This window comes from Prionailurus viverrinus, chromosome B4 (genome assembly GCF_022837055.1).
Source record: "Prionailurus viverrinus isolate Anna chromosome B4, UM_Priviv_1.0, whole genome shotgun sequence".
Classification (NCBI taxonomy): domain Eukaryota; kingdom Metazoa; phylum Chordata; class Mammalia; order Carnivora; family Felidae; genus Prionailurus; species Prionailurus viverrinus.
Genome location: NC_062567.1, coordinates 96,946,561 through 97,018,649, shown reverse-complemented (window position 1 = coordinate 97,018,649; position 72,089 = coordinate 96,946,561). Strand labels below are relative to the sequence as shown.

General features: G+C 37.9%; 1 protein-coding gene across 5 annotated transcripts; it reads left to right on the top strand.

Annotated features, from left to right (window-relative positions):
- Positions 1-32,968: 32,968 nt before the first annotated feature.
- NAP1L1 (nucleosome assembly protein 1 like 1) lies at positions 32,969-66,918 on the top strand. Of its 5 annotated transcripts, none has more exons than XM_047866039.1 (16): positions 32,969-33,114; positions 44,069-44,105; positions 48,607-48,692; positions 50,180-50,282; positions 55,873-56,014; positions 56,268-56,348; positions 57,279-57,404; positions 58,392-58,463; positions 59,569-59,708; positions 60,149-60,294; positions 60,389-60,408; positions 62,033-62,155; positions 62,861-62,890; positions 63,401-63,451; positions 64,505-64,576; positions 65,291-66,918. In XM_047866039.1, the coding sequence occupies exons 2-15, from the start codon at positions 44,089-44,091 to the stop codon at positions 64,538-64,540; spliced, it is 1,173 nt and encodes a 390-aa protein (XP_047721995.1). In that variant the 5' UTR covers positions 32,969-33,114; positions 44,069-44,088; the 3' UTR covers positions 64,541-64,576; positions 65,291-66,918. The 5 variants fall into 5 exon arrangements, with proteins under 5 accessions (XP_047721995.1, XP_047721994.1, XP_047721993.1 ...); XM_047866038.1 differs by having other exon boundaries at positions 32,970-33,114; positions 57,276-57,404; positions 64,505-64,548; XM_047866037.1 differs by having other exon boundaries at positions 32,970-33,114; positions 57,276-57,404.
- The last annotated feature ends 5,171 nt before the right edge of the window (positions 66,919-72,089 follow it).

The window sequence follows — 72,089 nt, the reverse complement described above, 5'->3', positions numbered from 1 at the left end:
ACAATAAAAATTGGTAAAAATGTCAGCTCTAAAGTTATTGCAATTAATATTTTCATAGATAGTATTGCTAGATTGTTCTCAAAAAAAGTTATATCAGTATATGCTCTCACCGTAGATATTATTTTTATGGAAAAATACATGTAATGAAAATATTTTAGAAACGCTTAAAAAAATATAACGGTTTGCCAAGGTCATTTGGTTAATTCCAAATTAAGTGTGATTAAAATCATGGTCTTCTGAGTTGTCATCTAGATTTGTTATGCGTGTAATTAAAATAGAAGTAGTGATCCTTGGAACTAGATAGAAGAGGAAGTATAATTTTTGGTGATATATTCTTATTTCATTCCTAGACTCAGGGTTGAGAGAAATGCACAATCATTACAAATAAACTGCTGATGGATATGAATACAATGAGGATGAACTTTGCCAAAATTTTTACTTTAAAAATATGATCAAGGAGGGGAGAACAGGGCAGAAATATAATTCTACTGATTCAAGCAATTTTATCTTTTGCAGTCCATGAAAGTGTAAATTATTCCATGGTGCACAGACTTTGCAGCCTCCAAGGGAGAAGTCTGAGGGGATGGGACTTCCAGAAACTTAAAAAAAAAACAAAACCAAAAAAACAAAAACAGATTTGCATGTGAGAAAGAAGAAAAGGTTATCTTTGGGGGAAGAGTTGCATCTGGATAGGTTAGGTTTCTTTTGGAGGGAGAGGGGCGTTTATTTGTCTTTATTTATTGTTTTAGTATGAAATTTATTGTCAGATTTGTTTCCATACAACACCCAGTGCTCATCCCAACAGGTGCTCATCACCCACTTTCCTCAATGCCCTCAATGCCCATCACCCACTTTCCCCTCCCTCCCACCCCCCATCAACCCTCAGTTTATTCTCAGTTTTTAAGAGTCTCTTATGGTTTAGCTCCCTCACTCTCTAACTTTTTTTTCCCTTCCCCTCCCCTATGGTCTTCTGTTAAATTTCTCAGGAATCCACATAAGAGTGAAAACATATGGTATGTGTCTTTCTCTGTATGACTTATTTCACTTAGAATAACACTCTCCAGTTCCATCCACACTGCTACAAAAGGCCATATTTCATTCTTTCTCATTGCCACGTAGTATTCCATTGTGTATATAAACCACAATTTCTTTATCCACTTGTCAGTTGATGGACATTTAGGCTCTTTCCATAATTTGGCTATTGTTGAAAGTGCTACTATAAACATTGGGGTACAAGTGCCCCTATGCATCAGCACTCCTGTATCCCTTGGGTAAATTCCTAGCAGTGCTATTGCTGGGTCATAGGGTAGGTCTATTTTTAATTTTTTGAGGAACCTCCACACTGTTTTCCAGAGTGGCTGCACCAATTTGTATTCCTACCAACAGTGCAAGAGGGTTCCCATTTCTCCACACCCTCTCCAGCATCTAGTCTCCTGATGTGTTCATTTTAGCCACTCTAACTGGCGTAAGGTGATATCTCAGTGTGGTTTTGATTTGTATTTCCCTGATGAGGAGTGATGTTGAGTATCTTTTCATGTGCCTGTTGGCCATCTGTATGTGTTCTTTAGAGAAGTGTCTATTCATGTTTTCTGCCCATTTCTTCACTGGATTATTTGGTTTTTGGGTGTGGAGTTTGGTGAGCTCTTTATAGATTTTGGATACTAGCCCTTTGTCTGATATGTCATTTGCAAATATCTTTTCCCATTCCGTTGGTTGCCTTTTAGTTTTGTTGGTTGTTTCCTTTTCAGTGCAGAAGCTTTTCATCTTCATGAGGTCCCAATAGTTCATTTTTGCTTTTAATTCCCTTGCCTTTGGAGATGTGTCAAGTAAGAAATTACTTATTTGTCTTTATTTTTAATTAAAAAATGTTTTTAACATTTTTTTCATTTTTGAGAGATGGAGAGAGACAGGGCATAAGCAGGGCAGGGGCAAACAGAGAGGGAGACACAGAACCCAAAGCAGGCTTCAGGCTCTGAGCCATCAGCATAGAGCCCCATGCAGGGCTGGAACCCAGGAACTGTGAGATCATGACCTGAGCCGAAGTTGGATGCTTAACCAACTGAGTCACACAGGCTCCCATATTTTTAGATGAGGGGCCAGGAAGACAATGAAAAGAGATGTGGTAATGTCTGTCTGTGTTTGGGTCTGAACCCTTGGGATAAAAGAAGAGACAACCAAAAATTAATGGTAGTGTTTTCATGACACTTGATGAAATTCTGAGCAAGATCTGAAGGTCTAACTTGAACTGATGGAACTAACCTCTTTTGAGACTTTGAAACTCTGGCCAAACCAGAACTGCTTTGATTCCTGGTAGGCAAAGTGTAGCATGGAGTTAGATAGGAGGTCACTCAAGTTGTTTTCCGGCTGAAAACCAGCACTCCTCAGGTGCCTGGATGAGCACTGGAGACCACATGCAGCCCAGCCCTTAGCTTTATTCCTCCTTGGGTGTCCAGACGGTTGGTGAAGACTATACCTGATACTGACCTTGGCGTTCTTACTAACACCATCAGGAGGGCCCATGGTGATGCTTTTGTGAGTGCCATCAGGTGGGAGGTGGAGGAGGGGCAGACAGGGTAGGTGACTGTGCTGTGACCACAACCGGCAGGGCCCTTGGAGACTCCCAGAAATATCTGTGGGATACTTTGAGAAGGACTGGTTTCTATCTGAGTCTGGTGGGCAGGGGTGGGGGAAGGGAGGACAGGTGGTTGGAGAAGGACGGAGGCTGCTGTACGAGCAGTAAAAGCAAGGGTGACTGAGTTTTGTAGTCAAGCTGGTGAGGTCTGGTTCTATGAGCTACATAGAAGAGAATATTCAGCATAAATTTTGGTGTGCTTTTATAAGTAGAAAAAAATGGGAGGAAGGGAGGGAGTAAAATGATGACACAAGAATTCTCCTTCTATCTCAAAAATTATATATGTATTTAATATTTTATTAATTTTTTAAGTTTATTTATTTTGAGAGAGAGAGAGAGAGAGAGAGAGAGAGAGAGAATCCCAAGCAGGCTCTGCGCTGCCAGCACAGAGCCTGACGTGGGCTTGAACTCACCAACTTCAAGATCATGACCTAAAATCAAGAGTTGGTCGCTTAACCCACTAAGCCACCCAGGCACACCCTCAAAACTTATGTTTTTAAAGAGCTTTCTGCTTCCTCCCAAAATACACACACAAACACACGTACACAACCCAGGGTAATAAGATATACGTGTGTGTGTGTGTGTGTGTGTGTGTGTGTGTATCCTGTTGTCCTGGGTTTTCGTCAGGAATACCCAGAACTGGTCTGCAGACCAGTCACACTATAGCATAGTGCCTCAGAATATACTGCTTATGACAAGACAGTGCTATGTTATACTTAATTTTTCTGCCTTCTTTGCAAACGTAATATGTTGGGCTGCAAATATAGCCTCTGTTGGTTTGCATGCAAAATTAACTAGTACTTTGAACAATTCCTGACTACACTTCATCATCTAGAGGTTAGGCAGGGGAGTTCCCTAAAGGAGAGTTAGCTACTTTTCCACGTAGTAACTAAGGGAAGGAAAGAGACTATTAAGTGAGCACCTATTATTTATTCTTCACAAATTGCCCTGAGACGTTTGTGTTTCTCATCCAAGCCTTTTATTGTTGAACATCATGAGGTTCAGAGAAAGTAAGTAAACTGCTCAAGTTTCCCAGGGCAGTACTGGAGGGGCTCTTCTGTAAGCTAACAGCTCCTAAACGTCAGCCATTCACACATCAACTTTAGAAACTTGGGTACCTCTGAATGTCATACTAATAAGCATTTTTACCTTAAATCAATTTGCTTTTTAAACATAAAACATTTATTTAAAAAGGAAAGCATATTACTACTGTGAATGGCAATCTGGTATCAATGAGCATAAACAGAAGGTAACCATAAAAATCTCCACAGGCTGAGGTATCTGGGTGGCTCAGCTGGTTGAGTGGCCAACTTGGGCTCAGGACATGACTTCACAGTTGGTAAGTTAGAGCCCTGCATCAGGCTCACAGCAATCAGTGCAGAGCCCGTTTCAGATCCTTCGTTCCTCTCTCTGCTCCTTTCCTGTTCGTGTGCATGTGCGCGTTCTTTCTCTCTTAAAAAATAAAATAAAATAAAAAACATTGGGGTGTCTGGGTGGCTCAGTCGATTGGGCATCTGACTTCAGCTCAGGTCATGATTTTTACAGTTCGTGGGTTCGAGCCCCACATCGGGCTCCATACTGACAGCTCTGAGCCTGGGGCCTGCTTCAGATTCTGTGCTTCCCTCTCTTTCTGTCCCTCCCTGCTCATGCTCGCTCTCTCTCTCTCTCTCTCTCTGTCTCTCTCTCTCAAAAATAAATATAAAAAAGGGGTTTTTTTTAACTTAAAAAAATTCACAGGCAAAATATGTGTCCTTCAGCCCATCCTAAGGCTGTTTCCAACTCATCATGATTTTTAAAAGGCCTTTCTTTCTATATCTGGTACAATAGGTCTTAGTCAAAGCTTATTTCCCACCCTGCCCCAATCCTTTCTCAGAACTGAAGGCTACTTAGCAAATCATTTGGAGGACATATGTCTCCACGATTGGCCTAAGAGGTCCTCCTTGCCTCACCTCCAGGAATATAATACTCATCCTCTTGTGTGCAACCATTAAGCATGAACATTCGGGAAACTCTGAAACAGGCTGTTTCCTATCCCTCCCTTCTAAGAAAAAAGTACTAAAATCCAAATACTGCTGAGGGATCGAAATACAAGTAAACAGTGCTGTTCTGAGGCATATGAATTGCCCTAGTCATTCAGTAATGACTTTGGAAAAACACAAAGGACTAATGTATCCTTTTTAGTAAATAACATTTCTCTTCTAAAGTTCTCTATGGTGACATTTATTTATTTTTAGAGTCCTGTGGCTAGCAAATTGGACTGGGGCATGATTGATCTATTCATTTATGCTCTCGTTAATGTTGAAGGCAATTGCCACAGCTGAATCGATTGTGTCATGAACCAAACTGGTAGTTATGGCCACCAACACAAATAGGTTAGTGGTGCCTTGGGCTTTTATTTTATAGGCAGTCGTCATCTCTCTCTGGTTCCATTCAGAATCTGGGAGGAAAAATTCTTTGTCGCTGCAATGCATTTTCTTTGGAACATAAATTGTCACAAACGTTGATTCTCTCTGACTAAAAACTTCTTTGGGTGATGACATTTTGTTTGCTGGATACAGCTTGTTCTATTGGGATTTGCAGGTTTCTAATTCCTGTTCTGTGTACATGTGCCCTTATTAAAGAGTTCTTAGAGGGACACCTGGGTGGATGGCTCAGTCAGTTAGGTGTCTGACTTCTGCTCAGGTCATGATCTCACGGTTCCCAAGTTCAAGCCCCGTGTCAGGCTCTGGGTTGACAGCTAAGAGCCTGGAGCCTGCTTCAAATTCTATGTTCCCTTTCTCTCTTCCCCTCCCTTGCTCTCCCTCTGTCTTTCTCTGTCTCTCAAAAATGAATAAATGTGTGGGTTTTTTTAAAGAGTTCTTAGATTGTATCCCCATGGAATCTACCTTTCAGGATGGCCAAATTTCCAAGTTTCTTCTTTCAGGTTTCTTTCTTTTTCTTTCTTTCCTTCTTTTGTTCTTTCTTTCTTTCTTTTTCTTACATGGAATCTTGTTAGGGTTAAATAAAAAGATACTTTGCAAGTGAAAAGAGAACCAGAAAGCAAAGAGGGCAAGACTTAATTCTGGGAGGAATAGGTCTCAAAATGTTGGGCTAGGGATAAGGAAGGAATTCTTCAGGAGACTAGAAGAAAGGAAAACATTAAACACCCTTTGTAAGCAGTACATTTTACAATTATTATTGCTCAAGGTGATGTCAACACATAAATCATGTAAACAAAAGAAAATAGTCTATTTTGCACAACTAAATCTCCCTGGATGTTTTCTTTTCTTTTCTTTTTAAAATTTTTTAATGTTTATTTATTTTTGAGAGACAGAGTGTGAACAGGGGAGGAGCAGAGAGAGAGGGAGACACAGAATACGAAGCAGGTTCCAGGCTCTGAGCTGTCAGCACAGAGCCAGATGTGGGGCTTGAACCGGTAAACTATGAGATCATGACCTGAGCTGAAGTCAGACGCTTAACTGACTGAGCCACCCAGGTGTCCCTGCCTGGATGTTTTCTGACCTATTTGGTTGCTCTTTGCAGAATTTAAAATTTTTGAGAGCTTTTTTTTCTTTTTTGACCAGATTGGGATGTGGTAGAGAGGGGAGACTGCTAATGAGAAAAACAAGGACACTTTATGATTCATGACATGAACGAAGTCAAACTATGAGCAAGTGTAGGACAAGTGAAATGAAAATGGTTGGATAGAGTCATCTCTGGAGAAGGCAGAAGAGAAACTGTTGAGAAGTCTTTTTGGTGGACAGCGCCCAAATGGCAAAAGGAACTTTATTGTGGACGGTACCATAGGTATGATATAAAGAGCTATTTAGTCACTTTATGAGAAAAGCAGCAACTATTCAGACTGTGCTTTGGAAATAACAGCTGGAAAATATTGTTCAAGGGCCTTTTATTTTGAGAACTCGAACTCCTATTAACAAAGTAACTTTTAGCCATCTTGAGAGTTGAAAAGAATAGATCTTTTTTTAAAATTTTTTAATGTTCGTTTATTTTTGAGACAGAGAGATGGAGCATGAGTGGGGGAGGGTCAGAGAGCGGGAGACAGAATCCGAAGCAGGCTCCAGGCTCTGAGCTGTCAGCACTGAGCCTGACTTAAACTCACAAAACATGAGATCACGACCTGAACTGAGGTTGGACGCTTAACCAATTGAGCCACCCAGGCACCCCTGGATAGATCTTTTTCTTAACAGTTGTTTTCATACTTTCGTTTCTAGTGTCCTTGTAAACACATCTATCTCACTTCAATTTAGATTATAAGAGCATTCACTGGTTAACATTCCCAACATAGAGCTCTCTTCCAGTTTGACCAATCAGTGATTATTTACTGAATTTCCTGAATGTTTCCTATGTCCTGACACTCTTCTTAGATGAAACTAACTATACCTCTGGTTCTGATGCTCAACCTTTGCCACATGTCTATAGACTTGACTCAGGGACTGATTATGAAGCCAAGATCATGTTGCACTTATGAGATCCCTATGCATCTGTTGGCTTCTGGATGCCTACCCCAAGCACAGCTCCCAATCCATTAATCACCATAGGTTGTAATAATATTGACTCTTGTCTACCCCAAGGCAGGTGGGTCATGAAAAAGCAGGTTAGGTCTATTTACAGTTTGGGTTCCAGCCCTGTTACTCGGCACACCCTCTCTCCTCTTTGCACCCTTCTCTTCTCTGCTCCCTCCGTCACAGGAACAGCAACAATAAAACCTATGGGCACTTTTCATTTTCCTCCACTGAGCAATTTAACTCATTCAGGTCTCTTTGTCCAGGTTCTGCCCCAGGCCCCCAAACCTCTCTGTAATAGTCTTTCTAATTCTATTTTTAGAAAAGGGGCATCCTTCTCCAGCTTGTCCAAGATGAGGATGTTTAATTCTTTCACTTTCAATAGAAAATGTTGTTAATTCAAATAAAACCACAAACTTCAATACAGTTGCCAGTTGCTCACAAACTCTTCTTGTTCATCCTAGAGAGGTAAATAAAAATACCTCTAACACATTGGGAGCCCTCAACAATTCCCAAAGTATACATGTTGGTTGTTTGGAAAACTACCAGGGAGGAAAAAAGTTTCTCTTTACTCTGCTAGGCTCTTTTGTTCGGGCCCTGTAAATCAGACTGACAAAAGATAAATTAACAAGAACAAAAGCATACAAGTTCATTTAATATAAGTTTTATATTATTGTTATGGTGGCCTTAGTAATGAAATGAAGACGTGGGGAAACAGTTAAATCTGAGTATTTTTATACGAGGGTTGATGAAGAGTGGAAGGTCATAGGAAAATGTGAACACACAAAAAGGCCTGAACTAAAGGTATAAGCTAATAACCTGGCGGAACCTAGCAAGGCCTGCTCATTCAGATACCTCTCTGGGTCTGTCTGTCTGTCTGTCTACCAGTCTGTCTTAGGTCTTAGAGAGATAGGGATGCTCCTTCCGCCTGAACATAAGGAAGGGCACCTCTCACAGGAAGGTCTAATGACTTGTTCCAGGGGAAGGTCAGAGAGTCTTTCCTGTACTTGCTGTCTCTCAAATTCCTTCAACTTAAAATATTCAATATGTCAAGACACCATATTTTGGGGTAGCATGTTCTGAATCCCATTGAGTAAACATTTTCTTGCTTAAACATTAGTTGACAGCCTGCTCTGCTCTAAATGCTCTTTCAATCGACACAATACAATCAATACTGTCTAGGTTTCAGGGCTAGCTCTCTAAAGTCTTTTCACCTAATATGGAACTAAACCGTATTAGGAATTTTACAAGTCATATCTCTGAGCTCTGGGAACAGGAAACGTGATAATATAGGAGGAGGGAAGAGAAGGAGACAGAATGGGACTTTATCTCTCTGTTGTGGGAACTGACAAACCCTAACAACAATAATTAGTGAATACTTATTATTCTATATTATTTGGGGCTAGGCAGTACTCTAACTGCTTTACATAAAGTAACTCAATGAAACAAACATGTTTTGGTTTATGTTGTCATCCATCTTCCTTCCGTACCCCTTGTTGACTCTCTGAGTACCTCTTTCCACATTATCAGGGCACACGTGTTGTCCTATGTTCTTTGCTCTGTCTCTTGCCCTGGCCACTTCTACAGCCCAATCTGCTCCATGCTCCAAAATCCTCTATTTTCATCACTTAACATAGAACACCCAGTGCTCATCCCAACAACTGCCCTCCTTAGTGCCCATCAGCCTTTTAGCCCATTCTACCACTCCCCTCCCCTCCAGCAACCCTCGGTTTGTTCTCTGTATGGTTTCCCTTATGGTTTGCCTCCCTCTCCGTTTTTATCTTATTTTTGCTTCCCTTCCCCTATGTTCATCCTTTGTGTTTCTTAAATTCCACATGAGCAAAATCATATGATATTTGTCTTTCTCTGACTGACTTGTTTCGCTTAGCATAATACGCTCTAGTTCCATTCACGTTGTTGCAAATGTCAAGATTTCCATTCTTTTTGATTGCTGAGTAGTATTCCATTGTATACCACAACTTCTTTATCCATTCATCAGCCGATGGACACTTGGGCTCTTTCCATAATTTGGCTATCATTGATAGCAGTGCTATCTCTTACATTCCACAGAACATATCAAGGCAGGAGCATCAAAGGCAGTGATATGGAAAGCATGAGAGTCTTCTTTGGGTCCACGTGTCCTATTACTGTGGTTATGCAGTAACAGTCATATCTGCTGATCATTGGCTGATCCATGTGAAGATTAATTTACATTTACCCCTATTCAGGCAAGCTCTAAGTAGAAAAGAAAATTCTAAAATTGATTTCTAGGACTATTTACCCATGATATTTTTTATCTCAGTTCTTCATGATGATAGTGGACTAAAAAAGCCTTCAATGGAAGAAGATGTTGGTTTTTCTTAGTCATCTTTTGGATATAACTATCTGAAGTAAAAATTATTTCACAAAGGCATGGTCTTTGTCATTCTCAACTTCTGAGCAGAAGGCTAAGACCCTATTAATCTTTGTCTTCTCCAAATTAATAACACAGATGCCAAAAGCAATGACATCATTGCAACTCAATTTCCATTTTTATTATTGCAAATTGCTTTGTATACTTTCCAGAAGAATTTTTAATTCTTCCAATTTTAAAAGTGGAGTTCTACTGAAAGAAAAATACATGCAAGAATAATTGCTAGACAAGCAAAAAGATGTTTATGCATTTTATTTTTGTGGGTTATCTAATGTATCGATTATTAAATTATATACAGTGAAATAGTGCATAATAGAGTTACTGACTAACGATCACAAAGTTTACTTTTAGAGGTCCCTCTTATTAAGTAGCCCATTAAATCAGACCTATTGCCTGGCTGGGTTATGCCACCATTCATTTATCTTTGGCGGCTCTTGTCACAATTATAATTATTTATTTGTGTTGTTGTTTACGTTTATGTTCTTTCTTCCCTATTCAACTGTGGGCTGCCTGAGGAACTCAACGTCACCACCGTATTTTGCATCCCCACTATGATTATAGCCCCTAACATTTAACAGTTCTCATTAATACAATAATTATATACTGAGTAAACAAATGATATCACTAGGCACCTGAGATAAGTTCACTGTGATAGCTGAGCAATGAATTTGGCAAAGTTTATTGGTAGTTAAGGCCCAAGTGAAACACATTGGGCTTTTGTCCTAACTAAAAATAGTGTGCACATGAAGAAACAATGTTCCTTGAGTTGAACTCAAAGACACCAAGTAACAGAAATGACCACATCTGTGTTTTGCAGAACAACCAAATACTATTTGAATGGATGATCTCATGGAAATTTCCTGAAAGCTTATATTACATTTAATTGATGAGAATGTTTTTTGTACATAACAGATTGCATGGGCCAGGTACATTGATATCAGTTAACAAAGACAAAATACAGTTTGGTGTTTAATTGTTCAAATTTTGGAGACAGAAAGATCTGGGTTTGCCTGCTGGCTGTATCCTATACATGAGCTGTGTGATCTGGGCAATTTGCTCACTTCCTCTGAACCATGGTTTCTGTATCTGTAAGATGTGACACTATTCCCTGTTCACAAGTTTGTTGTGGGAATTAAATGAGATAACTTATGTAATCCTGACAAAGGGCAAATGCTCAGTAAATGATGGCAAGTATTATTAGCTAACAATATTGAAGCAAAACTAGGGGAATCTAAAAGAACAAATTGTGACCATAATGATAAAACAATTTCTCCCAATCTCAGAGGCTTAAGTAAGCATTAGGAAGTGACAATCTCAAACAATTCTTGACTGAATTCTTCTAGTAAGTGTGGGAAATGAAGAAATTTTATGTTGATGGTTAAAGGGACAGTCATATTTTAAATTTTTTATGGTTTTTATTTATTTTTTGAGAGAGAGAGAGTGAGGGGGGGAGGGCAGTGGGGGCGGGGGGTGGAGAGAGGATCCGAAGCAGTCTCTGCACGGACAGGCTGACAGCATTGAGCCTGATGCAGGGCTCGAACTCACAAACCCCAAGATCTTGACCTGAACTGAAGTTGGAAGTTCAACTGACTGAGCCACCCAGGCGCCCCAAGGGACAGTCATATTTTAGATACCACGTTGCAGGGAGCAAATTTGTTCTGTCAAGAAAGGAAAAGATCCCAACTCCTATTCTGACCCAGACAGAATTTTTCCTGAACTGATGAGAAGTGCAGATAGCAAGAATACTTGTGGACATCACCAAACTCTTATCAAAAGCATCAGTAAGTATTTGATTGAGGTTCCCGCTTTTTATGCCACATAAAAAGAGCAGGAGGGGCGCCTGGGTGGCTCAGTCAGTTAAGCGTCCAACTTCAGTACAGGTCATGATCTCGTGGTCCATGGGTTCGGCCAGTGTCAGATTCACTGCTGTCAGTGCAGAGACTGCTTGGGATTCTCTGTATCCCTCTTTCTCTGGCCCTCCCCACCTCTCTCAAAAATAAAGAAATAAACATTTAAAAAAAAAGAGCAGGAGAATACATGTCATCCTGGACTGCCAAATCAGTCGGGTAAAAGCTGCACCTCCCAAAGCCACTGAATGAATTCAGATCTATATATAATTTATATACATATACATATGTATATGTATATACATTTATATACATATACATATTATATACATATGAATTTAGATCACTGAATGAATTTAGATCTATATATAATTTATATACATATACATATCTATATTTATATACATATACATATATATATAAATATATATATATATATATATATATAAATAATGCAACCGCCTACCGGTATAGCCCTTTGAGTTCCTGGTTAAAAACCACCAAGGCCTTTGGCATCAACTGCCCAGTAGGTGTGATCATTTCTTAGAATGGCTTTAGCTACCAGAAACAAAGTATTACCAATGACATAGAGGAGAGCACTCAGCTTCCTGTTTTCTATAGCAGGAAAGCATTTATTCAAATCACCTATTAATCATTAAAATGAAATGGCTCTATGATATAGTTTTCATTCCTACCTTTATGTCCAGTAAGATGGAATAAAGCATTATAGTGATAATACAGGCATAAATGTTTCTTAGACTTGCAAGCAGATTATGGAAGAAAGCTGATGGAGTTCAAAACACTGATCGATCTACGATTTAGATCCAGGCTATGTCTGTATCACTCATTAGGGTAAATAGTCACATAATTTTATTTCCTAACCTGCATTTAGGACAGAAAATAAAAAATTCTGACGCCTAGAGACTTTGCTAGGGTTTTTCCTCCAAAGAAAGTGATTGATGACATCATCTAGCACTCTAGCCTTCTAATTCAGTAACCACCAGCCACAGGTGACTATCTAAATTAAAAGCAATTAAAATGAGTTAAAATTAAATAAAATGACAGTGTCAGTTCCTCAATCACACTGCCATATTTCCCATGCTCAAGAGCACCCTGTGGCTACTGGCTGCCATGTTGAACAGTGCAGGTACAGACCATTTCCATCATTACAGGAAGTTTTATTGGACAATACTGCCCTAGAATGATTAAAAGTACTGGCTGTCAATTTGGGATGGTGCCTAGAACTTTACAAAATACCAAGATAATTCTAAGGTGGTAGAATTGAAAGAAGTCATTTGTGCAGCTGTCAATAGCAATGGATACTTTTATAACACCCCTTGCAGGTGTCATGCTACAAATAATTCTGTCCTGACAGTGGAGGATAGTTTCTCATTCCAAAAATAATGCTATGTTACTGGTGTCTCTATGAAGAATAGGTTGGTTTTTTTTTTTAATCTACATGACAGTTCTGTGAGAAAGGTGTTATTTTCAAAATGTAGATGTGAAGCTAAGAGTGATTCATTGAGTTTTCCCAAATAATTTGGCTGGTAAGGGAATAATACATATTCAAGCCCCATGCTCAGCCTCTTTAGATTCTAGAGCTAGATTCTGACACTTAGTAGCTGTGTGACCTTGAGCAAGCAACTTAACCTCTTTAGGTCTCAGTTTCTTCATCTGTAAGGCAAGAGGGATAATAATAGCAGCCAGCTTGTAGGCATGTGCGAGGCAGTTTGGAACAGTGCCTGGCACATAGTAAGCTCAATAATTGTTTGCCATTATTATATAATTCAGTGTTTTCAAAAAAGAGATTGAGAAAAGGGTTTTAATCATTTCAATTGCTAATTATTTATAACCAGGTTTAAAAAGTCTTTTCAGGGGCGCCTGGGTGGCTCAGTCGGTTAAGCGGCCGACTTTGGCTCAGGTCGTGATCTCGCAGTCTGTGAGTTTGAACCCCGCGTCGGGCTCTGTGCTGACAGCTCAGAGCCCGGAGCCTGTTTCAGATTCTGTGTCTCCCTCTCTCTCTGATCCTCCCCCGTTCATGCTGTGTCTCTCTCTGTCTCAAAAATAAATAAACCTTAAAAATAAAAAATTTTTAAAAAATAAATAAATAAAATAAAAACTCTTTTCAATGGTGTCTGTTTTTCAAGATATCAAAGAGATTGGATGGCCAGATTATCCCTCATGTCCACCCTGAAAAGGTGGCCAACTGCAGCCAATATACTGAGACACCACAAAAAGAGCATCTTCTCCGAAAAACCTGAGCATAATAGCAGAAAATGCTCAGAGTTCAGGAGTTTATCCAAAACCTAGACAGAGTCTCCTTTCATTTAACCTTCTTTTTGGAGAGCTCAAGAAAGGGACACAGGATGGGGAACTTTGGGTGGAAAAAGTATTATCAGATAAGGAGCCATGTGAATACTGCTGTGAAATGCAGAGCTTTACTTTGGGTATTAATTTTGCAGTTCTGAATCTCACAAGATTCTAGGAGAGCTTTTCTCATTGGCTCCTGAGAGGTGGGATTCAGAATTCATAAACATAAGGAAACTGATGGATTTGGGGGCTAATATTTTTCATGAACCGGGACAGAAAAACAGAATGTCAAAGCTGAGCACCCCTTTATCACTCAGGACAGAAGACTGCATTGTATGCCTGCTGAGAAGATTGACACAAACTGTGCCTGCATGGTTCTAACAGTGATGGATACACACACACACACGCACACACACACACATGCCCCACATACACAGGCATAGCAATAGCCTCAGCCTCAGGGAAGAGGGTTCCAAACCATTTAACTAGAAACAGGAAACAAATCAAGTTCCAATAGCAGGAAAACAACCTCCCCCAAAACCCAAAACATACACAACAAAATAAATATCCGGGCCACCTCTTTTTCTTCTCCTTGGAAGTACTGTAGTTGTGACCTTCTGGAGTCAATTATATGGTTCAACTCTTGGAATAATTCTAGAGAAGGGGAATGGTGGTAGATTTCAGGCTCAGCAGAAATGAAATAGCCTCTCACAGCAGGCTGGTGAAAGAGAGAGAGAATTTCACAGGTGGAAATCTTCTGGCAAAACTAAAGCAGCATTTCATTTTCATGTAGGGCTAGTCCCCATCAGACTGTCCTTTCTGCAGACCTATGTGTTTGTTGCAGGCAAGAGGACCGGAAAACAGGATCAAAAGCATCAGCCATTAGCAAAGAAAGTGTTTATTATTAAACAGCCTCATTTAATTTATTAAGTCAGATGGAACTTAGGAACAAACACCAAACTGTATTTTCTCCTTATTGCGTTTCTAGTTTTCTTTAAAACTCTTACCATTTAAAAAAAAATTGTTTATGTTTATTTATTTTAGAGAGAGACAGGAGGGCGTGAGCAGGGGAGGGGCAGAGAGAGAGAGAGAGAGAGAGAGGGAGGGGGGCACAGAATCTGAAGCAGGCTCCAGGCTCTGAGCTGCCAGCACAGAGCCAGAGGAGGGTCTCCAACCCACAGACCTCGAGATCATGACCTAAGTCCCACGCTGAACCGACTGAGCCACCCAGGCGCCCCATCACTTTTTTTTTTTTAATGATTGTGGTAATAGTTTCTTTCTTTTAAAAAAAATTTTTTTTAATGTTTATTTATTTCTGAGACAGAGAGAGACAGAGCATGAGTAGGGGAGGGGCAGAAAGAGAGGGAGGCACAGAATCCAAAGCAGGCTCCAGGCTATGAGCTGTCAGCACACAGCCCGATGCAGGGCTCGAACTCACAGACCGAGAGATCATGACCCCGGCTGAAGTCGGACGCGTAACCGACTGAGCCACCCAGGCGCCACCCCCCCCCCCCCCGTCACTTTTTAAAAGTAGGACTATTTCTACTTTCTCTCTAAATTGACCTGCATTTTGTTCATAAAAGAAAACAGTAGTAAACTCTAAATGCTTGATATGTGCCAAGCACTATGCACGCCACTTAGGCAAGATAAATTGAAATTTATCTTCACAGCCCTTGAGCACAACTGCTAGTAAGTGGCAGAACCAGGGTTACAAATCCACATCGCTCCACCCTTTACACAGGTGTTGCCTTTGGCGTACCCTTCTGTCCTGTGTGCAATGTTCATCTGTCACCCCACCCCTGATGACGAGCCACGCTGGGCCCTCTGCTACAAAGAATAGAAAGTTTGCTTTTGGGGGTCTTCTTTTGAACTCTTTGTTACGGTGGGGTCACTCCCTATCGTTTTCAGTTCAAACAGAACACACACACACTTTGATCTTGATCTCTACCTAACATTCCTTGATAGGGTACAGCTGCCTCTGTGCACATGCCTGAAGAAGGATGAATAGGGGGTGGAAATCACATTTTCTATTGTCTTCACTTTATTTTTCCCTACATCTCATTGCAGCCTATATCGTTTCTTCAGGTTTTACTTAAAGTTGGAGTTACTAAAATTATAGGAGTCAAGAGAATTTTTTTTTAAGTTTACTTATTTATTTTGAGAGAAAGAGAGTGAGTGAGCGGGGGGGGGGGGGGGCAGAGAGAGAGAGAGAGAGAGGGAGACAGAATCTCAAACAGGCTCTGCAGTGCCAGCACAAAGCCCGATGAGGGGCTGGAGCACACGAACTGTGAGATCAAGACCTGAGCTGATGCTTAACTGACTGAGCCTCCCAGTCGCCCCCCAAGAAAAAATAATTTTAAAAAATTTTAAATACATTTTTAAAAGTGTATTCATTTATTTTGAGAGAGAGAGCAAGTGGGGTAGGTGCGGAGAGAGTGGAGAGAGAGAATCCCAAACAGTCTCCACATTGTCAGCTCAGAGCCCGATGTGGGGCTCAAACCCACAAACTGTGGGATCATGACCTGAACCAAAATCAAAAGTCAGACACCCAACCAACTGAGCCACCCAGGTGCCCCGAGAGAAAATAATTTTAAACTGTGTGCTAAATATAACTTTTCCTGGGGCGCCTGGGTGGCGCAGTCGGTTAAGCGTCCGACTTCAGCCAGGTCACGATCTCGCGGTCTGTGAGTTCGAGCCCCGCGTCGGGCTCCGGGCTGATGGCTCGGAGCCTGGAGCCTGTTTCCGATTCTGTGTCTCCCTCTCTCTCTGCCCCTCCCCCGTTCATGCTCTGTCTCTCTCTGTCCCCAAAATAAATAAACGTTGAAAAAAAAATTAAAAAAAAAAAAAATAAATAAATAAATATAACTTTTCCTGTAGTCTAGACCAGAGGCTGGAGAACTTTTTCTGTAAATGGCCAGGTAGTAAGTAGTTTAGACTTTGAATAGTTTGTTTCTTTTACAACAATTCAACTCTGCTATTTCAAAGAAAACAGCCATAAATGATATGCAAACAAATAGACTTGGCTGTGTTCCAATAAAACTTTATTGACAAAAACAAGCTTTGGGCTGGGTTTGGCCTGTGAGCTAACATTTGCTGACCCCCAGTCTAGTGCAATGCTGTCCAATAGAAATGCAATGCAAACCACAAATGGGATTTTAAAGTTTCTAATAGTCACATTTAAAAAAGTAAAAAGAAACAGGAGAAATTAATTTTAATAATGTATTTTATTCAACCCGATATAGCCAAAACATTATCATTTCAACAGATAATTAGCATGACAAATGTTAATAACATATCTTCAATTCTTTCTTCGTGTTGTCTTTGGAATCTGATGTGTATTTTCACATTTACAGCACATCTTAATTCGGACTAGCCAAATTTTGGTGCTCAGTAACATGTAAATAGTAGCTACTGCATTGGGTGGGGCAGTTCTAGACTACACGTATCTCTAATTTCTCATCCAATTTCCCTCTTCTGAGCTTTATCTATCTGCATACACATTCCTTTTAATGTTTATTTATTTATTTTGAGAGAGAGAGGGAGAGAGAGAATGAGCGGGAAGGGTAGAGAAAAAGGGAAAGAGAGAATCCCAAGCAGGCTCTGTGCTGTCGGTGCAGAGCCTGACTCAGGGCTCGATCCCATGAACCAGGAGATCATGACCTGAGCCAAGATCAAGAGTCCAAGCTCGACGGTTCAACTGACTGCCCCCCCCCACCCCGCCGCCCAGGTGCCCCATTGCATACTCATTCTTTATCCACACAGCCTGCCCCAGGGTTATCCTTTAATCCTTCTCCTGAGTCATTTGAGTTATTTACTATAGAGTAGCATTCAGGCATTGCCTCTGGCTGCCAATGGTAAATTTGCTCACTGCAAGTCCCACAGAACTGTTGTATGTCTGTAGGGCGAGGTTGGTGTCTGTCTTAGTCTGTTTAGGCTGCTATGACAAAAATATCATATGCCATGGGACCTAAGTAGCAAACAGTCATGTCTCACAGTTCTGGAGACTGAGAAGTCCAAGACAAGTGCCAACAGATTTAATGCCTGATGAGAACTAGCTTCCTGATTGATAGACTGCCATTTTGCTTCTGTGTTCTAACAGGGCAGAGGGGGTGAGGGATCTCTCTGAGGTCTCTTTTCTAAGGGCATTAATCTCCTTCTTGAGCGCTCCACCCTCATGACCTAATCACCTCCCAAAAGCCCCACCTCCAAACATCATCACAGTAGGGGTTAGGTTTCAACACCTAAATTTCAGAGGGACGCAAACAGCCTTCAGTGGTATCCCCAGAGAATCACCCAGCAATCCAAGTTCTGTGGGACAGTCAGAATATGTGTGTACGCTTCAAATCTGATACCTTGTGAGGTTTCCCACTGGAATGAGTTCTAGATCCTCCTCTTTACTTTTTTGTCCAATGATCTAGAAAGTAACTATTGGATCCGGAGTCCCTCTGTCTCTCTGTCTCTCCTCTCTTTTTCTATCCTTTTTTTTCTGTCTCTCTTTCTGTCTTGGTCTTACTGTGTCTCTGTGCCTCTGTGTTTGTGTTTCTGTCTCTCTCATATACATGTGCATGCACAAACACACGCAAATCACAAATACTGCTGCCCTGCCCCCGTATATACACACAAATACACGAAGGGAATATATTAGCAAATTAGTTACCAGACTGTAACATCCGATAAATTCGTACGGAGGAATAGAAACATTTTTTTTTAATTGTCCCATAATTTGCAATGCTGCCTTCCTTACTTTGGAATGAATGCTTCATGATAGCTTAAAGAGTTGTATTAATTTCTTTAGGGCATCCTTTTACCTCTCAGCTTCCCATTTTATCTGCTTAGGCCTGCCAGAAATAAGCAGCAGATTCAATACTGAGCCATTTACTTCTTATGGCCGTACTCTTAGTTACACAAAAACACATCTGAGAATTTCTAGGGGCTCAGCTGTAACCTTAGACCAGGTTGTACTGGTTCAGATGATGCCAAACTGCGGTGATAGAGACCCCACGCCGCAGCAGCTTGGAGAACGAGTTTATTTCTTTGTCACGTGACCCTTATGAAGAGGGTGGTCCAAGTCAGCAAGGTGGCTGTTAGGTTTTTCCATCGCCCCCTGGGGCAGGTCCTCAGCTACATTCTTGAAGACTCTTAGCCGCCAAACCAGGCTCTCTAACCGGAAGCACCATGCGAACCCGGAGAAGGCATATCATTCACAGCCCAGTCGCAGCACGTTAGTCTTGCTTATGTGCTACTGGCAAGAACTTCGTAACACAGTCACACCTCAAGGTGCAGAAGGCTAAGGAATTTAGTCTAGGAAGGCAGCCATCTACCTCGGAAGGAAAGAAGAATGGATTTTAGTGGGTAAATAATAGTCTCCACCAAGGGATATTCTCCTTCCCAGGCTGACTGGGCTGTGAATGTGGGGATCACTCTTCTAATTTCAACTTATATAATGATTTTAACAGTCCTGTGGGATCAAAATTGTTATTTCTTTTCTACAGATTAGAAAATTAAGGCATGAGGTTATATAACTTTCAGGGGTTATTGTTCCTTGTTATAGTACATTCTTCCTTTTATTATGTTTATTTGGGATATATCCTGAACTATTCCAACTAGATCACAAAATCATGTTCCCAACATTACAAAATTCGGCATCTAGATCCAGCAATTGCTTAACAGAACTTTGCTAATTGAGTGACTAAATTAATGATGAACATATATTTATGTGCTGATGCGAGAAAGTAACAGAAGCAGACTTCTTAATACGTAAATTATTTTGGTAAGAGCTAGTGTTTTAGGGGTGACTGGGTACTCAGTCAGTTAAGCATCTGACATTGGCTCAGGTCATGATCTCATGGTTCTTGGGTTCAACCCCCACATGGGCTCTGTGCTGGCACCTCAGAGCTTGCAGCCTGCTTCAGATTCTGCGTCTCCGTCTTCTTTCTGCCGCTCCCCACTCATGCTCTGTCTTTCTCTCCCTCAAAAATAAATAAACAGTAAAAAAATTAAAAATAACTAGTGTTTTAAAATTCAGGTACTAAGGACAGCTACTAAGGGGTTTCAAGGATGGTTGCTAATTTCTTCAACAAGGCTGAGTCATGGAATCGTGTTTATTTACTTAGTCATCAGTCCAACAATAAAAAAAAAAAAGGCTGCTCAAAAAACTACCTTTTTAGTGGTTCAGTTAAATGGTTTATACACATAAAATTCACTCGATAAAAAGGCAAATTCTGTCGTAGATAAGGTCAATCTCAGAGTAGAACAAGAAAAAGGAAGAAAACTAACACTTATTGAGAAAATTGTGTGACAGGCCCTATATATAATCTGCACAAAACCCTATTAGGTAAAAAAGATATAAGCATTCACATATTCAGAAGAAGAGGAAAAACTTTTGTTGGGGATGAAAAACTTTTCCTCTGCTCTTGTAGATTCGGTGCATGATGGCCTGTGAATTAAACTAACAAAAGACAGATTAACAGGTGAAAAGGCAGACAATTTTTATTAATGCTTACATGCACAGGAGCTTACAGAAAACAAGCAAAACTCAAACAGTTATACTCAGGAACTTTTATACTCTTCTTAACTAAGGAAAGAGAATTTGGACTTCAAGGGATGATAAACTGCGGGGAAGTGACCAGGGAATATATGGGGGAAATAATGGAGATAGAGGCTATTTTAGGAAAGTCTGTTTATGCAAGCTCATCTTGGTATTGACTCCCCATCTCTGATATCTTTGATGGTAGGAGTCACCCTTCTTTCCTTGGTACAGGAGGGGGACCTTCCTCAAAGGGAAAGTTATGTCCTGGTGTGTGAGGGAACAAGGGAAGGGCAGATAGTTCTTCTGATATCTGTTGGCTTTCAGTTGTCTTTGGCTCAAAATAATCCTTATGCCAAAATGGAATATGATGGGGTAATATATTCTGATCCCCTTCAAGATTCAGAAAGATTAAATTAGTTCTCCAGGTTACTCAGATAGCATATGGAGGACTCTGGCATTTAAATCTTACTGCTGCCTGACTCTATAGCATCTGCTTTTCATTTTTTTTATGATTTATTTATTTATTTATTTATTTTTTAAAGGTTATTTATTTATTGGCAGAAAGAGGGAAAGAGAGAGAGGGAGACAGAGAATCCCGAGGCCGGGCTTGCTTCCACAACCTTGAGATCATGACCTGAGCTAAAATCAAGAGTCAGATGCTTAACCAACTGAGCCACCCAGGTGCCCCTAGCATTTGCTTTTTAAATGTAAACATTCAGAAAAAGAGTCTGGTTTCCTATTTTACTTAATATTATTGAAATAGTAGCTTTATCCGAAGCAACTACTATATCTTTTAATATAGCATGATGCTGTTCAAAGGACTCTTATGAAATATCTTATTTGCTCCTCTACGTTGGTAGAAAGGCAGGACTTGCCGAACTGGTTTTACAGATGAAAAATCTAGGCTATAAAGAACTTAGTGACTTGACCATGGCCAAGCAACCAGTTGGTAACTTTGTTGCAATCATATTCCAGGTCTCCTGGATCCCCATACACTGCCTTTTGTGGCTATTTCATTATTGCCTCTTTCCTAACTGCCCATCCAATGAATTTAAATGGGATTATTAAATGGAATAATATTTAACCACAGACCCTGGGGACATAGTCTCCCAAGGGTATATGAAGGTCACTGTTCTGAAATCATACGATCTGGGTCTGAGTTCAGGTTTAGTCATTTGCTAGCTATGTGAGAATAGGAGATGCCTTGTAGGCTGAACTTGAAAGGACATAAGGCAGTAAGGAGTATTACAAGGGCCTCCATTTCTCTGGCCTCAGGCTTCAGTGTGGAAGAACCTCCACCAAGAAAACCTGCTTTACTCTTTCCTCTGGGGTGTTTATCCCAGGGCAGAAGGAGTGATGTATCTCACTGAGGAGTTTGGGAGGAAGAACTGGGCAAGCAGAGCCCAGTCTCCTCCCGGGCTCCCTGTTTTTCAGACCTTGTCTGTCCAGGTCTGAGTTCTGCCTCGCTAAGGGTACAGAGGGCCTTCAAGGCCAGTGAGGCCTGTGGTAGCCACAGGTGAAGTATGAGCAAAGCCTGTCCACTGTAGGTAGAAAACTATGTTCTCCAGCCTACCTTCTCATAAGAAGGGAACTATTTTCATCTCCACTTGCTTGCCTCCTCCATTTCTCTTTCAGTTGGTTCTAACTCAGGCAGGGAAAATAGGTTTTATTTATTGACTCCCTGGAAACCCAACAGGTCGATAGGTTCCTTTACTTTCCTTGTTCATAGACAAAGCGGTCCTAAATTCACTGTAAAATCATGCCTGAGCAAAGTTATAAATAATTCGTGACGTGTGAACCAAGTTTTAACTTGTAGGTGTGAAAAATGCTTTTATGTAATTGTTAAATCTAAATGGGTGTCGCTTTCCCACAAAAATCACAGTTTTTTGTTATTGGTGGTTCCGGTGAAATTTGGTAAGCATTTCAGAAGTCTCCGAATGTCTTAAGAGCAAACCAGATAAAGGAAAGAACCCCTGAAGACACAGAACTGTAATGATTGCTCTAATAAAATATCACAGAAATTGGAGAACATGGAAGCAAAATACTTCTGCCTTTTAAATTAGAGTTTTTAAAAGTTATGCTTTGACCTTGGTAATCATATCTCTTCTGACCGGTGTCTGAGATCCCTCTCCCCAGGGAAATCAGTACACGAACCCTTAACAAGATTAGACTGGGAGATATTGCCTGATTCACCTTCTTCCTTTGGCATCTCAGATACTAGTCTCCTCTGCCTCATCTTCTGCCAACTTTTTTAAATGCTGGAGTTCCTGGCTCCCTTATTTTCTTCCTACCTTTTCCGCGGCCATCCTCATCTGAACTTTGTGTTGAAGATTTCTAGATCCATACTTGCCCCCGAAATTGTTCTCCTGAACTGCACATTCAGGGCTCTGGCTGCTGGGGTCATCTCACAACCGTCTCAAAGACAGCACGTCCAGAACTGAACTCACTTCATGCCGTCTTCCACCCAAATTGGAAGATTTCATGCAAAGTCAGTTTCTCTTAGAAAACTGGAAAATCTGATAATACCAAAGTCACGTGACAACAACTGGCTGGAGCTGAGGAGTAGCTGCCTGCTTTAAATGAAGCCTATGGTCCCCTGTTGTCCACAGTCCCTACCACTCCTTGCTGTCCTACACCTGGCTGACTTCACACAATCCATTCCTGGCCTGGCAGCGGGGTTGGAGACCATTTGTTGAATCGAGAAATGAATTACAGAAATAGCATCACTCTTTTCTGTTCAGGCTGGGATTACCTGAGTTTATTGAATGCTGGCTCCACCAGTTACTAAGCTAATTGCAACATTGTGTAAGTTACTTAACCTCTCTGTATCCCAGTGACCTCATCTATAAAATAGTGATAATAAGTAGCTACTTCACAGGGTGGTCTTGAGAGGTAAATGAGCTGAAACATGGAGGCAACTGAGAACAATGCCCGACACATACTAAGTCATAGTGCTTGCTGCCTCAGCCCCTACTGTTTGTTACTCTCTCTTGGATTTTTGTGACATATTTTTTTGAAATTGTTTAAAAAAATAGGTTTTTTTTTTTTTTTTTTACATTTATTTATTTTTGAGAGAAAGAGTGAGACAGAGCACGAGGAGGGGAGGGGCAGAGAGAGAAGTAGACACAGACTCTGAAGCAGGCTCCAGGCTCTGAGCTGTCAACACAAAGCCCGATGTGGGGCTTGAACCCAAGAACCGTGAGATCATGATCTGAGCCAAAGTCGGATGCTCAACGGACTGAGTCACCCAGGCGCCCCTTTTTGAAATTGTTTTTAAAAGAGATTGTTTGATAAGATTTTGGAAAATAGATTTAATCTGGCTCATGACCAATAAAGAATACAATCTTGGGGTGCCTGGGTGGCTCAATCAGTTGAGCATCCGACTCTCGTTTTTGGCTCAGGTCATGATCTCACAGTCCATAGGTTTGAGCCCCATGTTGGGCTCTGTGCTGGCATGGAGCCCACTTGGGATTCTCTCTCTCTCTCTCTCTCTCTCTCTCTCTCTCTCTCTCTTTCTCTCTGTTCCTCCCCTGCTCATGCTCTTTCTCTTTCCCTCTTCAAATAGATAAATAAACATAAAAAAAAAAAAAGAATACAACCTTGATCATGTGAAACTATGTAAATGTACCTTCTTCATTACTAAGATGTCACATTTCTGGAATAATAGAGGTTTGGTTTGACGCCTGACATATGTGAGAGTGATACACCCAAACTGAACTGACAAATACTTGGTACCAACACATGACAAGATTTGGCTAGAATTTTTCTGTATATGAAACCCATGCTCAAAGGTGGAAGTCATTGAGTGGTTTTGTATTCCCCACTGTATTTCTCACATGACCTTGAACAACTAGACCAAAACTTTTTCGATATGGTTTTTCTCTTGCCAGAAATGCTGTCCTGCTCTTATCACACAGCAAATCCTTACTTCCTCTTCAAGATTTGGTTTCAGTGTCACTTCTGTGATGTCTTTTCTAATACCTACTTCTCCATTATTAGCACTTACATTGAGTTGTAACTGCTTGTTTACATGTCTGTTTCTCTTGGAGTGAATTCCTTGAATTCTGGGACATCTTATTCGTTTAACTAGAAAAGAGATCATTACAGGCTCAGCTCTGGTGCCAGGTTCCACAAATGTAAATCCAGACTCTGCCATTGATGGGCTGTGTGGGCTAGGGGCAGGACCCAGATCTCTCTGGACCTCAATTTCCTCACCTACAATGTGGGGGTAATTATAGTAGTATCTCATAGGGTTGTTGTGAGGATTAAGTGAGCTAGTATTTGTAAAACGTTATAGGACAGTGTGTGACACAAAGAAGGTATTTAATAAATATTAGTGATTACTATTATTGTTACTGTTGACTTTAAATTTATTTCAATACTTTATCTCTAATATCCTGTAATTGCTCAAATTTACTCTGCTACACCTGACGACACACCTAATTTCACTGCTCGTTGCTTCTTCCAGCTTTAAGAACTAACTTTTCAAAATATGAATCACAATCTGATTTTGCAGAGATAGAATATTGAGAAATGAAAGATGCTGAATGTCCAGTATTGGCAAAAGATGCATAACCACATTCCACTTCTTCTTTTCTTCTTTTTTAAACTTATCTTGCAACTCCTCCTAAGTCCCTGATACGACCTTTCTAGATCAAGAAATTGGTCCCCTTTTACTTCTAGACTTCATTCTCATTCCCTTCTACCCCTCCCCCCCCCCCCCTACAATGTGTTTAATACTAATTCCTGCTTCATCCCATCAGGGAGTTCTTGATATTAACACGACTTATAACTGATGATGTTAACCTTGATCGTTTTAGTTAAGGTGATATTTGTCATGTTTCTCTACTATAAAGTTAAAATTTTTCCCTTTCTTTATTCTTCTTTGGAAGTGAGTCATTAAAGCCAATCCATAACCAAGGGGGAGAGAATTAATCTTCGCCTCCTGGAGTGGGAAGTATCTACACGGATTCTTTGGAATTCTTCTGTAAGGAAGATTTGTCCCTTCTCCACTATTTACTTTTCATTCAATAGTTTCTGTATCATTATGGACTCATGGATGTTTATTTTATTCTTTGAGTTATAATCCAATACTATCATTAATTTGGTGCTGAATTGTTCCAGCTTGGGCCCTTGGGAACTCTTTCAGATTGACTCCTGTGTCCTTCTGATATGCCCCCATCACTTTTATTTTATGTTTATTCAAACTTATAATGGTGTAAGGATGTTCCAGACTTATCTTGTATTTTCCCTCCTTAGTCCTAGAATCAGCTATATCTCCTTCTCTTGGAAAAAATGGTATTTAGAAATCAAAATCTGGGTGATGGGCATGTTTATTGCTACTAGAATGCTTCTAGGCCCTCTAAATGGACAGAGCTAGGAAATACATGCATATATACTAAACCTATTATGCACACATCTTTTTGTCTGTCTATGCATGTATGTATGTATGTATCTGTCTATAAACATGAACTCATACTGATATCTCTGGCCCCAGTCCACCACCACAGGGCTCATATTAGCCTTCTGTACTTGCTTATTTATGATCTTTTTCTCTGATAATGACAGACCTAACTCCCATCATCTACGATTATTTACGTATTTGTTTGACCCTAATAAGTACAAGTTGAGTTGTGTCCTCCTAAAGTTTATATGTTGAAGTCCTAGCCCCCAGTACCTCATACTGGGAGGTAATCTTTATAGAGGTAAGAGAAGGCAAGGTAAAATGAGGTCATTAGGAAGAGCCCTAATCCAATATGACTGGCGTCCTTATAAAAAAGGGGGAATTTGGTCCCAAACATATGCATAGAGGGAACACAATGTGGAGCTCCTGGTAGAAAAAGGCCATCTATGAGCCAAAGAGAAAGGCCTGGAACAGATCAGACCCTTCCCTCACGGCACTCAGAAGGGACCAACTCTGTCAAACCCTTGGTTTCAGACGTCTAGTGTCCAAAACTGTAAGACAGTAAAATTTCTGTTGCTTTGGCACCCGGTTTTGTACTTGGTTACCGCACCCCTGGCGAATGAATACAAACACCTCATATACAGATAAATTAGTTTTGGAATTTCTAATAATTACCTCTCTAAGAAACAAATTCATCAAACAGAATACAGTGTTTATGGACAGATGTTTTTGCCTTTATTTAGCCTTAGTTAGTCAAAATTCTGATTTTTCAAAGGCAGTTCCTTTTTTACCTGTACTGTTAATGGTACTGTATTATGTATTTGTAATACAGTTAGATTAGTCAGTCTGAATACCGTCCTAAGATCCCTCACCCTCAACATCTTGGTTGATCTTTAAAAATTTGAACCCAGTAAATAGATTTTGAGAAATGTGTAAAGCCTGTAAGTATTCACGACTAAAAGAGGACCGAGCAGTTCCATTCCCGTAAAAAAATCTCCTCCTGCGTAGCACCTTCGGAATCAATTCTTCACGCCTCCTCAACCCCCGGCAACCACTTATATGTTTTCTATCCCTGTAATGTCACCTCTCCCGTGTGTCATATAAATGGAATCCTATCCTATATAACCTTTTAAACATGGCTTCTTTCACTTAGCAGAAATGTATTTGAGATTCATCCATGTTGTCGAGTAAATTACTAGTTTGTTCCTTCTTATTTCTGAGTAGTATTCCATTGTACGTTGTTTGTTTATTTGTTCATCTGTGGAAAATACCTTCATTGCTTCCAGGTTTTGGCAGTTAGGAATAAAGTTGCTGTAAATATTTACCTCCATGTGTGTGCGTGTGTGTGTGTGTGTGTGTGTGTATGTAAGTTTTCGGTTCACTTGGGTAAATACCCAGGAGTTAAATTGCTGGATCAAATGGTAAGTGTATATCCAACTTTATAAGGAATTTCCAACCTGTCTTCCAAGATGACTGTACCATTTCTTTTTAATGTTTATTTATTTTTGAGGGAGAGAGAGAGAGAGAACATGAGCAGGAGAGGAGCAGAGAGAAAGGGAGACACAGAATCCGAAGGTTCTGAGCTGTCAGCACAGAGCCCAAAACGGGACTGGAACCCATGAGCTGTGAGATCATGACCTGAGCTGAATCTAGACATTTAACTGACTGACCCATGCTGGTACCCTTGCCTGTACCATTTTGTATGCATACCAGCAATGACTGAGAGTTTTTATTATTCCACATCTTTACTGGCATTTTGTACCATTTGTTTTAATTTGAGCAATTCTAAGAGGTGTGTAATAGTACCTAATTGTAGTTTTATTCTGCAAGTGCTGCATTTCACAGATCTATCCCTGTTGCCGTATTACATTTGACATTTTGCTGCCTAATACTCTATGATATTCCTCCACCACATTTCACTAGTCTCCCAATAATGGACACCACCATTATCTCCAAACAATACCATATAATTTATTTTCTTTATTCATTATGATCTCAAAAATTTCAATATTTCCTATTTTTACTAACAAATTGTTTTATAGATGAGGAAAAATAGTATCTCAACAAATATCCGCACAACACCTAAACCATATCCAAAAATCTTCTTGCATAGACTAGATTCAAATTTTCTTACATGGACCTTCTCATAAATGTAGAATTGATACAATTTTCTTCAAACAAAGATCACTTAATAAAGTATTATGATTTCCAGTTTGATTTCAATGACTTTTTTCTTTCCTTTCTCCCTCCTTCACGTGCTTTCTTCTTTGCTTCTTTCCTTTCTTTCACTTCATTCTATCAAACAAATATTTACTGAAGGCCTTGGTCCTTCTAGTCATTATACACAAACAAGGACACTGCCCTATAGAAACTAATTATCTAGTATAGTGTGTTTTGGGGAAGAAGGTAACATGGGAACATACATACAAAAAAGCTGTCTGAAAACAAACAAGAATGTGCAACCAGATCTGCCTTGGTGAGTTAGGGAAGGTTCCCCAAGAGAAACACTTGGGCTTGATTTTGAAAGAAAAGTCGAAGAGAAGAGCAGAAGGTATAAAAACACTTGGCATGTTGAGGGTCTTGTGAGTAGTTCAAAGTCATCATGTATGGAGTTCATGACAGTGGGTAGTGGGAGGTATGGCTAGAAAAATAGGATGGATTCAGATTAAGATGGGCTTTGTTGGCATTATTTTGTCATGTAGACATCAAAGAGCCATTGCAGGGTTTATGACAAAGTAGATTAGATTGGACTTGTATTTGGAACCATAACTTCGGCAATGTGAATCAGAGAAGAATGAGAGATCAGTATTAGGGAGCCCAATTGCAAAGCTAGTGCAAATAGTTAAGGTAAAAACTATTGAAGACCCACACAAAGGAATGGCCTATTTTCTGCCTAATTTGTCTATTTGTGAAGCAGGTGGGGGAAAAAAGTAAAATCTGGGAAGGTAGAACCATATTTGTCACGTAAATTAGGAAAAAAACTATCATCAAAGGGCAACATGAGAGATCCATGTTTGTGGTGACTGAGCTATTCTGTATCTTGCCTGTGATAATAGATACACATACTTACGCACTGTAACATTGTATAGAGCTAAGGGCAGAAACACACACAAGTGGATCCAGGTGAAACTGGGGAAATCTGAGTAAGATTGTGAATTATTGTTACCATTGTGGTAAATGGGATGACATTTACATAAATCTTTCTGTGTTATTTTGTACAATTGCATGTGAATTTACAGTCATTTTTATATAATCTTCAATTAGAAATGATAGCAAAATATATTTTCAAATGAAAATTTATTCATCTTTTTTTGGAAGGAGATAGAAAAATTTAAGACAACTTGTCCAAAATTCTCCACTGGAATTTTGATCGATTTTATGTTGCATTTACAGAATAATTTGGGGGGGAAAATGAAAAAGAAAAACGACCCAGAGTCAAAACTAAAATAAGTTATTTATATATATCTTGTGCAGTTTTTACATGCTAATTATTATTGGTGCCATTAGACACTTTACATACTGATTAATTGGTGACAATAAATGTTCATTGAGTTAAAGTACAAGTTGTTGCTCTGGGGACTTACATATATTTCTCTATCTCATGCTAATGAAGAGGCTGATTTTGTTAGAATTATTATTATTATTTTTAAATATTTATTTTTGAGAGAGAGAGAGAGAGAAAGACAAAGCATGAGCAGGGGAGGTGCAGAAAGAGAGAGACACACAGAATCTGAAGCAGGCTCCAGGCTCTGAGCTAGCAGCACAGAGCCTGATGTGGGGCTTGAAATCATGGACAGTGAGATCATGACCTGAGCCAACGTTAGACGCTTAACTGACTGAGCCACCCAGATACCCCTGATTTTATTAGAATTATTATTGCACTTTATAGGGTGTCTGGATGGCTTAGTCGGTTAAGCATCTGACTATTGATTTCAGCTCAGGTCATGATCTCACAGTTTGTGAGTTCTAGCCCTGCATTGGGCCCTGGATGCAGGGAGGTGCAGAGCCTATTTGGGATTCTCTGCCTCTGTCTCTGCCCTTCTTCTGCTTGTTCTCTCTCTCTCTCTCTCTCTCTCTCTCTCTCTCAAAAATAAATAAACTTAAAAAATAGAATTATTAATGCATTTTACAGATGGAGAAGCCTAGGGGTCAGAGAGTGTAAATACTTTTGCAAGGTCACAGAATGTTGGGTTGAACCTATGCCTGTCCTTCAAGCCTGTGCACTTTTCCATTATTTAGGGGTTGAAATACAGACATAAGCACATTTAAGAAATTATCTCTGTCATCAGTTTTTCAGGTTGATTTCTATAGTGTCTGTATCCAGTATTTTAAAATGTGGAGTATAGTACTTTTGTGGTAATTCGTGTGGATTATTTCAGTTCAGGAAAACATGTTTTAAGATTTGTGACAAGATAGCTTTTGATAAAATATTTCACAGAAATAGTGTCAGATATTATTAGAGGAAGCTTCAGGGGAGTTCTCTCAACCTTTAAATAAAATAAAAACAAAACAAAAGCTCAGTAAGAAGTTTATGATGGTTAACTTTTATTGGGTGTTAACTCTGTCAAATATCATGTTAAGCAACTTACATGTTGTTTAAACTTTCACAACAAAATCGAGATGAAAATTGGGCTATTTGACTCCAAAGCCGCACTTCTTCTAAACCACTGGGCTACAATGATGTAAAAATCTACCAAATGAGAATAATGGGGGATAAAGTAAAAAGGAACTTTATTATTTTTTTAAATGTTTATTTTTGACAGAGACAGAGCATGAGTGGGGGAGGGGCAGAGAGAGACGGAGCACACAACCTGAAGCAAGCTCCAGGTTCTGAGCTGTCAGCACAGAGCCCGAAGTGGGGCTCGAACTCACAGACTGCAAGACCATGACCCAGTCCAAAGTCAGATGCTCAACCAACTGAGCCACCCGGGCACCCCATAACAAGGAACTTTAAATGAAAGATTAAGCATGGTTCAAGATCAGTGACCAGGGCCACCATTTATTGTAATTAAATTAGATGAGGTAACTGCATTACGTGTTTTGGGAGTCTGAGAGGAGTCAACGTGAAAAGTTCAACGGTATCTATAAGTCAGTCACCTTTTACCCCTTTGTCTCATTTTATTTTCTTCATAGCTCTTTTACTTACTTATATCTAAAATTATTTCATTTCTTGTCTGTTACTTGCCCTACCTCACTCGAACATAAGTTCAGTAAAACCAAGAACCTTGTCTTTCTTCTGCAATGCTGTATTTCCAGTCTCAAGTTGTTTCTAACATATTTGTTGAATGAATGTATAAATGATTGACCTTCACTTGACTTAAATGGTAGAGTTTTAGATTTACAAACTATGGTTCAAAAGATCATGTTAAAAGGCATGCATTATTAGCAATATAATAGTGTTTCATTTCTTAGGCTAAGATACACTGGAAGAAGGGAAGGAAAAAGCTGGAGGAAGAGCTGGAGGAGGTGGCTGGAGAAAAGGGGAAAGAATATAAAGCGGGGTGAGAAGTGAAGCATCAGAAATTAGGAGCCTTAGACCAGTGACAGAAATTGGTGGGGCTTCCTGGAGCAGGATGGAAAACCAGCTAACTTCTCAATTTGCTCTCAGAAGTTCTACCACCACAAAGATTTAAGGAACGGAGGTGAAAGTTATCTAGTTCATTTTCAATAAGCTAATTACCTTGCATCGTGCATAGCTTCGATTGGAATGCAATGCTCTTGAGGCTTCCGTTGAAATTAGAGCCAAGTATATGTACATATTGGGCCCTGGTCTACCTAGTTTATGTATTGTGGATTCTTCATGAGGAGTCATTACTGATATTATTATAATACTTGTTAACCTTACATCATTGTTGAATAGGATCTTTATGAAGAAAGAAGATCGAGAAAAAACCAAAAGGATCGCATACGAAGAACCAAAATGAAAGGGTAAACCGAGGCATGTGTAGCACAGAGTGAGAAAGGCAAGTAATTTTAATGAGGCTGGGGATGCCAAGAAGAAAAACTGTACCCTCTAAAATGGAATAGACACAGTTGCTAAACGTAAACGTTACAATAGATGACTCCAGGCAGTTTGAAATGTAAAGGAATGAAGCATTTAGAGGTTCCCAAACTTTTTGATCTCATGACCCCTTTATAGGCTAAAACCTGGGGACCCCAAATAACTATTCTGTGCATCCTAGATACAGATATTTATCATATCAGAAATTAAGAAACTTTAAAAGTATTCATTATTTCATCTAAAAACAATAAACCAGTTAAATATTAACATGAAAGAACATTTTATATATAAAGTAACTATGTTACAAAACAAAAAAAATGGAGGGGCATTGTTTTCGGTTTTTTGCAAACCTCCTTAATGTCTGATTTAACTGCAGGTGACTGGATTTTATTATCTGCTTCCTTTTTCAATGTTTCCATGTCACATGTCATGTACTTTCTGGAAAACTCCACTGGACACTTATGAGAGAATGAGAACGCAAAAGGAAAATAACGTTTTCGCATTATTATGGAAATACTTTTGACTTCCCCCCTCGAAAGGGTCTGGGGAGCACACTTTTGAGAACCACTGGTTTAAGAGTTAACGTTAGTCAATCCAGCACCAATTGAAAAACAGCCATGATGTTTCACAGGCCTGAGGATTTACATCAAATTTACTTTTTTCAGCAAGATGAAACAACAGTGTCCTCATTACAAGGCATACGGACAGGGACACTAAACAAACAATCCATTTTCATCCTTCACAAGAACGAGCCACCTAACGCGCCACACGTTAGGGAAAAGGATGGAGGGGTAGGGATGAGGAGGCAGCCTCGGAAGCCACTGAGACCCCGACTTAGGAGAAGCAAAACGGGCAGAAGACGCCGCCAAGGTGGTCAGGAGGAAAGAACTCTTGTTCTTAGAGGGGGGGGGGGGGGGGGGGGAAGAAAAAGAAAAAGAGAAAGAGAGCGGGGAGAGAAAATGGTTGCCGGGGACCCGGGAGGTGCGAGAATCAGGCCGGGCCAGGGGCGGGCGGGCGGCAGCTGGCCCTGCAACCGGCCGAGGAAAGCGAGGTGCGCCAGGGGCTGGCGTGCGGGTCACGGCCCTTCCCAGCAGCCGAAGGCGTTGCGGGTTCTTTCCCCGCGCGGCGGGGAGAAAAGAGATGGCGCGGCGCGCGGCAGGGGGCGGAGGCGGGCAGCCGGGGACCCCAAGCGAGCCGCGGAGGGTGCGGAGGTCGTCGGGGAAGAAGGACAGCTCTGTTGCTAGGCAACCCGCCCTGGGCCCGCCTCCCGCCCGCGTTGCTAAGAGACGGCGAGGCCTGGGGGGGCGGCGGAGCGGGCCCTACGTGCTGACGCTAATTGTATATGAGCGCGAGCGGCGGGCTCTCGGGTCTTTTTTAGCGCCATCTGCTCGCGGCGCCGCCTCCTGCTCCTCCCGCCGCCGCCCTGAGTCACTGCCTGCGCAGCTCCGGCCGCCTGGCTCCCCGTGCTAACCACCGGTAACGGATGGGGGCCTGAAAGGGAAAGGGGGGGGGGGGCGCAGAAGCGGTCCGGCGGCCTGCGCGGAGGGGAGGGACGCGGAGCCGACAGCGGGGGGGGCCGCTGGCCTCTGGGGCCTCCCGGGTCGTCCCGTGAGGCCGGAGCCCGAGCGGTCCGCAGAGTTTGGTAGCCCGTAGCCCGTGAGGGCCTCCGGAGCGGCCGGCACTACGCTCGGGGGCGGCCGGGGAGGCGCGGGGGTCGGTGCGGCCTGGGAAGCCCGAGGGCCGCGCTGGGCTGCGCCGCGGCCCCCTGAGCCCCACCGGCTTCTCCGCGCGGACGGGAGCGAGGCCGCGGTCTCGCTCAGGCGCTCTGAGCGGCGGCCGTGCCGCTGGGGGCCGGGCGACGGCCGGCGTGCCGGCCGGGTTCGAGCGCTGAGCCCACCGCCTCCTCGACTCCCCCGCTTCCTCAAAAATAATCCCCGGAGGGAGGCCGCTGGGGGATGGAAAGAACGGCGGAGGCTGCGAATTCCGATGGGAGGGAGGGGATGTGAAGGGACGAGGCCCGGAGGGGGCGGGGAGGCTGCGAGGCTGCTGGGCTCTCCGCCCACTGGAGGCGGCGACCGTGCTGGGAGGGGAAACCCCGGGCGGCTTCCCTCGACACGTGGCCGCCGCCTGGGCTCGATTGGAGACCCCCGGGCGGCTTGTCCTTACTTTCCGGAGAGCTGTCGGGAGGTGGTGGGATGGGGGAACTAATAGTGAGTAAATAAGTCCGGCAGCCCTTGGCTTTCAAACTTCTACCTGCTGATCTTTGGTCTTTATCTTTTTATTGGTGTGGTAGGTGATGGATGATGGAGGAGGGCCTCCACTGCTAGGATCTTAAAGAATTAACGCCTGTACTGGGTTCATGGTAGCTGTTATTATCAAAGATTGTGTGTGTGTGTGTGTGTGTGTGTGTGTGTGTGTGTGTATCTCCAGTACACTTAGAATTTGGACGGGTGTCTTGACCACGGTTTCATATTAGGGGAAAATTTATCCTAATTAATCTAATCCTGTAAACGGTTCTAAGATGGAAATAAACGATTTGGCCTGCACTCTTCTTAATTCTGTTAGGACTTCTTTTGCATTCTTACAAATTAGTTCCTTTATTGAAGTTCCCAAAATAGGTTACTTATCTAGCTGTGTTGTTTTTAAGGTGTATGGGGAGGTGGAGGAAGTATGGGGTGGAAAGGAGGCATTAATGTAAACTTAAATGGGCCAAGTTAGTAGCTTGCTGTCTTGTCTATGCCTCTACTTCCCATAAATGGAGGCAGTGAAAGGAGGCGGGGAATGCGGTCTGTCTGGGAGGTCTAGGCTTTCAGAGTACATAAAGAATGAATCCGGCTCAAGAAGCCCCTAGTTTAGATCATCACTGCCTGATAAATGATTAGTAACTAGTTCTGTAATGACTGCACTTTAAAAGCTCGTAACACTTTGCCTGGTTTCAGAAGAGCTACAAAACAAAATTTGCTGTTTTTTGAAACTAGCATCAAAATACCTTTTAAGATTAATATTTAAGTCCTGTTCTCTTGTCAGGTTACATTAACACTCTTGTACTTATTTTACTTAGGAAGTAGTAACATTGTACCTTTGGATAAGGGGGGTAACCTTACCTATAGAGTAACTTGTTTCAAACTATTGGGAGGTAAATAAGCTTTCCCGTTACCATCTGGGACTAAGTCTCATGCTTGTTTGAAGTTGTTCAAATTCATAAAATAACAATTTTTTTAAAATTAAGAGTTCAAATTAATGGTCAAAATTAAAATGGGCAATTTACTTCTAGTACGACTGGTCCTTTGGAGGATAGATGGAACTAAACATTTGTTATGAAAGCTTGACTTTATGGATTACATATCAGGTCAACATTGTGTTAATTTGATAAATGTAATTTTAAATTCGTATCAGTTTGAAAAATATGTAATTTTATCTGTTGCAAAATACTTATTTTTTTTTAATATATGAAATTTATTGTCAAATTGGTTTCCATACAACACCCAGTGCTCATCCCAAAAGGTGCCCTCCTCAATACCCATCACCCACCCTCCCGCAAAATACTTATTTTTGATATTGGACTTATTGACAATATTAAGCTAATGCTAAATGTGGCACATGACTGTTCTTGTTCTCTAGAGATTAAAAAAAAAACAACTCAAACCCAACACTTGTCCAGAATTAACTTAATCCAAAATGCTATTGCTCATTATTGTGTCCAGGTAACTGATTGGATTCTCAACTCCCCAGATTACATTAAAAACAGCCCTTTGGGGGGCACCTGGGTGGCTCAGTCGGTTAATTGTCTGACTTTGGCTCAGGTCTCATGATCTCGTGGTTCATGAGTTCAAACCCTGCGTCGGGCTCTGTACTGACAGCTCAGAGCCTGGAGCCTGCTTCGGATTCTGTGTCTCCATCTCTCTGCGCCTCCCCTGCTCGCACGCTGTCTGCCCCCCCCCCCTCAAAAATAAACATTAAAAAAATGTAAAAAACAGATCTTTTGTAGGAAAAGGGGCTAAAAGAGGCAAAATCTATTTGACTTTAAGGTATGAAGAAGTCAAAATGAACTAAGACTTTGCTCATTTTTTGGTTATAAATTTGAAAGGTTAATGAAAATAAGATTAGGATGAATCCTGATCAGTTTTGAAAACTGATGATCAGTCTATTCAGATTCTCAAGTCTGATCAAAGCTGTAATTGTTTTTATTTGATTCCTAGAGTAAATATTTTAGCATCTATGTGGACATAATATCTTAACACATGAGAAAAAGAATCATAGATATACAATGTTGAATTGTGATGAAGGCTACAAAGAAAAAGTGGGGGATGGTATTTATAACATTCTTTTTATGGAAGACCTGTTTAATAGTAATATTAAGCACCATTTCATACTAATTTCATCTGAGTAAGAAGTTCTCCTTGTTGGGCAGAGTAGGGGTTAGAAGGTGAACGTTGTTGCTTTTGCCCATCCTTGTAAGTTATTTAGTACATTGATATGAGACCACTAGATCACATTATTGCACTTGCCATAGAAAGTGGTCCCTGTACTTTTGGTTACCAACACTGCACTTTTACTGCTACACACTTGATACATTTTTACTTGTTCAGAAATTTTGTACATTTTGACTTTTATTGGGGAAGGGGGCTGTAATTTTGAAGAGCTTATTAATTACATTTAATTACCTATTACGTTTAATTTTCTAAGGTAAAGAGGGTACAGAAGAACACAACAGGGATAAATAATGTAACAGCACAAATTACTCTGTATTATTAACTAATTTAATGATCCTAGAGGTAGGTAGTATCAACATTTTAATGTGGAAACTGAAGTACAGAGCAGTCAAAGATCTTATCCAAGGTTACATAACCGAGCAGTGATGACTTATGAGGCTTTTGTATTGTTTGTTTTTTTTTTTTTAATTTTTTTTTTCAACATTTATTTATTTTTGGGACAGAGAGAGACAGAGCATGAACGGGGGAGGGGCAGAGAGAGAGGGAGACACAGAATCGGAAACAGGCTCCAGGCTCTGAGCCATCAGCCCAGAGCCTGACGCGGGGCTCAAACTCACGGACCGCGAGATCGTGACCTGGCTGAAGTCGGACGCTTAACCGACTGCGCCACCCAGGCGCCCCTGTATTGGTTTTTAAAGTGGGTTCCCTTGATTTAAACTGTTAGCTATATATCAGCTTGGAATTCATAAAGCACACTTTGCTGAAGTTCCACTCTGCTCCAGTAGAAAAGCTACAGTATTTATGGTCATGGAGTCATCCAACATGAAGTTTGTTTTCATATAGTAAAGTGATGGCTCCTAAGCTTTTTGTCTGCCGTGTGTGTGTGTGTGTATTTCCCCCCACCATGTAAATAAATTGGTTTTATTAATGCTGGGTGAATTTTTAGCAAGTTTTTAGTCCAGCCCAGGTATGTTTCTCTGCTGTTGGATCAGATGATACTCTAGATAATGAGCTCCCTTGGACAGAAGGTATGCGGTGTTCTCAAATAGAAGTCCTTTTTGCTTGGGTCTCAAAGACAAGTCCGTTCTAAGTCGGCTGTTGACCTCCCAGAATTGAAAAACTGAGCCTAAAGAATATGGTACTCAAACTATAAGATTGTGTTGGAGTCAAATAAAGTTATTGAGCCTCTGGACCACTAAAAATAGTATTAATAGGACAACAGTGTCTTAAATATAGATTTGTTTAAAGTGTATTTGGAGGGAGATGTGAGGTCTCAGGTAAAGGGAAATCTTATCTTTGGGATATTACCAGTTCCCTTCAACTCTTGCTTTCAGACATTTGTAATCTTTAGTGATTGGCTGTTTCCACATGAAGTAGTCATTTTCTGTAAAGGAACAACAACTAGTATATTACTGTATAATCTATGTAATGTAGGCTTTGATAGAGCAGGCACTTTGGTTTTTGGAATAGTGGACTGGGCACGGGTTTCGGGAGTCACATTTGTTGCTGAGCAAGTTGCTTAGTATTCTACCTGCAGATAAAGGGGAGCCTGTAATAATCCCTTACAGAGTAGGCTTCATAAAGGTTAGCTCTATTACTGAAAGTAAAGAGGACTTAATTCAGAATCCAGTTTTCTGGAATGGTGAGAAGTTATTTGATAACACGTCTCTGGACGTCTAGCTACTACAAGACCACAAAATAATCAGTTAGTGGTCTAATTCACTCACTTGTTTTCCCTCTTTGTTCAGTGGAAGATTTTCTTTGTGTACAAGTTCTCAGGTTAAGATTTGCCTTCAGTCACGATATCATGAGCTATGTCTTTCAATTGAGATCTTCCAAATACTACATATATTGGGTAGTGAATTCATTCAATCTTTTGTTAGAGTGACGTTTTCATTTCTAGTAATGCTATTCCTTGAAGTTTATTTTTCTTGATGTTAATGCAGTGATACCAGCTTCCTTTTGGTTAGGATTATATTTTACTTGGCAACTCTATATCCTATGTTATAGATGTGTTTCTTATAAATGGGATGTAGTTGGATTTTCTTAAATCCTCCCTGACAATTTTTTTTTTTTAATTTTTTTTTTTCAACGTTTATTTATTTTTTGGGACAGAGAGAGACAGAGCATGAACGGGCGAGGGGCAGAGAGAGAGAGGGAGACACAGAATCGGAAACAGGCTCCAGGCTCTGAGCCATCAGCCCAGAGCCTGCCTGATGCGGGGCTCGAACTCACGGACCGCGAGATCGTGACCTGGCTGAAGTCGGATGCTTAACCGACTGCGCCACCCAGGCGCCCCCTCCCTGACAATTTTTAATGGGAGTTTTAGTTGATTTACATTGAACATTATTATGATTAGGTTTAAATATTTTTTATGTGCTTTCCGTTTGTCCAGACTATCTTTTTTTTTCTTTTAGGTTGGTATAACAATACACTTACAAATTTAAATTATTTTTCTTCTACTTTGGAAATTGCATGTTTGGTTTCTAATTTTTTGTAAGTCATCCCGGAAATTATAGCATGCCTGCTGAGGGACGTAAGAATACTTTAATCTATTACCCCCACCCTCTCCCCACCCCAACTTAGTGTTGTGATGGTTTTCATTTTTAACACACTAGGCAGTGGTGGTATTTGAAAATGTTTATTTAGATAAATGCAATCATCCTTTTTACTCCTTATTTCTTCTTGCAAATTACATCTGTTTGGGATCACTTGCCTTCTGCCTGAAGAATATACTTAACAGAGTGTTCTTAGTGAAAATGCTAGAGGTGTTTTTTCCAGAAAGTATCTGTTTCACTTTCATTCTTAGAGGATGTTTTAGTTGGGTATAATATTCTAAGATCCTTGGCTGTTTTCAGCAAATTGAGGATTCTGTTGTCTTTTGGTGTCTATTGAAGAGAAGACATCTGTCTTTTTGTGGGTTTAAAATTAATCTGAATGTTTTCTCTTTGTGCTTTTGTGGTGACTAAAAGACTCCTTTGTCTTTAATGTCTTGCTTTTTCACATATCTAAGTGTGGGTTTCTTTTTTATGTATCCTGATTGGGATTTGTAGGGCTGTCTTTGATCAGTTCTGGAAAATTCTTGCCTATTAGTTTTTTCAAATATTTTCTGCATTCTCTTCTCTACTCCTAGAGCTTGTATTAAATATTTGTTAGACTTTATTGTATTCTCAAATATCATGTAACATCAGTATTTTGTATCCTTTAGTGTCTGCCATATTTTGGAAGATTTCTTCTAAGCTTGCTTCCCTCAATTATCTTTCTAGCTTGGTTTTGTCTACTGATAAACCTGTTCCCCCTCCCCCCCATTTTTTTCCCCAAGATTTTATTTAAATTCAAGTTAACATATAGTGTAGTGTAGTAGTATTCAGGGGAAGAATTTAGTGATTCATCAGTTATATGTAACACACAATGCTCCTCACAAGTACCCTCCTTAATGTCCATCACCCATTTAGTTCACTCTCCCTCTAGCAATCCTCAGTTTGTTCTCTATAGTTAAGAGTCTCTTATGGTTTCCCTCCCTCTCCGTTTTTATCTTGTTTTATTTTTCCTTCCCTTCCCCTATGTTTATACTTCTTATTTCTTAAATTCCACATATGAATGAAATCATATAGTATTTTTCTCTGACTGATTTATTTTCCTTAGCATAGTACACTCTAGCTCCATCCACATTGCAAATTGCAAGATTTCATTCTTTTTGATGGCTGAGTAATATTCCATTTTGTGTGTGTGTGTGTGTGTGTGTGTGTGTGTGTACACACACCTTCTTTATCCATTTATCAGTCGATGGACATGTGGGCTCTTTCCATAATTTGGCTGTTGATAGTGCTGCTGTAAACACTGGGGTGCATGTACCCCTTCAAATCAGTATTTATCCTTTGGATAAATACTTAGTAGTGCAGTTGCTAAGTCATAGGGTAGTTCTATTTTTTAACTTTTTGAGGATCCTCCATACTGGTTTCCAAAGTGGCTGTGCCAGTTTGCATTCCCACTAACAGTGCAAGAGGGTTTCCCTTTCCTCATCATCAGCAATTATTTCCTGAGTTGTTAATTTTAGCCATTCCGACAGGTGTGAGGTGGTATCTCATTGTGGTTTTGATTTGTATTTCTCTGATGATAAGTGATGATAAACCTGTCCGTTTAGCTTGATTTCCATTATTTCTATTTCTAGAAGTTCTATTTAGTTCTTTGCCAAATTTGCCATATCATGTTTAATAGATGGCCGTTCTTTGCAGATACTGAGCCTAGTTATTTGTCTATGATAGTTATAAGTTTGTTTACAGTCCTTTTGACAACATTTAGGTCTTTATAAGGACAGATTTCTGTTGTATTCTTTTCTCTTGCCCTTACTGCTCTTGAAAACTTGTATGAATTATTTGAGGTCTAGGATGAAGGTGCCTTTCACTTAACATTTGGATATGTGGGTGCTTAGGAACACTATCAGGCAGAGACTGCTTTAAGCTCAGGGCTTGAGGTTTTGGGACCAAACTGATAAAGTGAATCTGGGCTTTTGTCCAAGAGAACTGGTTTATTATTCCTGATAATGCAGCACTTTTGGGCATCTGCTTGATATGGAGGGTTACTATAAAGGTTTCTTCGCATCTTGAATAGGTCTAGGGCTTTTGATTTCACCTGTCAGTAGTTAAAACTGAAATTCAAATTTGAGATTGGCATTTGTTCTCAGGGTCTTTTTCTGATTATCATTTTGCTTTTAGTTTGGGGTTAGTAATTCCTTGCTGTCTTATTGGAATTTTCCTTGATTTTAAGATTTCAATAGATACTTATTCTGTACTTTCAGTTATTTTTTATTGGTAGAGTTGGTCTGCAAAATATAGCTTGTCACTACTAGAAATGGAAATTCTTCAGATCTTTTAGAGAGCAATTTTATGTCTGATAAATAAAATTCTCATTGATTATTTAATATTGAGTGCAGTGAAAAAACTAATGTAGGTATTGACTGAAACCTGTGTTCTTCAATGTGATCTGATTATCTGAGAACCACCTGCCTCAGAAGCTGGGTTTCTTGTTTATAATGCAGATTTTTGGGTCCACGGTCTCAGACCTGTTGGTTCAGAATCTGGGCATGGGAATCAATCTTTTTTCTTTTAAATGAACTTATTTGTAATTTTAGATTTACAAAAAAGTTGTAGAGATACTCCCAAGAGTTCCTATATGCCCCTTACCCAGTTTTCCTTAATGTTAACAACTTACATTACCACGGTGCATTCACTGGTCAGTCTGTACATTTTAACAATCATCTCCACAGTTAATTTTGCAGAATACTGACCCTGTGCTAAGATAATTAAAACTGGACAGAATTCAAAAGTAGCTTGTGTTTATTGAGTGTTTAGTGGATACCAAACACAAGTCATTTATGAATTTGCATCTTGATAAGAGCAGTTCAGTGAAAGAACAATTTTTTTTTTCCTATTTTTTTGGAGATGGTGAATAAGACCAGAAGTTGTTTGCCTGAGCTAGATTTTCACGAAGCTGGTGTCAACCCAAATGGTCTGAGTACAAAATTAGGCCTGCTTTAAAAAACAAGAATGTGTACAACCAAGAAATCTAATTTAGCTAGAGTGGGCAGATTGGAGAAGGCCTCTCCGAAGAAGTAAATGCCATCCTGTTCTGTCTTGAATCATCTTTAATAAAGAATCAAAAGAATTTCATTTTAAGAGTTACAATTCTAAATGTAACTCCACAAAGCAGTGTAGCCATTCTTCTGAGTACATGTTAAAATGTTACACAAATTTGAATTTAGAAGTTTTGAGGAGTTTCATATTCTTGATAATTGCTGGATTTATTAGGCTATATATTCAACCCAGCAAGTTCAAAAATTTTAGCAAAATGTATTTGTATATGGGAAAAGCAAGTAATGGAGAATGAAACATAAGTTCTTATTTTCTCCTGGTCTTAATAGGTAACTACTCTTAGGTTTCTGGTAGATCTTTACAGAAATGTTTTATTCATAAACTATGTGCAAGAGTATGCATATTCATATAAATACATGTGCGGACACACACACACACACACACACACACACACACACACACACATTCCTGTCCAGGTTGGATTTTGCCATACACCCTATGCTCTTTCCATATCAGCTCATATCTGCTTCAGTTTGGCTGCAGAGCGTTTCATTGTATGCACATTCCATGCTAATACTAAGTTTATTTTTGATGAGGTAAGTGATTGCAGCTGCTGTGCCTGTAAGCTGTATGTGCTTGCTGTCTTGAAGGATGCAGTGATTGGCAAAAGCACATATAATCCCTTAAATGCGAATCTTGTGCACTGGTTAGTTGGGACAGATAGACGTTAGCCAAATAATAACACTAATCTGTAATTACAAACTTGAGACATCTTATTTAAAAAAAATTATTTTTTAATGTTTATTATTGAGAAACTGAGGGAGACAGAGCATGAGCATGGGAGGGGCAGAGAGAAGGGAGACATAGAATCTGAAGCAGGCTCCAGGCTCTGAGCTGTCAGCACAGACACGGGGCTCGAACTCACAAACCGTGAGATCATAACCTGAGCCAAAGTTGGATGCCACCCAGGCGCTCCAAGGCATTTTATGATGGAAAGAAATAGAGCTTTATAGGAGTCTGTACAACCAAGAAATTATTTAGCTAGAATGTACAGGTTGGAGAAGTCTCTCTGAAGCATAAAGAGCCAAAAGATGTGTTAACCGAAGTTGTGGAAGAACCTTCTAGGCCAGCATGAAAAGCACAGGCCCTTAGGTTCATAAGTTTTTTTTTTTTCATGTTAGGGTCTCAAATTAAGGCTGGAGATGAATATTTTAAGGTTTTTTTATATTCCTATGGCCAAATTACTCTCCAGAAAGAAAATAGTTCATGGTAACACTAGCCACATTTAAGAATGCATATTCACGGGGCTCCTGAGTGGCTCAGTTGGTTAAGCCTCCAGTTCAGGTCATGAACTTGTAGTTCATGAGTTTGAGCCTGGTGTCTCTCTCGCTCGCTTGCTCGTTTGCTCTCTCAAAAATAAACATAAAAAAAATGCATATATTCACCACCATTTTCCCTGCATTAAAAGAAATTCCTTGCTGATTTGATAGACAAACTAGAATCCCACTTGTATTTCTTTGACTAATATTCTATATTTTTCTTTTTGAATTAGTATTTCTTCATTATTGTTTGCTAAGTATTTTGTTAATGTTGGCTAATTACCCAGCATCACTAGAGAAATACATTAATGCTAGTAGAAATTATTTAAAACAAAAAATAGAGTAGGATACATTATGAGGAAGAAATATTTTCTTCATAATTTGTTTAAACTATGAATATTAGATCATTAATATTACTCCAGATATTAACACTTGACTGCTAAAATCAATAACTCTTCTTAACTCTGTAAGTAATAAGCATATAAAACATGCTGATATGAGGAATCACGTCTTGTAGCATTTTGAGAGTTAAAGTCTGTGGTTTGATTTTTAAAAGATTAAAAACTTGATTTTAATGTGGGATCCTAAGCTTGGTTTAGATTATTTTTTTGTAATTTGTGCATTACCTCTGGCATTCAGCCATTTTTCTGCCTGAATATAATACATTTTACCTTAAGTTTTATTTTTCTAAAACCCATATTCTCTAAGTTAATACAGTACTTATCTATAGTAAGAAAGAATTTAGGATATGCCCTGATTAGTTCTAACAGTGTTGACATTAGGTAACCAAGAGTTTGTTGACAATATGCCAGTATATCCAGGATAGCCTTGGGGGTATGGTGGTTATCAGTGATAAGACATGAGGTGCATTTGAAGGGATGGGGAAGGTTTACTTGATATAGGTTGGGACTCAGGACTTTATAAGTTGTTTAAAGGGCTGACATTTGATACAAGAATTATTAAACTTTTAAAAGAGATCTCCAGGAGGGCATAATGAGTACAATAGGTGGCAGATTTTGGCATATGTATGTATATATATATATTTTGTTGTTGGTATTGTTGTTAACATTGACCTTTCTCTCCATAGATACTTGGAGTTCTTACAACATGGCAGACATTGACAAGTAAGTGCCAGATAATTGGTTTTTTGTTGTTGTTTTTTTTCTCCTTTTCCAGAGATAGGCTTCACTTTGTACTGTGGTATGGTTAACAGCAGTATTAATAACATTATGCAAATGTATGGCAATATCTGCTATTATAAAAGTGGGGTATGGCATATCTAAGACAAAATAGAGTATATATAATCATTGTCATAAATACGGTAAACCATTTGCTAGTGTTTATTCTTACTAAAGTGCTGAGCACAATAATGAATCAGAAATACTTACGAAATTCATTTTTACCATGCATGTATTTCCCAGAGATTTTACTTTACAGTGTAATGTATCCTACATACAAGATAAAAAGTTTATAAAATGTATGCATAGAGTTTAAGAATAATAGGATATTTACATTCAAGTTTTTAAAAGTACAACATTACTATTAGAAGAAACCCAGTATCCATCTTCTCAATTGCATCCTCCCACCTTTCCAGACATGTAAATACTGTCTTGGCTTTTGTCTAATTCATTTCTTTGTTTTCCTTTAGATTTTTAACACCTATGCGTTCTTAACCAGTTTAATTTTAAACACCTACACATTCTTAATCAGTGTTTAATTTTGGAAATCTGAAAAGCAGTCACAAACTTAGCTGCAAGAGAAAAGCAATATTACTACTACTAGTTGAAATTTCCAAGGTAGGAAAACAAAAAGCAAAAAGATTATCTGGGTCATACTCTGGCTTCAAGTTTCCTCAAGACTTCATTGGGCAAGGCCGTGCACTCTAGAAACAGGTTTAGTGAAGTTGGCTTCTGGCAGGGTTCTAGTGTGGATGGGTATCTTGAAGAAATATGGTAAGGGAGAATGGGTGAACTGCACTATTTGTTGCTTATCGTTTCCCATAACTTAGCGATGGATTAAAACTGTACACTTCTGGATGGAGGACATATGCTATGACGATATATCCACAAGGTGCAGGCAGCAGATCATGGAGGTAGGAAGGCAGAAAATTTAGCACAAGGGCATCAGATTCAAGTACATTTAAGAATCTGGCCAGTCCTTCCACACATAAAAAGAATGGCAGCAGGTATTTTAGTGATAATGGCTTTCAAAGTGATTGCCCTCCTGTATTGCCCTGCTCCAATTTGAATTGCTTAACCTTGGTTATACAGTTGTCATTGTGGATCTATTTTATTATCTTCCTGGGGTTTTGTTCCTTTCCTTTGGTTCCTTCTCTCAGGTTTGCTGTTTGCTGTATCCCATGTTTTCTTTTGGTTCTTTAGTACTTTCTTGGACAAGTACAAAGGAAGTAAATTATTTTGAGATCTGACATGACTGAAAATAACTATTTTATCCTTACCTTTGATAGTTTGAGTATAGAATTCTGATTCGAGAATCCTGTTTCTTCAGAAATTTGAAGGCATTGCTCCATTGTTACTTTGCTTCCAGTATTGCTGTGTTGAAGTTCAAAGTCAATTCTTGATCATTGTAATGTGACACTTTTTGTCTTAAATATATACATATATATTTATTTCTGGAAGCTACACTGGCTTCAGAGTTCTGAAATTTTCACATTGATATATCTATTTTTTAAATTTCTCGTGTTAGGCATTCACTGGTGGACCCTTTCAGTCTGGCAACTTGATGGCTTTCAGTTCTGGGGAATATTCTCGACTTACTTTGTTGATTGTCTTGTTTCTGTTTTCTCTTTCTGGAGCTTCTATTATGTTGTATTGTTGAACTGCTTCTTCTAATTATCTTTTGTCTTATTTTCCATCTTTATCTCTTTGCTCTTCTTTCTGGGCAAAGCTGAAGAAACTTTATCTTTCAACTCTTGAATTGAGTTTCTAAATTTCTGTTATTTTAGTTTTCAGGAGTGTCTCTGCTCTCTGTTCCTGTTTTTATAGCATCTTGTTCCTATTTCATTGATTGTAATATCTTTTTTCTGGATTGTCATATCTTTTCTCTGGATGTTTTTCCTCTTTATAGTATGTTTACTCTTAAATTTTTCTTTCCCCTATTTGTTTTTGTCTCCATGTTAGAGCCTTTCTCAAATAGGAGGTAATACTTGATTGTCTGCTAAGATTGGGGTGGGGAGAACATGCAACTGAGGGAGGTTTAAAAAAAAGTTGTTTGGAAAATTTGACTCTTGGAGTGGGGGAGGCTTTTAATTTAGATTGTAATGTAAGATCATCAGGGTAGGCGTTTGTTGTAAGAATCCGCATTATCAGAATGATGTGTTTTTTTGTTTTTTTGTTTTTTTTTTTTATTTCTGGGCTGGTCAGATACCCCAGTGAAGAGTGTCTGGGTAAAGATCTGGCTTTCAGTGTTGTGGAACCCAAATTAGGGAAAGGTTGCTAGGGAAGGGTTGCTACATTCAGCATTCTAGAGTGATACAGTCCTATATCTGAGATACTCTTAGCTGTACCTGTGGTTTTGGACGCTGAGCTCTCAGTTTAACCCTTTCCAGAGAAGAAACTGCCATGCTTCTGCTAGATAGAAGGGGAGGATCTGGGGATTTAACTACTTACCTGTTTTTGTTTAGTTCTCCCTATTTTCTCCACTGTCAGTCTCCCAGCTCTAGTTCTAGAAGTGTCCTTTTTAAGATTCTGTGTTTGGGCTGGTTTTCAGCTTTTCCTATTGCTAACTTAAGGATTTCATTTCTCAGTGAAGTTGCTGCTCTTGTCTCCTTGTCCTTCAATGTTTTTTTTTGTTTTGTTTTAAAACCCCTTTATCATAATTGAGGTAGGGATTTGGGGAGGATTAAGATCAGAGGAGTATGTGCAGTCTGCCATCTTAACCTTGCAACCCTCATTCTGTTTTAAACTTAAAAAAAAAAAGAAATTGGTTGTGACAGCTTGATACCCCACCATCCCCTTATTTAATTTTGGATGCTTGTGAGCTCTAGGAGGATGGGAGGAAAGGAGAATTAAAGCAGGCGTCAGCAAACTTTCTCTGCAAAGGACCTAATTTATAAATATTTAGGCCCCTTGGGCCATATGGTCTAGTTGTAGTTACTCAACTCTGCTGTTGTAGCGTGAAAGCAGCCATAGACCATGCGTAAACGAATTAATGTGGTTGTGTTCTGGTAACGTTTTATTTACAAAAATAATGGGCTGTATTTGACCCATGTTTGTGGACCCCTGTTTTAAAGCCTTAAAATGTAGATGTTCAGTAAATTAATAAAATCACACTGGAGGAATAGTTTTGTGGTCTTTAGTGATCTTAAGTCTGAGTATGTTTGTTTATAATAAAAGATAATTTCAGAATAATCTGTATAATTTCAGAATAATCTGTATATTTGATGAGAAGGCTGGAATTTTTTCCTTAGTTACAGGAACATAAATCTTGCTGGCAGAACACAGTTGACCTTTTCTATATTTGTCTCTATATGAAAATTAATTTTCCAAATGCTCTTTCTAAACATGAAAGTAACTAAATCTCTAAACCAGATATTAAAATGTAAAATCACACAAGGAATCATATGAAGACCTATACATTAACTTAGATATCCTTATTTCCCTTTTTAATTCCTGTTGAAATTGCATGTTCAAAAACTAGGTTTTTAAGATGAAATGGGGAGAATTTTATCTTCCTACTTTTTCCTTTTCTTTCAATGGTGCCATCCTCCTGGCTTTGCTCCAAGCATGCAGTAGACTCGGGTCTTCTGTTTAACTTTTTGCCCATCTCTACTGTGAAGTAAAGAAAAAGGAGGAAAGTCCAAAGATCATGAGTACAGGCTGATGTGATTGCTCCATAGCCGTCAAGGATCCAGTTCCTTATTCTTCTAAATTCCCTCATTCTGTTGACTTTTATTCTCTCTCTAGGATGCCTCATGGTCCAACATGGCTGTTGGAACTCTAGTCATCACATCCCTATTCTAGGGAGGCAGCAAGATGAGGCCTCCCAGCTGTCTACCATCCTATGTAGGAGGCTTACTTAAAGTTCTATACGACTTTTTAACTCATTGCCCAAACAGAGCCACATAACCCACCTAGCTAAGAGGTAGGCTGAGAAATGTAGGATTTTAAAGCTTGGTGTATTGCCGTGTCCTATAAAATCAGGCTGCTGTTATTCAGAGTGATATCAGTGGATATTGGGTAGAGAGCACATACTTCCTGACCTCTCATTGCCTGTACCAAAACCTACTAAACCACATTTTTAAAGCTTGAAATAGAGGGATGCCTCGCTGGCCCAGTTGGTAGAACATGCAACTTTTGATCTCAGGTTGTGAGTTCGAACCCCAGGATGGGTGTAGAGATTACTTAAAAGTAAAATCTTAAAAAAAAGTGTGCAATACAAACTTTATATTTGACCATGTGCTTTTAAATGAAATTTTATGTACTTCCAGTTTGTGCTTGTTTACATATGAAGTTAGAGAACTGAGTTACCTTTTGAATTTCCTATTTCATATTTTTGAAAGAGGCATATTAACCTAGAAAATAAATTGAAGTTTTTCTATAATTTTTTATTTATTTTTTGGTAATTGGTACATTTGAACCTTGGTGTGATACTATGATATTGTAGCAAAGAACAGTCTGAACTTGATCAAGATTTGGATGATGTTGAAGAAGTAGAAGAAGAAGAAACTGGTGAAGAAACAAAAATCAAAGGTATTATTTTAAATTACTTCAGGAGCCAGTGATTGCTGGCACATGTCTTCTAGAGGGTACTAACAAATACTGTTCCCTTTTGGATCCTTGTTTGCCTTACCCACATAGCCCATACCTCTAGTTCAATAACAGTTTGTATGTGTATATTCGGGTGGGGAAGAAAGGAGGGGAAGAGAGGGGTTGAGATGGAATGGTAGAAAGGGAGGGGAAGGTATAGATACAGTTAGTGACCCATCAGAAGTCACTCTGTGTACCCTCTTGCTGCTGCAGTGACATGGCCTAACTGTGTCAGACAGCTGCCCAGGAGTTTTGTCTGAATTTAGAAATGTTACAGGTTGTTTTTGGTGGTACTTCTAAAAAAAAACAACACTAGCTTGGAGTGATTTGAAAATGTTCAGTATTTAATAGTAGAAAACCTATAGTTGTATGTCAGTCTTTTTTAAACCCATTTCAACCAAACAACCAAAAAAGAGATAAGTATTAAATGTAAACAAAAATCAATCACAGTTTTCTTGAGCAAGTAATTCTAGAAGGAAGAGGAGTAGCAATGGTAGTGGAGGTTATGCCTGCAGGTTATGCCCTGTGGGTATGGGCCAAGAATATTGAAGTACCAGATGACTCAACTTTTCATTGTTAAGCCAGATGGAGGTTAATTGTGAAAAGACCTCTGCACGTTAGTTTCAGCTTTCATCTTACAACATTTTCTCGAAAGATATATAGGTCTGTATCCTTAGTGGCCCGTATTGACATTTCTAAAGGCATGTTGGTTATCACAACTGGACATCATCCAATAATCAAATTAGTATTAGGAATTGACCTTTAAAAACACAGCTGGGAAGGCTAATATCAATTTTGTGTAATGTCTGTTTATGAAGAAGAGAGGATATAGCAAAATAACTTGTTTCACCTAAATCTGGTATTTTTGGTTTAAGTATGATTTTAGACACCATTAATGAATCATGTTTTGTTTGGCTTTAGTTACAACCTTGATTGTTTCAACTGTTAACATTCTCTATTCAGACATACACAAGCACACTATACTATTAAGCATCAAGCAAAACATTTAGGTTACTCGCTCCACAGTCTTTGTCCCAGGATTGAAACTGTATTTGCAATTTTCTAATAGTGTGTATTGTCTGCTTCAAAGCATTATCTACAGTCATAGATAGGCATCCGGATGAAGCTTTGAGCTTCTCAAAAACGGAAGGTGTGTGAAACACAATGTAGTAGGAAGAGAAAGGATATTATTCACAGGAGTTGTAGCAATGGCCTTGAGAGATGGTGATGTATTAGATCATTAGGAATCTGAACTTTTCCTAGAGTGGATTTTCCTCCGCTTGCTGCCCATCTCTGTTCAGACCAATGATTTATGGGCTAGTCAGGAAAACTTCATGATTGGATTGTCCTATTAAAATAGCATAATACATTTTCATAAAATCCTTCTTTCGATGCCCTTTTTTTTTTTTTTTTTTTTTTTTTTTTTAAAGCGCGTCAGCTGACTGTTCAGATGATGCAAAATCCTCAGATTCTTGCAGCCCTTCAAGAAAGACTTGATGGTCTGGTAGAAACACCAACAGGATACATTGAAAGGTACAAGTTCTTCTTTTCCATAGTCCTTATTTATCCTTCTATAATCAACATTGCAAGTGTACCTATTTTTAAGACCATCTAGGACTTACATTAGTAATAGTGGAAAGCTAATGTCTGTTAGTATCTATTGTAGGATTATTGGGAGTTTAAAATTTTGCCGAGTACCACCAATTTAGAGTTGGTCTTTTCAAAGTTTGACTCTTCTCCACAGGAAATACACTGATCTTAACCATTTCTGAGATTTGTTTGGAGGTTTGCTAGAAGTGCACAGGATTACAGGAAATAATGATTTCTTATTTATTTCACTGGTCCTATAAATCATTAACAATAGCACATATATCTTATTTTGCTTATAATTGTTTTTTTATACTTGGCTTTATGGTTTTAGGATCCATCCACATTGCTTTCTGCATGTAATCTCTAGTCAGTAGTTTCTAGCTTCTAAATGTTGTCACTTGCGGTGATTTGTGTCCACCATGTTCTATTATACGTTTATTCTTTGATGGATATCTAGATTGCCTCCAAGCTCCATCAACACAAATTCCATTGTAATGGTCATCTTTGTGCATGCCCTCCTAAAGAACTGTGTAAGAATTATTTTGGGTTATGTACTTACCTCATAGGGATTGTTATATGAGGTATGCAAACTTTAAATACTTCTAGCTTGCTTTCTAGAGCCAGTGCATTGAAGGTTGCTCTATCCTTGTGTCCCTGCCAGCAGTTGGTATCATTCACCTTTATGGGTGTTTTGTTTTTTACCAATCGAAGAGGTACGGGCATATTTTGTTTTGTTTGTATTTTCTGTTGTCTACTGAGTTTCGAGCTTTTTTTCATGATTGTGAGCTTTTTAGGTTGCTCATTTGTTGTTCCCTCTGTCCATTTTCCTATTGGGGTTTACTGTCTTTTCCAGGAGTTTCTGTGTATTCTAGGTGTTAATCTGTCATCAGTTTTTAGACTTGTAAATCTTTCGTGTCATTTCTATTAACTTTATCCTTAGCATTCTCCATTAAACAGAAATCCTTAATTTTTATATTTTAAGGTTTTGACCTGTGGCTCATTCTTTCAAGTTTTAGCAAGTCCTTCCTAGTTCCTTCTGTAGTTCCTATTGATTAGTTTTGCCTTTCATCTTTAGGTCTTTAATAATCCCTCTAGAGTTCACCTTTGTATTTAGCTAGGCATTCAGGTTTTTTTGTTTTTTTTGTTTTGTTTTGATGAGCTTGTTTTTATCACACTTCACCATGAACAGTTGATTTTTCGCCCATTTATTTGTGATACCACCTTTATTACATACCAGTTTCTTATAAACATCTGTGTTTGTCTTTGAACAGCACTCTTCTGTTTTAATTAATACCGGTTTTAATTAATATGGCTTTTTAGTATGTTTTAATATCTAGCAGGGTGACGATTTAACCTTTCTCCCTGTAGTATCTTCTTCCACCCTTTCCCCTCCCCCTCATTCCCTATGGAACACACTCTTAAGATTGGCTTAACGGTATGTAGACCTTCATCCCACATATGGTTGCTAGTAAGTTTCTAGGGATTTTCATAAAACAACAGAAAACAGCCCCTCTCAACACACTAAAATTTTTGATAAGAGTTACATTGAGTGTACATATTAACATGGTAGGAAATTATCCTTTTAATGTTACGTTGTCTCATCCACATCTTTGTATTTATTGAGATCATATTCTCTTACTCTAAATTTTTTTTTCAAAGTCTATTCTTGGTTAATTCCTGTGTACTTTAGTTGTGTTGCTTTTGTGAATATAGTATCTTTTATTGTATCTCCATGTTAGCTGTTGATGTCAAGAAGAGTGCTATTGATTTATTTTTATTTATTTATTTGCTGTTGATCTTGTATCCAGAAATCTTGCTACACTTTGGTAGTAATTTGTTCTTTGTTCTTTGTTCTCCTCCCATAGGCAAAAGATCTTGTCTGCAAGTAATGGCAGTTTTAGCTCTAATCTTTTGTGTTATGTGACACCACGTTTATTTTTCTTTCATTACAGTATTGGCCAGGACTTGCAGTACTGTGTTAAATGTTAGCATTAAACATGAGCATCTTTGTCTTATTTCCAGTCTGGAATGGATATAAAATCTCTCCATTACATTTGGTGTCTACGTAGGATTTTTTGTGACCTTTTTTTCTGTATTCAGATGGTCTTTTGACTTTTTCTTTGAATCTATTAAGTCATATTAAATACAGTTTGGAAATATATTTCAGATACTGAACTCACCTTACTTTCTTGGAATAAACCTACACTGTTGAGTTTAGTTTAATAATTTTATGTAAGGTCGTTATTCATTAGTGAATTGAACTTGTGTGTGTATGTACATATGTATGTATGTACAATACAGAAACTTTCAATGGGATGGTAATTCCAAGCCCTGGTTTTAGAGTGAAGATTTCGATTGCTTAATGAAATAGACACAGCTGCTTTTACTTTTTTCCCTGTTTTCAAAGCAATTTGAATAAGATAGGAATTAACTGTTCGTTGAACAGTTGGTAGAACTCTTCTAAAAATGGACTTTGGTCTTAGGGGTTTGAGAACCCTTATTTGAATTTGTTCTTTTCCTCTTTCCAGTTTCTTGAATTGAATGCTTGAATTGATTTTTTTTTTTAATCTATCTTTTATGGTCTTAATACTTTGTTGTAATAAATGTTCTATGAATGTAGAGTGAAGATCTATATGCTGGAATTAGTGCAAATTTATTAATTGTGTTGTTCAAGTTCTCTTTATTTCTGCTTATTGATTATCTGCCTGAACTAACAGTTTCTGGGAAGGATGTGTTAAAATTTTCTATTTAATCTCTATTGGTTGTGGATTAGTATATTTTGAAGCTGTATTATTAGCTATATGTTTGTGACGTATACATCTTGTCCTTATGTTCTAGTTTACAAGACTAAAATGTCCTCTTTTGTATTTTGTGTTATTTTTGTTGTTGTTGTTGTTATGAATTCAGTTTTGTCTGATATTAAGATAGCTATTCCAGCTTGCTTTCTTTCTCTTCCTTCCTTCCTTCCTTTGCCTGGCATGTCTTTTTCCATCCTTGTATCTTATCTCTAGTAAGAAAGTTTGCTCGCTTCATTATTAGTGGTTTCAAACTCTTTGCAGTTCTTGAAGGTGGTATTGTTTTTGGACTTAATTGCTATTATTTTATTTTATAATTTATCGTACTTTCTTTTTTCCTCCTTTTCTGCTTTCCATTAAATAATTCTGGTTGTCTTCTGCTGGCTTCAAAGTTACTGCATTCTACTTTTTGTTATTATGGTAAAGAGGCTCAAAACCTAATACCCCTATTGATTTCTTAAATTTACCAATGTCTGTATTGTTTATAAATATGCATCTTCTAGTCCTCTTTTTGTTCATCAAAACATCAGTAAAATTTACCAAGATATTTGGCTGCCCATATCTTATATATTGTTCCCGAGTTGTTTTTTTTTAACTTTTTCAAAAATTACTTTTAATGAATGTAACGAGTATCTGTGGCATATTTCCTGAAGCCTGATAAGCCTCATAAAAAGTTTTTATTTTGTTTTATATCTGAGTAATAGTTTGGTTTATAAAATTGTAAGTTCAGAATTCTTAAATATCTTAAAAATGCATTTCTTGTATATGGTGTTTTCTTTTGAAGCCTGATGTCAGTCTGATTCCTTTTTCTTCATATGTTATTTGCTTTTTCATTGAATACATTTAGAATTTTCTTTGGTCTTTGATATTCATAAATTTCATTAACCTGTTTAGGGGTGAGAGTGAGGAGTTCCATATTACTTTGACTCTGAGAAATTTATTCATTTCTTGAGCTATCCACCTCCCTTCTGTCTTTTAGCTGTTGTTACTTTTGTCGTCCAAATCATAACTGTATGTCTTTCCTGCTGCCTTCTGGAGACCTTTTCAACTTTAATGGACTTCTTTCACTTGAACCTATCCAGTTTATCCTATTTGTTGGTTATATAATTTAGCTACTATATTTTTCATACTTAATATTTCCACTTTTAGATTTCTTGGTCTTGTTTCTTCCCTCATTTCCTTAAATACATTTACATTGTTCTGTCTAATAATACGGCTTCAGATGATAAATATTTCATTCTTTCATTAGAGATTGTACTCCTCAAGTGTTTAGTTATTTGGACTTAGAGCTTAGGCTCGTTGGCTGGTAACAGTTACTCCTCGGTAATCATTATTAAAGATCAAGCTTTGGTTTGTGATAGTCCCATGGAGTTTGAGGTGAGGGGATGGGATGAACCTAAGGAGAGCTCCAGTTAACTTAGACTCAAAAGTTGGCTGTCAATTCTAGGCAGTTGTTTTTGGCTGCTTTGGGGAAGAGTACCTGGAGTGGAGGGGTGGAGGAATGAGTGCTTGTAAGCTTTCAGCCAGTCCAGCTTTTATCAGCTCCTAAAAATGTTGGCACTGGGCTCTGTGAAGGGTGAAGGGGACAGGCACTGACTGATGTAAGGAAAGTGCAGAATTTAAAAAGCTTTCTTCTAGCCTGTCCTCACTGCTACCCATTCTGGCCATTTCCTCCTTTTTCTAGGTTGCAGTTCACCCTGTGCAGTTGTTAGTCTCAGAAGTTGCCCATGGTGTGTGTGCGTGCAAGTGCCTGAAATAGTTGTTTCCTTCTTAGTTCTAAAGTTTCTAGGGTTGAATTTTTTTTTTAATTTTTTATTTCTTTAAGATAGGCTGTGGGGGTGGGCAGCACACCATGCTATTTCACTACCTTGACTAAACATTAAGCTTTTTACTTTTAATTGTAAGAAATAAAAAAATGGTATCTGTAGATAATTTGTTTTCTACTTCTGATTATCATAACTAAAATAGTGGTTAAGTAAGAGAATTGTTTGAGTTACAACAATCTGCCTATGGCAGGAAATTCTAATCTGGATTCTGGATCTTTTGTACAGATTCCCTGAAGTTAGATAAATTTTGAGTGAAATGTTTTGGGTGGTAGGGGATTCCTAAGTTTAATCATACTTCGGGAGGCTTATACCCACCCCATAGTAAATTGTATGACATATGAATTATATCTTACTAAAAGTCCCTTCCTGGAACATAACAGTCATATTTTTAATAAAATTTCAAATTCCAAATTAAATACAGAGACTAAAATAAGAAATAATAGTGTAGGATACCATCCTTTTTTCTAATATACATATGTTCTCCTTTTCCCTAAAAATAGCTGGTATGGGTGAGATACACATACTTTTTTTTTTCCTTTTTAAAATCAAGGTTACTGTCGTCATTCTCAGAGTTGAGATGATCAGCCCATGACTTTTGAACTTAAAAAACAGTCTGTTTTACAGCGTAGATGCCAGCATTGACAAGTCTACTGCTGAACTTGATTATAATGAAAGATTTAGGGTTGATACGATTTACATTCTCTTATCAACTTACTGTATCTATTTAAATGTTCGTTTTTGAAATATTTCGGTCAAGAAGTCCATGTATTTATTTTAGTTACTTTGAGTATACCTTTTGCTTCAAATAGGAAACTATCATTCACTGACTTTTATGCTTTATTTTCAATATGATAGAAGTATGACCTGTATTTTACTATGATGCTGTGTAACTGGTGCATTCCAACCTTTCAGCTTGCCTAGGGTAGTTAAGAGACGAGTGAATGCTCTCAAAAACCTTCAAGTTAAATGTGCACAGATAGAAGCCAAATTCTATGAGGAAGTTCATGATCTTGAAAGAAAGTATGCTGTTCTCTATCAGCCTCTATTTGATAAGGTAATGCTTTCTATTATTTATCTGAAATATGACATTATAATAAAGCTCTGGAAATATAAACAAACTTGCAGGTGGTTAAGTCTTTAGGCCTCTCAGCCAGATGGTTATTAAGAGGTATTTGGGAAGTCAGTTATAGCAATTCAGGTTGTGGTATGCATTCATTAAAACTATAAGCGTCTTTAACAAGAAACAGCTAGTTTCTGCCTTGGATATCAGTGTTTTTATGTAAGCTTTTCTTTTTAAATCATTTTAGCGATTTGAGATCATTAATGCAATTTATGAACCTACAGAAGAGGAATGTGAATGGAAACCAGATGAGGAGGATGAAATTTCGGTTGGTACCAACTTTGTGTTTTTATCCCTTGAAAATATTTTATTGTAAGATGGATAGTGAGTGCAGATGAGCCACTGTTAGACCTGGCACCATCTGTACCCAAATTCATCTGGATACAAAATTCATTTTTCCCTTACGTTTTTATAGTATTTAAGTTTTATAGATTCATATAAAATTTTCCTTTGAACTTCATGATGACATGCAAAGGATTGTTCTTTTCAAGTGATGAAATGGAGGCTTTTTTTTTTTTTTTAAGTTTATGTATTTATTTCGAGAGAGAGCGTGTGCACGCATGTGCAGGGAGGGGAAGGTGGGGGGAGAGAGAGAGAATTCCCAAGCAGGCTCCACACAGGGCTTATCCGATGACGGCGAGATCATGACCTGAGCTGAAATCAAGAGGAACCTCCCAGGCACCCCTGAAATGGAAGCTTCTAAGTGACCTGCCTACAGCTAATAAATGGCAGGGTTGTGACACAAATGCAGTGTTCTGTTACATGACCCTGTTTCTCCAACATTGCTGTTTTAATGTTGGTTGATAAAGCATATATAATATAGTGTTTTGGTCAAGAACACCAAGGGGTGAGGCATTGGGTAAGGTATTTATTTATTTACTTATCCCCTGAAGCTTTAAAAATTTTTTTCTCTAAAACTATTTCCCTATGGTTTATAATAAGGTTCTCTCCTAGTGGTTCTCTTTTTTGGAGGAGTATGGTAATTAGCAATATTTATAGAAGTAAGATTTGGTATGGTAAACAGCAGTGTTTATACAATTGGACCAGAACTTATAATTTGATTGAAAGTTACAATTGGTGATTGAAGATATTTTGGTTTCTGTACTTCACCACTGGGTGTAAGTTAAGGGGATGGGTAATATTTTATCAGAGGTCTGATCTAGGTATTCAGTAATGTATGCTGTCATTTATCAAGGAGGAGCTGAAAGAAAAAGCCAAGGTTGAAGATGAGAAAAAAGATGAAGAAAAAGAAGACCCCAAGGGAATTCCTGAATTCTGGTTGACTGTTTTTAAGAATGTTGACTTGCTCAGTGATATGGTTCAGGTAATTTTATTTATGATAACACCAGTTTACTTTTGAAGTGTAAATGGCTGTGATGACACTAGTCTCTCCGTTATTGACCTTTATGGAATGGTTGTGGTCTTCTGAAACCTGTGTTTTCTGTAGAAGGGAAATGTGTCTTTGATGAATGTAATCAAATAAATTTTAATTCATTTTCAAAAATTAGATAATGAAATGGTCCCTTTGACAATTGTTTATCATTGAGCAATGTTTTGTTACAGTCTTGTGCCTTCTGTGTTTAGGTGCTTGGTATTGGAGATAGGAAGGAGGAGACTTAAAATTCCATTTGTCTTACCCAAAATGACTTTCTCAGTCTGAAACAAATATTCCAAGGAACACTTGCATTTTAAAAGAGTAACATACAGAACTTTAACTCTTACAGTTGTCACTTTTTCTGGGAAACCAACCTAAATGTCTCCTTCTCTGGGAAACTTTTCCTGTCTTAATCAGAAGCATTTCTTGAGCCACTACCACCTGCGTGGTAGTATTTGTTGCCATGTAGTGTGATTGTTGGAAGTTAATGTCAAGAAAAAGAAATCTTGGAACAATGACTACTTCATTTCTACTTTGGCGAAGTAGAAAAGGACCCAGCAGAATGAAAGGAAAAAGAAGCTGCTGGAAAAGGAAGCGTTTTTAAAGCAAACATGCCTAAGACTTGGTTTTGTATTCTTTAGCCCATTCAGTCTGATGATAATGATGATGATGATGATGATGATGATGATGATGATGATGATGTAGTTTTCTGTCGAGTCACTTTTTTTCTACCAATGGCAGTAGAAATAAGTAGAGCTTGTAAGTAAACTAGCTTTAGTATAAGCCATAATCTGGAGAGTAGGTCTTAATGGTTCACAATTGTTACGTAAAACCTTCCTATAAATGTCTTAGTTAGCTAAGTGTTTTTGTCCAGTAACAACACTAATCCTAAAATGCCATGTCAGATATTCATTTTAATATTTTCCTAATTTGCAGGAACATGATGAACCTATTCTGAAGCACTTAAAAGATATTAAAGTGAAGTTCTCAGATGCTGGCCAGCCCATGGTAAAAGAACTTTGAAATAGTTTCAGTCTTGTAACATTAGATGTTTATAGGTAGATATACAGAAGTTTCTGAAAAGAGGTGGTACTCAAAGCTTAGAGATGGGGGTGAGAAAGAAGTTAAAACTTATACTTGGTACTCTTAATTGTTGGTAGGAAATAAATGTTTGGATGTTGATAATTGAAATGCAGCATTTATTTCTTTTCCTCCCTCTGATCACAAAACTATTGTTGAAATCTTGTAAATCTTTGATACTAGATTAAAAGTAGGTAAAAAATAATAGCAAGGTAACAGAATTTAAAAAAATACTTCACATTAAAAGGCATGTGTCTGGGGGACATCTGGGTGGTTCAGTTAGTTGAGCATCTGACTCTTGATTTTGGCTCAGGTCATGATCCCAGGGTTGTAGGATTGAGCGCCACGTTGGGCTCTGAGCTGAGCATGGATCCTGTTTGGGATTATTTCTATCTCCCCCTCTACCCCATTCTCCTTCTCTTCTGTCTCTCTTTCTCTCTCTCCCTCCCCTGCCCTCTGCTTCTCTTTTCCACTTGGTCTCATGTGCACGGTTTCTCTCTCTCTCTGTCTCTGTCTCTGTCTCAAATAATAAATGAATGAAGATAAATGGCATGTGTCTGAGAATTACATAAAACAGAAGATGTTAAAGGGCCCTCACTTCCCCCAAAACCAACAGGATTATGTGAAGTATGGGCAGAGCTACTACAGGCTATAGATTATTTTATTGTGTGTGGTACAGTTGGGCTTTTTCATCTGTCAAATTCAGGTTAGAGTAAGATTTAAAGTCCTCTTCATGGGGATGGAAGGAGGGAGTATTTGGTCAGTTTATTCAGCTGTTTTAACCTGTTTTGTAAACATGTTACTAAATAGAAGTTATAAGCTGAACTAGGTTTTATCCAGTTTTATTTTGTACCTTGTTTTGCTTTTTAAACAGAATTTGGGGTTTATCTGACCCTTTCCCAGAGTGGGAAAAGTATTATCACATAGAAGTTTATATGTTTATACAAATCAACAGATTAAGTTTTATTTACTAAAGCACTGATATTTACGATGTAGGAATTTCATTAGTTTTTATTTTTTTATTTTTTTTAAGAGTTTTGTCTTAGAATTTCACTTTGAACCCAATGAATATTTCACAAATGAAGTGTTGACAAAGACATACAGGATGAGGTCAGAACCAGATGACTCTGATCCCTTTTCTTTTGATGGACCAGAAATTATGGGTTGTACAGGGTGAGTTTAATTTTACTGCTTTCACAGAATTTATCTCTTTATTTTACTTAGAATTTGTGATGCTTGGTATTTCCTAGTGTGTGTGTGATACATAGAGACATACATAGTTTATCACTAAACATTTCAGTAAAATGTTTTCTGGGAAGAGCTTACCTATTTTCCTAGAATTCTCCTTGGCTTTCAGTATTGCAGATAGTTGTCCAAAGGAGTGCATGTTTAAATTTATTGTACTGTGAATTTCTGCTAATTGTCAATATCTTATTGAAAAATTTGTTGAAATAAAATTTTCTCTTTATATGCTACTAAAAACATTTGAGCCAATTTTTCCCCTCTAGTATTTGTAATTAAATATATTTAATTAGATAAATCATAGCTCTTCTATCAATTAAATGTAATATGTTAATTGTGATAGATTTTTTTTTTCTCCTTTGTTTTGCAAGGTGCCAGATAGATTGGAAAAAAGGAAAGAATGTCACTTTGAAAACCATTAAGAAGAAGCAGAAACACAAGGGACGTGGGACAGTTCGTACTGTGACCAAAACAGTTTCCAACGACTCTTTCTTTAATTTTTTTGCCCCTCCTGAAGGTAAACAGTGTTTTAGTTTGGGTATTGATGGTTGTTTTATTACAAGCTTTCTTTAATTTCTTACTCACTTGAATTTCTTTTCTCAATTTTGCAGTTCCCGAGAGTGGAGACCTGGTAAGTTAAATTGTTATTTATTTATTGATTGTTAATTACATATGAAATTAGAGAATTGGTTCTCAAATGTGGGGAGTTGGATAGTTGCTACTTGAATTTTGTTCTGAGGCTTGCATTGCATGGAAAAGACCATTATGCATCTGAAATTATTTCATTCAAAATGCTTATAGTGCTTCCACTGAAAAATGGAAAGGCTAAAGGCTTTCTTTTCTTTTGAGACTTGCAAATATTGTGTAGGGGATTCAAGTTGTTAAGATTGTAGTTTTCTTATTGAAACTAGAAGGTATTAAACCATTTGTACTGTTTACTAAACTCCTAACCATTCTGGTCAGAACTCTTTCTGTGTTATTCCAGTGGAAATATGGTTTCTTACTGTGGCCATGTATTACGTGACCATATGCCAAGACCTGTGATTGTGCCTGTGTATGGCCTAGAAAGAGGAACAACCTCTGAGAGGTCTATACAGGCAGGGTAGGCTAAGTATGTTGTGAATTTGCTCTTCTGTTGGCCAGATCTTTGAACTTAAATTAACTCAGTTTAAATAGTTTTATACATATGGAATTAGAAAGTATGTTTTATTTTGAATACTTTCGGATTAGAATGGTTTTAGCCAAGGTTTGGACCAGATGTGTAAAAAGCAAGTATTTCTGCCTGAAAAGAGTAGTACGTGGCTTGGCTCAAAATACCTTTTATAGGACAAAAAAGGGGGCTATAAAGCAGCACCCGAATTTTAGGTTGAAAGACCTACCTGTGAGCATTGAGATAGTTTCATGCTATTTTCATGTCAGCAAATGGGTTGGAGTTTGTGTTCAAGTGATTTTTTTTTTTTTTAATTTCTATTTCCAAATATTGATGGTAACAAAACAATCTTGAGTAGTTACAGATAGACTACCACCTGTGATTAGAAGTCTTTAGTTCAAAGTCCACTGGCCCTTTTGTGTGTTTTTGGATGTTCATTATAGTGGATTATGTTGATGAATCAAAATGAACATTCATGGAATGTTTACTCATTGTTTGGTATCGTAGAACTTTAATGGAATTATTTTAATTTTGAAGAATGTCAGCACCAATTTTGTGTTGTGATTTGTCATTAAATAGAAATCCTGGATTGACTTTGTATTTATTAAGTAGGATTCTTTCTCATTTGGCATTATATACCTGTTAGGGTACTACTTTTAGGAAGTGTGTAGTGATTCTCCATGTTGTTTCATTATGTGTCATACACCTAATGTTATAAATCCTTAGATTCTTAGTATCTTAGTATTATTCCGTTGGGTGTTTTCAGTAATTAATATTTTAAAAGGAAAATTACAGTCCCATAACAAAGTTGCTTTTATATTTTAATTTTAAGCCAGAAAAAAACTAAACAATAACCAATTCTAATTTTTATTTCCCAAATTTGTCTGAGTATGTACACTGCATTGCTTACCTTTCTTTTTATTAAAAATCTGTAGACCTAAGGTATATGTAGATGACTACTGAATCACACACAGAAGCTAATTTTAAAATGACGAAGAGTGAAGTTGAGTGTTGCTTCGTAGGATTTAAACTCAAGAGTCTTGCATGTGCCCAATTAAATAGCAGTTATTAAATTTTGTGCTTGTTTTTTGTTTTGTTTTTAAAGGATGATGATGCTGAAGCTATCCTTGCTGCAGACTTTGAAATTGGTCACTTTTTACGTGAGCGTATAATCCCAAGATCAGTGTTATACTTTACTGGAGAAGCTATTGAAGACGATGATGATGATGTGAGTGAATCTGAATCCTGCAGTGAAATAATTTGGTGAGGGTGTGATTGTCACAATTGATGAGAGGTTTAATGAATAGTTGTGATTTTTTAAAAGACAGAATAATTCAAAGGCTAATTACTGATGTCCTCTAGATAACTTTCCTGAATTGCTTTAAATATGTCCTCCTAGCATCTTAGACTTCTCCGAATTAGTAAAACTTTATTGTGTTTGGTCATTGTTGGAGGTCTATAATGCCCTTGTCTTTGACCAAACAAAAAACATGCCTAAGATGTTTTTTATTACTTAACATAAAAATATTAGGAAACATAGAATTTTTGTCCAAAGGAGTATTAAACAACAATTAAGGTAAAATTAGGCTCCCCTCAAATATTTTGGATATCTTTATTGCTAAATGACAATCATTCCAGTAGGCTTTAGGTCCTTTTTGTGCAATGTGTTCACATAAGTACAGGCAGGTAATATTTATAGTAATAGTTGTCTGACCACACCCACGATTGTACTGTGTTCTTTAATTTTTTAGATAGTCAGATTTAGATAATGGCACTGAACTGATTCCTACAGCTATGTAATTTGTAATTAGTCACCTTAGGGAAAGTATTTTCCTCTTTTTAGATCTTAGTGGAGACAGTGATGGCTGTAAGTAATGCTACTCTCAAATGTCTGTTAGCTACATTCACACTTCATCCTTTTTTCCCTTTTTAGTATGATGAAGAAGGTGAAGAAGCGGATGAGGTAATGTTTACCAAATGAGCAAATAATTCTGTTTAACACATTGAGAAGCGAATTGAGTGACTTATGTATTCCTTTGCTATAATCATTATTCTGTGATACGGGATAAAAACTTTTTGGAAAAAAATACGGTTTTAGAATTCTACAGCCAAACAATGTATGTATAAGGTTTCAATAAATAAATTGCAAAACTCAGAACATTTTTTTTATTTCAAATAATTCTGTTCTGCTGCAGGGTTATCAGCTCTTTGAAGAAGTCAAAAGCTGCAGTAAACTTTTTCAACGTTGGCTGCAGTAAATCTTTTCAATAAAAGCTCTCTGGATGTCTCAAGTTGTGTTGGGAAATTTTTCATATTAGAAGCTTTCAAATTAAATTGCATTGTCACCAAACTCTGTAATCATGAAAATCTTTTGACCTATAGAGTAACTTGTATTAAAATTTCTCCATACATTATGAGCCATTTCTTCCTACTGTGTACCTACTTCATGGATGCATTTTGAACTTTAATATAGGAAGGGGAAGAAGAAGGAGATGAGGAAAATGATCCAGACTATGACTCAAAGGTGAGCAAAATTAGTGCTGCTTTCTATTAAATTAAAGGCAAGTTACATAAGAGTTGATGTTTCTTAATATAAAGTTTATTTTGTAAGTCTTATTGACTGGAGATATACACACATACATACATAACATTTTTTTTTTTTAATCTTCACTGGTATTTCAATAGTACATGATATGCCAGTGTACCTTTCCTAAGAAACTTTTATTTTTGGTTCTGACTTTGTATTTTTCATAGTTTCAGGCTAAATAAACCCTAAGATTCTACTTCTAATGCACTTTATGTTGGGCTTTTTTTTTTTTTCTTCTTCACAATTTTAAAGCATTTAAAATTACTTACTAGTGTTCTTAGGTTGTTTTTCCTCCAAAGGATAGGTTATAAACAAAGGTCAGTTTTTAAGTAACCTGAATGCAAAAGTGCTTGGGAATAGGGAAGCAATACTGTGTTAGATTCTCCCAACCACCTTTTTTCTGAGAGTCCCAATCTGTTATTGAGAATTTGTCATATCAGGGCTAGTAAAGCCCATTGTCTCCCCCAAAATACAAAGTACCTTATCAGGATTCATTTGAAACTTAAGGTTTCTGTTAAATGTATTCATTCATTTGCTAAATTCTGTAAAATATCCAGAAGATATTTTAGTGAGCAGGTAAGAGAGGAGGGGGTAGTTAAAAATAATCTTAAATATTCTAATAGGTATAAATTACTCTTGAAAGTTAATATTAATGGAATTAGGATTTAACAATAATTGATCTATAAGAAGGAAAATACTGATAACATGACTAACATAAATTGCTTGGTTATTTTATTTTTTAAGATTATGGCTTAGTGTGTTTTATTTTATGGAATTCATTCTACAATGTAAAATTTGGGCTTTATTTTAACATTTGTGTGACTTGCTGATATTTGAATAAATAACTTTCCATCATTGCTATATACTATTTCTTTAATTTGGCACAAATTTTGGTAGCACAGTGAGATAATTAAGATAGTTTAATTACTGTTGAAAATTAACTGAAGCAGGTAGAAAAAGATAGATTGACTTGTTGTTTTCCTTTAACAGAAGGATCAAAACCCAGCAGAGTGCAAGCAGCAGTGAAGCAGGATGTATGTGGCCTTGAGGATAACCTGCACTGTAATAGCCTAAACACAACTATTATTTTCTTACAGCCTTATGTTTTTGTATTTTCTTGGTAGACTCAGTACTTTTTTTTAAAGGAAAGGAACTGATAATTTTAAAGACCAATTTGTTCTACTTAGCATTTTAACTGTAGTTTTTCTGCCAGCTCTATCGATTGCATAAATTCTTTCATGCATGTTCATTCATCACTACATGGTTTGGTTCTTCTGGAGTAATTTTTATCATGTAACAAAGAATTTAGATTATAGCTATGAAAGTGAACAGCCCTGTTAAAAGAACAGTTTTTTTGATTCGCTTATTTTTTTTCCCTGAAGAACCAAAATATTTTTTCAGCTGGTAATTGAATTGGGTTTAAGTTTGCTTGCACTAGCTGTGCCTTTCATTACTTTGTTGCAGAAATGCAGTGACTTAGACTAAGACAATTCATCATTTAAAAAACAAAAAACAGAACTTGTCAAGACAAATATGGTTAAGAATTTCCAGTAAGACCACAACTGATAACTTAGATTATTAATGGATTTTGTATTCTAGGTGACATAGCTAGAGATACCTAGTAAGGAAACCACAGTAAAGAAACCTAACTCATAGTGTGGTTACTGGTTACTATAGGGAGGTGAATAAAACCTATTTTCAAAAGTTAAGCCTCATTATTTTAACTGTACTTTTAAATTTAACCTCCATTAACTCAGCATCTTTTCTTTATGGTAGGGTCTACCTTCCGCTTCCCTGGAAAGGATGAATTTACATCATTTGACAAGCCTATTTCAAGTTTTTTTGTTGTTATTTGTTTGTTTGCTTGTTTTTGTTTTTGCAGCCTAAAATAAAAATGTCATATAATTTTAGTTCTCACAAGATAATGTCTTAATTTTGTACTAATTCAGGTAGAAACAGAGGCCTAGCTTGAATTAATAAGCATTGTACCCAGCTTACCATATTATGGAAGAAGAGAGTGTCAACTTTGGGAGAGGTACTACATCTGCTAATATGAGAGGATAGAAAAGAAAGAGAAAATCTTAAATGATGTAATGTTTTTTTAAAAAAAAAGATGAAAAGATTAAAATTTTATTTCATTTGGTTAGAACTAGAGAGAAGGCCCCACGCCTCTATAGTTAATTCCAATTCTTACTGCTTAAAGTATGAGTATGTCATTTACCCATGCTTCTGTTTACTGTGTATTAAAATGGGTAGTACTGTTTACCTAACTACCTCACAGATATGTTAAGGCATATTAAGTTAAGTTTTATGAAATGTTTCTCAATCTCATTAAAAGCTCAAAAATATGAACCTATTTGTACCACAAGTATAATATTCACGTTTTATTCATACCAGGGTTTGATAATTCAACTGGAAAACAAAGGTTTAAGTACCTCTATTCTGGATCTGGTCAGGCAACAAACACTCTTATAGATCTTTGTGTGGCTCCTGTCTTAATATAAGTGGATGGATGAACAACTCTTTCAAAAGGTCCAACGATTGCTTTTAGGTATTTTAGTTTATGACCATATTGTAGTGAAATACTACAGAGATCATGGGACTGAAGTAGAAAGAAGACCATTTTTAGGGAGGAAAATGCCATTAAATTTGAGACTTACAGAGCCACATTTAAAATACCTCAGGCTAATTACTGTTAACTTTTTGTGACAAGCCTAAAAGCTTTGACAGTGAGGGTGGATTAAATGGATTATGACTAGAGGATGGCCTAGAGTTCCTGCTCTTAATAAAACTATATTGAGTTTGTTTTTAGAGGTGACAGAGCTTCCTTTTTGAAAATCTAGTATTAAGATCTTGGAATGTGAATACATTTTGTTATTTGTATAATACTGTTCATTCCTCTCCTGAGAATTTAATTAACTACTGGAAATCCTTAACCAGTTGCAATAGTTTGTAGGAGAAAAAAATGCCATGAAAACATCCTGTGTTTTTCCTCTTTATTTTCAAAATGCTTTTGGTTGCTTTAATTAGACATTCCTTGCTGAATTTTTTTTTGTACCCATAGCTCATCTGATCACAGCCTTTTCTGAACTCAGCCAATTTTAATCTAAAGATAGAATCCCATTTTTAATGAACTTAAGTAGCAAAACCACTATTTTTTTCTTTCACTCCTTTAGGTAATAGCTATTGCCAAAGTGAAGGGGCAGATATGATTTCATCTTGTTATATAAAGGGGATGTGGTTTGCAGAGGAATTGTTTTCTCATTAAAGTTGGCATTGCAAGGGGTATCAGTGTTCATCTATGCCATCTCTCCAGTTCCAAAATGGTTCTATTCCATTCTAGAAATTTGAAATGTGTAATTTGAAATCCTTAATAAAATTTGCATTTAATTTTATAAAATGTACTGGTGATATTTTGGGTGGTTTTTAAAAATATGAATATATTTATATATACTTTTTTTGGAAGAGCAGAGAGTAGAGATGTTTAGAGTATGCTATTCTGTGCTTAGGCCAGGATGACCTGTGAATTTGTTTATTTCAAGAGCAACCTCCCAAGCCTTGCTAAATGGAGTTTGTTATTGGACGACTAGAAAGATTTTTACCCTTAGTTAACTACAGACATTTTTGAGACACTTTGAATTTTGTCCTTACAGTTTCAGTTTATAGTTTCCCCTGGCTCAGGCACTGATTACCAAGAAGTTCTATTTTTCCTGTCTAGAAATGGCAAAATCTTATATATATATAATACTTAGAAAAATTTTTTTGTCATTTTATGGTCATTCAAAATATGGTAAGTAAACAACAGTTTCATAAATCACTTAGTTTTTAGTTTAACACGGATGTCTGAAAGTTAAATTTATGTAATTTTTCAGAATTCTTTTCTCTAGTTCACTGAAGCAGTTATTAGTATTTCTTAATAGTGTGGAACTGGCTTACAGAGTAATACTTAAGAAAAATGGGATTCTACCTCTATTTCCTTTTTAGCTCATTTAATAACAAACCTGAAAGGGGGGAGATACTAGCTTTGATAGAAACATTTTCATTATTCTGTGAATAGGTTAATGATACTGATTGGTATATGATAAGGCCCCTACGATAATTGAATTAACTGTTCTTATTGCTGCTGCTTGTCAGACAGTATGAATTGGTGGGTTTATCTGAGTTGTAGGCCATTTCCATTATTAAAAATAAAAATAAAACTGAATTATTGTTTAAAAACCTTATACAATGCAGAAATATTAAACTAATATTCAGATATCCTTTGAATGCTTGATTTCAGGGCTTGGTTTAGAATTTGAGTCCATTTTTATGGGTTAGTCTTATAAAAATTTTAGTCTATATTTTTGACTAAGTCAAGCCAAATGTTAATTTTAAATGTATAGAGTAAGTGGATAGGTTAGAAGAAGCATATGTTCTTAATAGGATCCTTAGGAAAGAGAAATCATAAGCTACTTTAGTTGCTTTAATCTTCTGCACTGTGTGTGTGTATATATATATATATACACACACATATATATATGTATATATATATATATATATACACACACACATATATATATGTATATATATATATATATATATATATACACACACACACACACACACACTTCGTAATTGTGAACTGGATTTTGTTTTGAAAATATGTGTTCATAATTTAGGTAATTTACTACTTAAAGCACTAAGTCTCATAGCTGAAAAGTAAATGTAAATGATAATGGTGAAATTAACTAACTTATAGATGTATAGTGGTGATTTTGTATACTGGTTTAAAAATCCAGGTATCAGAATATAACTTGGGAAAAGCCAAGTTCTTGGGCTAATTTAGGGATCACTTATGTGACTTGTGAGAAATGGAAACATCTTTGGAGTGTGAAATTACTTTAAGGATGAGTGTTTATCCATGAGAAATTTTTAATTGATGTATTAATTATATTTAAAAAAATACAATACACTTTGTATCTTGTGTTTCTTCCATTTGACATTCTGTACTTTTAGGTTTTTCCGTTAAAAAATTAAGGTGTTGACTAAGTGTAAAATAGATGAGAAATGGAGCATAACAATTTAGAAATAATAAATTGCCAGCAGGAAATAAGTCATTAATCCAGTTGCTTAATTTTCATTTTGGAAATTGAGAATTTGTAGCTTTTGTAGATTTCTTAACTGCTTGTTTTATTATTTTGAAATTCAGGAGAAGATGTTTGTTAAAAGTAGTTTTTAGTTCTTCGTGTATTTTAAACTTAAGCCAAGGAGAAGGAAATGGAGATAAATGACCAAAAATGGAAGTGCCAGAAGTTGACAGACCTCATATCAAGAGTTTAATGGTATTGGTATTCATAATGAAGTTAAGCAATTGTGGCTCTTACACATTTTTCATGGAGTGGTAAAGTTTCTACCAGAAGACTCAAAACAACGTGACAGCTTTTAGCTGGGATTTCATTTCTGTAGTGAGACAAGGAGCCTTTGAGCAGAGCAGTTCAGGGGAAGGTACTGGAGGAAATACACTGAACACATTCAGGTGTTGAAATAGGATAGGATAATCTAGGGCACATTCAAGGTGTTGAAAGAATGGATGGAGATAGAAGGGGCCAAGCCATGGAAGACTGGGCCATAGAAGTCCTTTTAAGTGATTTAAAAACACTAAAAACCACCTGTTGAGTACTTCCAAGTGAGGATGACCTTTCCATTAAGGTAGTGTTTAAACTAAGACATCATAGATCGTGCAACTCTCTGAAAATATAGTTGAAAGAATTCTTGTGTATTCTTACATCACCATTTATTGATTTTGCTGCATAGCTCCATATTCTTACGCACACGTATACACATTTTTTCCTAAACTATTTGACAGAGTTTGTAGACATCCTGTCCTTTACATCCTCCAAATGCTGTTATCTTCTCAGTATGAAGACATTCTTGCAGAATCACAGTACAAGTAATCAAAATCAGGAAATGTTACTGTGCGGTAAAATTTGTTTTGGCCAGTGAAAATAGATTTAAAAACTGAATGCACACTGAATACTTGTAAGGTATTCCAACACGGTATTTTTTCCTACCCTTTCTCCAGTCCATATTTGTAACTACCATCATCAAATAGGTGGACCTGGGAATGAGAATTGTAGGTGAGGTTGCTTTGTAGGAATAAGAAACTATGGATAAAAATGGAAAAGATCTAACTTTAGAGTAAAGCCTTATAAGCCCCTAATCTAGTGACTCATTTTTAAATAAATGTAGGAATAAAATAGTTTTAAATTGGGTAGTAGAATGGTTAAATACAGGCTTTGAGGTTCATCTATCACTGTTCAGCCAGCTTCATTGTTTTGATTTGTGAAGATTGTGGTGAGCACTAATAACGTGTTTGTGCTTGGAGTGCTCGGTGTCTATCTACATATAGATACGTATGTAATAAGCATTTAGTAAATTTTCTTCCTAAACAAGAAAATCTAGGACTTACAGTTGGGATCACCTTTTACATTGATTTTTGGCATTTAATTTTAGAAATAGTTGATGTGGTTTTGTTTTTCTAAAGGCAAAATGGCTCTTGGCTAAGAAGTGCCCTACTTGGTTTACAAAAGAACAGGGAGGCTAAGACTGGATGATAGACAATAAACCTATTCCCCCGTTTTAAAATTTTCGATGTAAAAATTAAAATAGAAAATTTGTTCTCTGAAATCAGCTAGGTTTTTTAAAAATCTCATTACCTATATTTTGTTTTCATATGCTGACTTTTTTGCCTTGGCCTGCATCCAGAAACCAGGGTAAAATTTATGAAGTCTGATAGTATTTAGATAATGCTCCAAAACACCCAAGTTGTCACTGTTCAGCCCTGACTTTTACCTGGGACTCTGGACATTGCAACAGAGGACCTAAAGGTGGACAATGAGACAGGTGTCTGTTTTGATATCAGATGTGATTTTAGACTTCAGTTAAGCTAGTCAATGTAAGTTTCAAAACTAAAAGCAAAAACTCCTTGCTGTTCACTTGGCTTGGTGAGTGGGCCTACAACCTTTAGGATAACTTCGATATCAACAGCCCAGTGTATGTAACCTGCATTTGCACAGTCTGTCAGCCCTGCTTGGCTACCTTTTCTTTCACCTTTTTCCTGGCACTAGTCTTGTGCATGTATCTTACTCAACATAGAGTCTCTTTGCATTGATTTAATACCTACTGTGGTTGTCCTTCAGTTCTGAATTGGTTCTCCCAGTTTAAGAAATTTAGGGATGCGTGCTCACTGTTGAATTTCCCAACTTGTAGTACTGGGTCTGGAAGATGGTAGGTGTACAGTAAGTTTTTGTACATGTAGATCAAGTAGGATTTATCAGGACACTTTTCCATTATACCAAGCCATTCTATTGTATGAGGTCATATAGCAAGATAATGATGGGTTCTCATTAGTTCAGTCTCCCTAAGTCAATCAAGATACTCCCAAGTTCCTTTTTAGTGAAATTCCTACATGCTGGGTGGCTTATATTGAGAAAATAGACAAAGTTGGGTTGGGTTGGGTTGGGTTTTAGGAGATCCTGGAGAGTATCGGTAGTTGCAGTTACCTAGTACTGCATAACAAACCACTCTCAAAACTTTAAACATTGAGATTCATTTTGTTGACTCTGCTTGATAGTTCATGTCTGCTGTACTGAGCAACATTAGGGGCAGCTTTTGAAGGATAGCGACTGGAATCATCAGAAGGCTCTTCATGCACAGGTGCAGGTGGTTGATGCTGGATGAGCCCTCATCCAGCTGGGATGGGTCGGATCACTGCTTTCTAGTACCATACCTGGGTTCCAAGAGTTGCATCTTTTTTATGATCTACTCTGGGAGGTCATCACTTCTGTACGCTATTGGTTATAGAATCAGCCACAAATCCACCCAGGCTTAATTCTGGAAGGGGACTCTACACCTTGCTGGAAGAATGATAAGATTTTGAGTAAATGAACAAATCTTTTAATGGCCATGGTTTTTTTTTTTTTTTTTTAATGTTTTGAAAATAGAGTTGGCTCCAACAGTTTTCCAAAATGACCAGAAACCTAGAAAGTTTAAATTACATACTGTATGCCTGTTAATGGAGAAAGAATGTTTTATTCTATCATATTAGAATCTTTTATCATTTGACTTTATTCTTGATAATTGAGGTTCCCAAACATACACATAATTAGCTCTTTTAAAAAGAAATTTTTTTTTTTTTTTAAATTTTTGAGAGAGGGACAGGGTGTGAGTGGGGGAGGCGTAGAGGGAGGGGAGACCCAGAACTCGCAGCCTCCAGGCTTGGACCTGGAGCACACAGCCCAATACGGGGCTCAAACTCACGAGCTGTGTGATCATGACTTGAGCCAAAGTCGGATGCTTAACCGACTGAGCCACCCAGGTGCCCCATAATTAGCTTATTCTTAATTATAAAATCGTCAAGGTTGATGAGTAAAGAAACCTTAAATGGCAAGTATAAGGTGACTATTAAGTATAGATTTCTAAAGGTTAGGTGTAATATAGTGAGGAGTTCAGAGAAGAACATTGCTATACTGTTTTAAAACTAGGTGCGACTGTTTTTATAGCATAAATCTTAATCATTTTTGAAAGGTCCAAAACC

What these genes read in the sequence shown, in the direction of transcription:
- NAP1L1 (XM_047866038.1), top strand. An exon ending in TGCTCAGTGATATGGTTCAG is followed by an intron (nt 57,405 to 58,391) that starts GTAATTTTATTT and finishes CCTAATTTGCAG; the next exon opens with GAACATGATGAACCTATTCT. An exon ending in TTCCCGAGAGTGGAGACCTG is followed by an intron (nt 60,409 to 62,032) that starts GTAAGTTAAATT and finishes TTGTTTTTAAAG; the next exon opens with GATGATGATGCTGAAGCTAT.